The 72089-nt window shown below is 39.7% G+C and overlaps 1 protein-coding gene and 1 long non-coding RNA gene across 2 annotated transcripts; one reads left to right on the forward strand and one right to left on the reverse strand.

Annotated features, from left to right (window-relative positions):
* Positions 1–37286: 37286 nt before the first annotated feature.
* Positions 37287–42821, reverse strand: LOC107818827 (DEAD-box ATP-dependent RNA helicase 7-like). Its single transcript, XM_075228096.1, is given in 15 exon segments — positions 37287–37639; positions 37641–37756; positions 38153–38286; positions 38874–38968; positions 39046–39142; positions 39217–39385; positions 39475–39535; positions 39617–39718; positions 39968–40079; positions 40173–40327; positions 40567–40637; positions 40829–40940; positions 41020–41160; positions 41263–41397; positions 42209–42821. Coding segments are annotated over 15 exon segments (2088 nt in total). The 5' UTR covers positions 42713–42821; the 3' UTR covers positions 37287–37555.
* Positions 42822–43400: 579 nt separating this feature from the next.
* On the forward strand, positions 43401–45316 carry LOC142168407 (uncharacterized). The gene is made up of 2 exons (XR_012698277.1): positions 43401–43653; positions 44891–45316. It is a non-coding gene; the product is annotated as an uncharacterized LOC142168407 (long non-coding RNA).
* Positions 45317–72089: the final 26773 nt, after the last annotated feature.

Consider the following 72089-nt stretch of genomic DNA (forward strand, 5'->3'; position numbering starts at 1 on the left):
GAAGCCGGACAAATACCGGATCCTAGCACTGGTACTAGCACTCCTAGTATATCTGGCGGGGGTTCTAATTTTTTACAACAACAGCTTGACCCTGCTTCTGGTACGATTTTACGCCCATATAACAAAGATAGAGATCGTGAGAACTTAGCAAAAATGGTAGCTGTATGTGGCTTACCTTTTACCTTTCCTTCTCACCCTGCTTTTGTTCATTATATACAAGAAACTTATAATCCTTCTTTTCAAGGTTTTCCTAAGACTACAGTTAGAAATGATGTTTTTAAATTTCAAACCGAATATCTTCAGTATATTCGTTGTGTATTTTTTCACTTAGATTGTAAAGTGTCCATCACATCTGATATAGGTCGTAGTCCTAATGGTTGTGATTATTTAACTGTTACATGTCATTGGGTTGATCATCACTTGAACATGCAAAAACGTATTATTGGTTATAAATTTGTTGATTCAAAACACACTGGAGCATATATTGCAACTACTGTTCTACAAATACTTGATTTTTATGGACTCATTGATAAAGTTTTAACTATCACCTTAGATAATGCTTCTGCTAACACAACTGCAGCAACTAGTTTAAGAACTAGATTTTGTCCAATTAATCCGGTAATTTTTCATGTTAGATGTGCATGCCATATTTTTAACTTGATTGTAAAAGATGGTATTAATTTATTACAAGTCTTTTGTTTTAATATTTTATAATTCTTTACTTAGTTTCCTAATTTTCATTTAATTTTTAAATTTATTGAATAAGTCAAAAAACTAGATGTTGCAAACTTTAAAAACTTAGTCATTGCTAAAAGAATATCTGTTGTCAAACTCAATGCTTAAATAATTTTTTTTAAAATGGCACTTAAGGCCCGCGAACCCGTCCCGTCCCGTCCCATCTCGTTTGTTAGCGGGATGGGATGGGCCTACCGTCCGTCCCGTCCCGTCCCGTTTGTTAGCGGGACGGGATGGGCCTACCGTTTCATCCCGTTTGTCCCATCCCATTTTGTCCCGTCCCGCCACCGTCCCGGCTAAATGTCGTCCCGTCCCGTTAATTTTGTCCCGTCCCGTCCCGTTGGACAGCCATACTTAAAGCATTCAAACTCCAACTGTGTCAATACTATACCTCATTCGATATTTTTATTAATTGCTTAAGATTTTGGCATACTTATTAAGAAAATATTTAATAGTGTTGATTATAAGGATTAAATTATTTTTATCTATTATTTTAATGAGTAATTAATCATGATACTATGTCATTTTAAAAAGGTAAATAGTACAGATATGATTTAAAAAGAATTAATGTCTTCTTAATTTTTTAGATCGATAAATATTGAACGAAATTTTTATGATTAAGGGTAAGCTTAGTATGAAGGAAAATATTTTTCGGAAAATATTTTTCAATTTTCTCATGTTTGGTTGGATTAAATATTTTGAAAAATATTTTTCTCGTGAACTCATTTTCCTCCAATTGGTAAAAAATATTTTCCCTATCAAAAGAAGGAAAAAGATTTTCCAAAACACTTTTTCAACCTTCTCCACCCTATTCTCCATCCCCACAAACCCACCCCCCCACCAACCCCATCCATATGTAACGATCTAGTCGGTCGTTTTGAGTATTACAGCTCTGTTTCCCCATTTATTGCTTATTCTACGCTCATTTGTTGTTATATGACTTGTTGGGGTAGTTGGTTTGGTCTCGGGGATGTTTCGGAATGAATTGGGACACTTAGTCCCAAGGTTGGATGCTTAAGTTGAAAGAGTTGATCGGATGTTAACTTATGTGTGAATAACTCTGGAATAGAGTTTTGATGGTTTTGATAGCTCCGTATTGTGATTTTAGACTTAGGAGCATGTCGGGATATTGATTTGGAGGTCCGTATATGATTTTGGCTTGAATTGACGAAAGTTGGAAAAAATAAAAGTTTGGAGAGTTGAGAAGTTTGACCGAGAGTTGACTTTGTAGTTACCGGGCTCAAATTTTGGTTCCGGAAGATGGAATAAGTCTGTTGTGTCAATTATGACTTGTATGCAAAATTTGAGGTTAATCGGAGTTGGTTTGGTGTGGTTCGGCATTAGTTTTGAAGTTAGAAATTCACTAGTTTCATTAGGCTTGAATTGGGGTGCGATTCGTGTTTTTGATATTGTTTGATGTGAGTTGAGGCCTCGACTAAATTCGTATGATGTTTTAGGACTTGTTGGTGTGTTTGGTTGAGGTCCTGGGGACGATTTCGGATGGTTAACGGGTTGAAATTTGGACTTAGAAGATTGCTGATGTTGCAGGTCTGGTTTCTTATATGCGATCGCGTGGGAAGGTTCGCGATCGCGAAGGCTTATTTGGGCAGCTGGGGAATTTGTTCTATGCAGTCGCGAGTTTAGGTCTGTTGTCACGACCCAAAATCCAACTAGTTGTGATGGCATCTAACCCAACCCGCTAGGTAAGCCAATTTATCAATAATCCAACTCAAGGAGATCTATGAAAACATAAATGATGAAATAATTGAACTTTTATACAAAAATCCCAAGGACTGATAGTACAAATCATGAGTTTCTAAGATTTAAATTTTTTTACAAAACTGAATTGAAATAATTACAACATCTGTTTGAAATGTAAATGAACAGAATCCGAATCTAAAGCTACCAAGGATAAGTGATAGTCACAAGTACATCTTCAATGTCAGCTCTCGTCGTACACAACAACATCAACTCCAAGATCTGCACGCAAGGTGCAGAAGCGTAGTATGAGTACAACTGACCTCATGTACTCAATAAGTATCCTAACTAACCTCGGCGAGGTAAAAGAATCAAGAACTATAGATGGTACTCACTAACACCGGTGCAGTTCATAATTTCAACAAGTATAGAATAAATATATGATCAAATCAGCAAAATCTTAGGTAAAACCACTTTGATACTCACAATTCTTTATTTTATAGTATTCTGCTCAGTCAACTTCCAACATATAAGGAAGATATACAAGTAAATCAGGTAAACAGTCAAGAAAATATTAAGTAAATATGAAATTCCATAACCAAATATCAGTTTGTTACGGCGCACAACCCGATCCAAATATAGTAACCAGCTCTCCCAAAGCTCACATCAACCAGAAACTCGTCGGTTGCTCACAATCCGCGTGTACACCATCAAGAGAGAAACATGAGAGGGTGACCCTAGGGAGATGGATTTGTATCCACACGCTGCACGGACAACTCACGTGATGCACGGACAACTCGCGTGCTAATAATATCAACCGCACGGACAACTCACGTATTGTACAGACAACTCACTTACTATAATATCAATATCTAGATCGGCACGGACAACTCACGTATTGCACGGACAACTCACGTGCCAATATCACAGCCTCGCCGGCGTGGTCATAGGCATCCAGTCCAAATCATATCACACGGAAGAAAGTATACAAGAACACATGTATATGATGCATAAATATCAGATTTCATGCTCCTGGACTGGTATAATTACATGCTAAAGTGTAGGAATGTGCAATGTGTGCTATCATAGCTCAAATCGGTAAGTTATCACAGAAATAGCAATACCAAGTTTATTCAGGCAATTAGCCTCTTCATAACCTCAATCATGGCTCAAATAGTTCACAACAATGATACAAATATGAGAAACATTATAGCTTAAAGCTTAACAGTCAAGTTTAGGCATATCATAGCCTAAGCACTACCCCGAGCATGGATAAATACTCGGGTGCTTGCACATGGGTTCAAACACCACACATATGCACACCCATGGCACGTAGCTATCACAAATAATTTAGCCAACTAGTGCCTCAACAAAGTTTAGATAGGATTCTTACCTCAAACAAGCTAAATCCAATACCGAGCAAGCCAAACAATATTCTAGAAATTCCATCTCGCGCGTATTAGCCTCTGAACGGCTCGCAACTAGCCAAAATCAACTCAAATACATCAAATAATGCCAAATGAAACAAACTTAATCGATAAAGGTCGAATCTTTAATCAAATCCCTAAACTCAACCAAAAAGTCAAACTCGGGCTCGCACCTCGAAACCCGACAAAATTCACAAAATCTGACAACTCAGTCAATTACGAGTTCAACCATACTAGTTTCACTCAAATCTGAATCTGAATCGATGTTCAAAACTAGAAAATTCACTTTATGAAATCTTAGACAAGAATCCCCAGTTTCTCCCAAATGCCAACAATGAGGATAGATTCTTGAAATATAATTAAAACTGAGTAGAGAATGCTTACTCCAATCTATATGGTGAAAATTTCCTCAAAAATCGTCTCAATCCGAGCTCCATAGCTCCAAATATGATAGAAGAACCAAAACCTTGAATTAAATAGAGTTTGTCCTCGAATTTTCGCATATGCGAAGAGAATAGTCGCTTCTACAGCGTCGCTTTTGCGACACAAGTTCCGCTTTTGTGGAATTCACTTAACAGCCGACCCTTCGCACTTGTGGAACACTCTTCCGCTTCTGCGCCATCGTAGGTGTGAGCTCATATTCGCTCTTGCGCCCTTTTTGCTTCAGTGCTGCAGACACTCACTCATGCGCTTCCACAGATGCGCCCCAAAGCGCCGCTTTTGCGATCCTTCCTCACCCAACCTTTTCCCACTTCCGTGATAAATACACTGCACCTGCGGGGCCGCATCTGTAACAAGACCTCCGCAGATGCGGACACACCAGATCCAGCAGCCTCAGTCAATGCCAACAAGCCCAAAATGATCTGAAACCAATCTGAAACACACGGGGCCTCTCGGGACCCCGTCCGAGCATATCAACAAGTACCATAACATAAAATGGACCTACTCGACGCCTCAAATCAAGCGTAAGAATATCAAAATTACGAATCGCGTCTCAAATCAAACTTAATGAACTTCTAAACTTTCAACTTCCAAAACTCGTGCCGAACCATATTGAATCAACTCGGAATGAACTCAATTTTTGCACACAAGTCCCAAATGACATAACGAAGCTATTCCAATTCTCGGAACTACAATCCGAATCTGATATCATGAAAGTCAACTCCCGGTCAAACTTATGAACCTTCTAAACATTCAAATTTCTAACTTTTGCCACTTAGTGTAGAAACCTTCTAGAAGTATCCAAATGCAAATCCGGGCAGACGCCCGAGTCCAAAATCACCATCCGGACCAAACGGAACTATCAAAACTCTGATCTAGGATCAAATACTCAAAAGTTAAACTTGATCAACTCTTAGTTGAGAATCATTCTTCCAAACCAATTCTGAATAACCTAAAAACCAAAACTGACGATTTATACAAGTCATAATATATTATGTGATGCTGCTCAAGACTTCAAATAGCTTAACGGAATGCAAATGCTCAAAACGACCGACGAAGTCATTACATCTGCGATCGCAGAGCTATGGTCAGTGGTACTACGCGAACGCGAGGGTTGTACCATGTTCGCGTAGAAGGAAGGAGGGGTGGTTGGAAGCCACGCATTTATGCATCGCGATAGCGTGAGGAGGATTTCGATCGCGTAGAGTTATGTCCATGTGCATAGAGTTCGCACTTGTTTTTCTGCGTTCGCGTAGGGTTACTTTTGGCAGCTTGGATTTTGTGCTTCACGATCACGAAGCAATTTCCGCGATCGCGAAGAAGAGCACCTGGGCAGAATATAAGTTGTCAAAAATAAGGGTTAGAGTAAATTTTCATAATTGGACTTTGGGAGCTCGGATTGAGGCGATTCTTGGAGGGATTTTCAAGGGACTGATTGGGGTAAGTGATTCTAACTCGGGTTTGGTTAATATACATGAATATATCATTGATTTCATCATTTAATTAGTGCTTTGGGTTGGAAAATTTTGGAAACCTGTAGAAACATTATAGGCTTTAATTTGAGGATTTGAAGGTCGAGTTGTGATCGGATTTGAGTAATTTTAGTATGGTTGGACCCATGGTTGAACGGGTATTCGGATTTCTTTAATTGTGTTGGATTCCAAGACGTGAGCCCGGGGTTCACTTTTTGAGTTGACTTTTTGACTTTTGCTTAAGAACTTAGCTTTATCATATGGAATTGATTCCTATAGCTTTTGTTGATGGTATTACGTTAATTTTTGCTAGATTCGATCCTTCCGGAGGTCGATACGCGTGGGAAGGGCTTGCTAGCAGAGTGATTTGATTTGCTTGAGGTAAGTATCTTATTTAAACTTGGTTGAGGCACTAGTTGCCTGAATTGTTGTGATAGCTACGTGCTATTGGGTGTGCACATGCATAGGGATGAACCCATGTGCGGGCACCGGGGTCATTTATTCATGTTCGGGTTGTGCTCGGGCTCTTATAGGCCTAGAATTGACCGTTAAGCTTTAAGCTATGATATTTCTCATTCTTGTGACAGTTTGTGTGATCTATTTGAGCCATGTTGAGTCTACATAGAGGTTTAATCCCTGAACGAACTTAATAAATGCTTTTCAGTGATGAAATTTCCGATTTGAGTTATGATAGCACACTTTGCACATGCCTACACGTTAGCACGTCATTTATACCAGTACAGGAGCATGAGAATTGTTATTCATTCATCACATACATGTATACTTGTTTTATTTCTCGTGTATGATATGTTTGTACTGGAGGCATGTGACCATACCGGGCGGATTGTGTTATTGGCATGTGAGTTCTCCGTGCATCATGTGAGTTGTCCGTGCGGATCCATATATTGATGTTATTGGCACGTGAGTTGTCCGTGGATCACGTGAGTTATCCATGCAGGTTATATTATTAGCACGTGAGTTGTCTGTGTAGCGTGTGGATACGGATCCATCCCTCTGGGGTCACCCTCTTACATTTCTCTCTTGATGGTGTACACGCGGTTATTGAGAATATTGATCAGTGGTTCGCAACGGATATGGAAAGTTGAGAGAATCCGGCCAGTGTTGTGTGGATTTTGCATTTCCTTGATCATTTATCTGATTTAACTACTTATCACCTCTACATGCTATTATAATGTCTGAGCAGAGTATTTGAGAAACTATACACATGCACACACGAATGTTTTCTAACGAAATTGATAAGTTAGTTTTCAATATTGTTCTGTACCGGTTTAAAAGACGGAAATACACAGGTGATAGCTAGTATCATTAATAATTTATTCTTCTCTTACCTTGTTGTGTTTATTTACGATACTTATTGAGTATATTGGTTCAGTTGTACTCATACTATACTCTGCACTTCATGTGCAGATACAGGTACTTCTGGGCATAGAGGTTGCTAATGTTGGAGCTTATTCAATTTGGAGACTATTGAGGTAGTTGCCTTGGCGTCCGCAGACCTTGACTCTCCTCATTTTTTTCCTTTTAGTTATTTATATTGTTCTATCTTCCTAGACAGTGTTTTCAGCAATCAGACCATGTTATTGTATCTATGTTCACGTACTCAGTGACACCCGAATTTTGGGAAATTCTGTAATGAGTTGTGGTGTTTTCTTCCAGTTATTATGAGATTTTATTTACTTAAGCCTATTTCAGTATGTTTAAATTAAAGATGCTTGTTATTTGTGAGTTGTCGGCTTGCCTAGTATCGCGATAGGCGCCATCACAACACATGTGATTTTTGGATTGTGATAAGTTGGTATCAAAGCCTAGGTTACATAGGTCTCACAAGTCATGGGCAGGTTTAGTGGAGTCTTGCGGATCGGTACGGAGACGTCTGTACTTATCTTCGAGAGGCTGCCGAACCATTAGAAAAACTTCATTTTCTTGTATTCTTATCATGCGAATTTGTTTATTCCGAAAACTAAACTTCTGTTATTCTATTCTCTCATAAATTGTGAGGACATGTGCTACCGGAATGGGCAGACATCCACCAGTACCACCAGCTAGGGCCACGAGAGGTAGGGGCTGCAGTAGAGGCCGAACTGCAGCTCGTATAGCAGCTAGAGCAGCACCTGTAGACCCACCAATTGCTCCAGCTCAGGAGCAGATTACCGATATGGTTGATCCGGTGGGACCAGCTCAGGCACCAGTTATGTCCATTGTGATTCCAGGCCTTCAGGAGGCTTTGGCCCAGATATTGACTGTTTGCACTAGCCTTGCTCAGGCGGTTAAGTTCAGGCCCACTTCTCAGGCTAGGGGACGTGCTTAGACTCCCGCTACACGTACTCTAGAGCATGTGGTGCAAGGACTTCAAACACCGGGGGTACTACCAGGACAACTGGTTGTAGTTGCTTAGGCTTAGGTTCGGTCCCATTATAAGTGATGAGGAGTAGAAAAGACTAGAGAGGTTTGGGAGGCTCAAGCCTCCAATATTCAGTGGGGCTGAGTCAAAGGATGCTCAGGACTTCTTGGATAGGTGCCAACAGATTCTTTGCATGGCGGGTATTCTAGAGACTACTGGGGTCTCATTTATTACTTTTTAGATTACGGGGGAAACCTTTAAATGGTGGGAGGCCTATGAGCGGAGCAGGCCAGCCGATGTTGCACCACTTTTATGGCACGAGTTCTCTGTTCTCTTCTTGGAGAAGTTTGTGCCACCGACCTGCATGGAGGAGTTGTGTAGGCAGTTTGAGCAGCTTCTCCATGAGGGTATGTCTGTGACCTAGTACGAGATGAGATTTTTAGAGTTATCTCATTACGCGATCTGATTGGTTCCCACAGAGAGAGAGAGGATTAGAAGGTTCCTTGATGGCCTCATCTATGGGCTACATTTTGTTATGACTCGAGAGAATGCATTAGGTTCTAGGTTCAATGAGGTGGTTGATATTGCTCGGCGGCTAGAGTTGGTCCGTAGTCAGGAGTATGAGAAGAGGAAGGCCAAGAGGCTTCGTGGTTCGGGTGGTTTCAGCGGTTTTTCTTCTAGAGGGCAGTCCACATCCGTGAGATTATTCGCCTCCACGGTGTGCCGGTGTCCATCATTTCAGATCGGGGCACCTACTTCGTGTCACAGTTCTAGAGGGCAGTAAAGCTAGAGTTAGGCACATGGGTTGAGTTAAGTACAACATTCCACCCCCAGACAAACGGACAGTCCGAGCATACTATTCAGATACTGGAGGATATGCTACGCACTTGTGTCAAAGATTTTGGGGGTTCTTGGGTTCAGTTTCTGCCGCTTGCAGAGTTTGCCTACAACAACAGCTACCAATCGAGCATCCAGATGGATCCGTATGAGGCTTTGTATGGGAGATGGTGTAGGTCTTCGGTGGGTTGGTTTGAGCCGGGTGAGGCTAGGCTATTGGGCACTGACTTGGTTTAGGATGCTTTAGACAATGTTAAGTTGATTCAGGACCGACTTCGCACGGCACAGTCTAGACAGAAGAGCTACGCCGATCGGAAGGTTCGTGATGTTGCTTACACGGTAGGAGAAGGTACTTCTCAGAGTTTCACCCATGAAGGATGTTATGAGGTTCGAGAATAAGGGCAAGTTGAGTCCTCGGTATATTGGGCCTTTTGAGGTGCTTGAGAGGATTGGAGAGGTGGCTTACAAGCTTGCATTGCCACCTAGTATGTCGAGTGTTCATCCAGTATTTCATGTTTCCATGCTCCGGAAATATGTCGGCGATCCGTTTCATGTTTTGGATTTTAACACGGTTCAGTTAGATGGTGATTTGACTTATGCTGGGGAGCCGGTGGCCATTTTGGATTGGTAGGTTCGAAAATTGAGGTCTAAGAACATAGGTTCAGTGAAGGTGCAGTGGAGAGGCCAGCCATTCGAGGAGGCTACTTGGGAGACCGAGCGGGATATGCAGAGCAGATATCCACGCCTATTTTAGACTCCAGGTATGATTCTAAACTCGTTCGAGGACGAACATTTGTTTAAGAAGGGAGATGTAATGACTCGACCAGTCATTTTGAGTATTACAGCCATGTTCCCCCATTTATTGCTTATTCTACGATCATTTGTTGTTATGTGACTTGCTGAGGTAGTTGGTTTGGTTCCGTGGATATTTTGAAATGAATTGGGACACTTAGTCCCACGGTTGGATGCATATGTTGAAAGAGTTAACTGGATATTGACTTATGTGTGAATGAATCCGGAATGGAGTTTTGATAGTTCTGATAGCTCCGTTTGGGGATTTTGTACTTAGGAGTGTGTCCGGATATTGATTTGGAGGTTCGTATATGATTTTGGCTTGAATTGGCGAAAGTTGGAAAAAATAAAAGTTTGGAGATTTGAGAAGTGTGACCGAGAGTTGACTTTATGGTTACTGGGCTCGGATTTTGGTTCCGGGAGTTGGAATAGGCCCGTTCTGTCAATTATGACTTGTATGCAAAATTTGAGCTTAATCAGAGTTGGTTTGGTGTGGTTCGGAATTAGTTTTGAAGTTAGAAATTCATTAGTTTTATTAGGCTTGAATTGGGGTACGATTCGTGTTTTTGATGTTGTTTGATGTGATTTGAGGCCTCGACTGAGTTCATATGATATTTTAGGACTTGTTGGTATGTTTGGTTGAGGTCCTGGGGGCCTTGGGTGGATTTTGGATGCTTAACGGGTTGGAATTTGAACTTAGAAGATTGTTGATGTTGCAGGTCTTGTTTCCTTAGACGCGATCGTGTGGGAAGGTTCGCGATCACGAAGGCTTATTTGGGCAGTTGGGAATTTGTTCTATGCGGTCGCGATATTAGGTCTGCGATCGCGGAGTTATGGTTAGTGGTACTACGCAAACGCGAGGGTTGTACCGCGTTCGCGAAGAAGGAAGGAGGTGTGGCTGGAAGTCAGATGTTTGTGCATCGTGATCGCGTGAGGAGGATTGCGATCACGTAGAGTTGAGTCCCTGTGCATCGTGTTCGCGCTTGTTTTTTTGCCTTTGCGTAGGGTTAATTTTGGCAGCTTGGATTTTGTGCTTCGCGATCGCGATCGCGAAGAAGAGCACCTGTGCAGAATATAAGTTTTCAAAAACGAGGGTTAGAGTAAATTTTCATAATTGGACTTTGGGAGCTCAAATTAAGGTGATTCTTGGAGAAATTTTCAAGGGAATGATTGGGGTAAGTGATTCTAACTCGGATTTGGTTAATATACATGAATATATCATTGATTTCATCATTTAATTAGTGTTTTGGGTTGGAACAATTGGGGAAAATTGTAGAAACTTCATAGGCTTTAATTTGAGGATTTGAAGGTCGAGTTTTGATTGGAATTGAGTAATTTTGGTATGGTTGGACTCGTGGTTGAATGATATTCGAATTTTGTTAATTTTGTCGGATTCCGAGACATGGACCCGGGGTTCACATTTTGAGTTGACTTTTTGACCTTTGCTTAAGAACTTAGCTTCATCATATGGAATTGATTCCTATTGCTTTTGTTGATGGTATTACGTTATTTTGGGCTAGATTCGATCCTTCTAGAGGTCGATACGCATGGGAAGGGCTTGCTAGCGGAGTGATTTGATTTGCTTGAGGTAAGTATCTTACTAAGCTCGGTTGAGGCACTAGTTGCCTGAATTGTTGTGATAGTTACGTGCTATTGGGTGCGCACATGCGTGGGGATGAACCCATGTGCGGGCATCGGGGTCATTTATTCATGTTTGGGTTGTGCTCGGGCTCTTATAATCCTAGAATTGATTGTTAATCTTTAAGCTATGATATTTCTCATGTTTGTAACAGTTTGTGTGATCTATTTGAGCCATGCTGAGGCTACATAGAGGTTTAATCCCTGAACGAACTTGACAAATGCTTTTCAGTGATGAAATTTCCGATTTGAGCTATGATAGCACACTTTGCACATGCCTACATGTTAGCATGCCATTTATACCAGTCCAGCAGAATGAGAATTGTTATTCATTCATGTATACTTGTTTAATTGCTCCTGTATGATATGTTTGGACGGGAGGCCTATGACCATATCGGGCAGATTGCGTTATTGGCACGTGAGTTGTCCGTGCAGTACGTGAGTTGTCCATGCGGATCCATATATTAATGTTATTGGCATGTGAGTTTTTCGTGCAGCACATGAGTTGTCCGTGTAGGTTCTATTATTAGCACGTGAGTTGTTTGTGCAGCACGTGAGTTGTCCATGCAGTGTGTGGATACGAATCCATCCACCTAGGGTCACCCTTTCATGTTTATCTCTTGATGGTGTACACGCGGTTATTGAGAATACTGATCAGTGGTTCTGAACATATATGGAATGTTGAGAGAATCCGGCCAGTGTTGTGTGGATTTTGCATTTCCTTGATCATATATCTTATTTAACTCCTTATCACCTCTACATGCCATGATATTGTCTGATCAGAGTATTTGAGAAACTGTACACATGCACACACGGATGTTTTCTCACAAAACTTGATAAGTTAGTTTTCAATATTGTTCTGTACCGGTTTAAAAGACAGAAATACACAGGTGATAGCTAGTATCATTAGTAATGTATGCTTCTCTTACCTTGCCATGTTTATTTATAATTATTGATTTCATTGGGTCGGTTGTACTCATACTACACTCTGCACTTCCTATGCAGATCTAGGTACTTCTGGGCACGGAGGTTGCTAGTGTTGGAGCTTATTCAGTTTGGAGACTATCGAGGTAGCTGCCTTGGCGTCCGCAGACGTTGACTCTCCTCCTTTGTTTTTTCTTTTAGTTTATTTATACTGTTCTATCTTCCTAGACAGTGTTTTTAGCAGTCATACTATGTTATTGTATAGATGCTCATATACTCAGTGACACCAGAATTTTAGAAAATTCTTTAATGAGTTGCGGTATTTTCTTCCAGTTATTATGAGATTTTATTTACTTAATCCTATTTTAGTATGTTTCGAATTAAAGATGAATGTATTTCGTGAGTTGTCGGCTTGCCTAGTATCGCGATAGGCACCATCACGGCACATGTGACTTTGGGTCGTGACATAAAGTCTCCTCAATAGTTGCTCCTACGCGCCAGGATGACCATCGAATGAACCTTTCAGATCATGCACATTTAGTGCAGAAGTGTAGCATGAGTACGTAAATCAATGCGTACCCAATAAGTATCTTGCCTAATATTTTTTTTATTTCAACAAAATGAGTATATTCTTTTCATGATAATAAAAATATTTTTCTTTCATTTCAATAAAATGAGTACTTTTTTTATGATGTGGAAGTATTTTCTTTCATTTCAACAAAACGAGTATATTCTTTTTATGATGTAGAAAAAATAAATATTTTCATTCATTTCAACAAACTAAGTATTTCTTTTCCTGAAATAGAAAAAAGTATTTTTTTTCAACAAACGGGTACATTCTTTTCATGATGTAGAAAAAATATTTTCTTTTATTTCAACAGAACGGGTACTTTCTTTTCATGATGTAGAAAAAGTATCTTCTGTCATTTCAACAAACTAAGTATTTTCTTTTCCTGATGTAGAAAAAATATTTACTTTCATTATAACAAAACGAGTACTTTCTTTTCATGATGTAAAAAAAGTATAAGTATTTTCTTTTCATGATGCAGAAAAAGTATTTTCTTTATGTCACGACCCAAAATCCACTATAGGTCATGATGGCGCCTAACACCGCCGTCAGAATAGCCAACGGTGATTGATCAACTTAATTACTCATTTTTATTACTTGAAATCATAATTTCCATTAATTAAATAGTATAAAATGAAGATTTCAAGGTGAAATGATAATAATTACGTGAACTACCATACTAAACATCCAGTAGGAACCCCCCAAAATCCGATGTCACAAGTGCATGAGCATCAACTAGAAAATATAATAAAATACAACATCTCTCTGGAATACATGTTAGATAGGAGAATACAAATAATGCTGATGAAGACTCTGTATGATGCGGACCGTAATATAGAATGCAGCTCACCGTAAAGTCCCCGCAATAGCTGCGCCTTTATGCCCAAGAGACCACCAGAAATGTAAACATGCACAATAAGTGCAGAAGTGTAGTATGAGTACGTAAATCAACGTGTACCCAGCAAGTATCTAGCCTAGCCCCGGAGAAGTAATGACGAGGGGTTGACATCGACACTTACTAGTGGTCCAATTAATCATGTATAGTAAAAAGTAAACAAGTATGAGGAAGAGTAAATAAACGATATAAAGAAATATAAATACGAGGTACAATCCTCATCTAAACGGTAAACTCAAGTTCTCAATTAGCAGTTACCTCCTCAATCGGGGTATATATAAAATGGACCTCACCAGATAGGTTGTCACAACTCAAATCAGGAAAAAACACACGGATACGCTGATTTCTTATCAAATATTACACACGACGTTGTCGAGGCGAACGGCCCGGTCCATAAGAATGTTTTATAGAAATGTCACGGCGAACGGTCTGATCCTATTATAATGTGTGCATTATCGATGGTCGAACTGCACGAACCATAGATGCATCTATTATACTGTCGAGGCGAATGGCCCGCTCCCATAAGAGTGTGGTACATAATCCTGCCGAGACGATCGACCCGATCCCATTAGAATAAAAAGCTTTAACGGATCCCTGACCCCACTAACGAATAAACGTGTGAGTTATGAATTTTAAGGAAAACCTTGCGATGAATACGCACAATACAGGAGAAATTCATAAAGGAAGCACAAATTATTCTGCGGATTATCAAGTAGCTCTTCACATCTCTACAATAGCGAGTCTATGACCCTATGCAAGTCTAGTCTCAAGTCGTAATGCGAAATAAAGGAATTTAAACGTGCAAAGATAACTCAAATAGTACAATTATATCATGGCGTGAACCTAAGTCTACCCAGACATAATTAGAAATTCTAGCATACGCACAGACACTCGTCACCTCATACGTGCGTAGCTCCCACAACATGTAGCACATAAAAATATAATACCTACGGGGTAATATTTTCCTCACAAGATTAGACATGAGACTTATCTCGCTCTAAAGTTCCATAACCGGCTCCAACGTCTCTCTAACACCTCAAACCAAATGCCCATCGATCCGAACAAGTCAAAAATCATGAAAAAATAATAAAAATATACTCCTAACATCATAATTAATTTATTTATAACAACTCTCAACTCCGCTCGAAAAGTCAATAAAATCAACCCTCGGGCCCACGTGCCCGAATTCCAAATATTATTGCAAATAAATATTACCCATAACTCATATGGTCTATATCCATACAATCATCCAATTTTGTCCCTGAATTGACCCTCAAATCAAGGATTTACCATTTCTCAATTTTGGGACTCAAAATCCCAATTTATACAATCCAAACACGGATAAAAATAATAACCAACGGAAAAAATAATGGATAAACATCAAACTAAAGGTTAGATATTTACTTCCTTGTTTAGACGAGAACAACTCCGCAAAAATCACCTCAAACGGAACTCTAGAACTCAAGATATACCCAAATTACTAAAATCTCGATTTAAAACACTGTCCAGATGATTTTTCTTCATCGCCTTCGCGAGAGACCTTCGCGTTCGCGAAGAGCAATTTTTTGCGTTGACTGGTCAACCCAGAAATCCTGCTTCGCATTCGCGGAATCTCTCTTGCGTTCGCAAAGAACAAAGCTTCGCACCAGAAACCAAAACTTTTGTTCGGCACGGAAATGGGCATAACTCTCTCATACGATATCGGAATTCGATGATTCTTTTTTCTATGGCTCCGTAATTATGATACGGATCTAATGGTTTAATCTAATCACAAATAAAAGGTCATTTTATCAATATAGTGACCTTTATGCCCAAAGAAACGATGCTGAAATATCAAATAAAAGCGCGACACCATCCAAACACATCTGAAACATACCCGAGGCCCCCGGAACCCCGTCCAATCACACAAACCAGTCCCAAAACATAACACGGACCTACTCAAGGCCTCAAACCACACCAAACAACATTAAAACCATGAACCAACGATGGAAACCTTCTTTAAACTTTCAAACATTCAAACTTCGACGAACGCGTCTAATTCATACTTAAACATTCTGGAATGACGCCAAACTTTGTGTGCAAGTCACAAATCACGATACGAACCTATTCCAAGGTTCAGAACCTCAAACGGACAACGATAACATCAAAATCCACTTCAGCCCAAACTTATGAAATTCTAAAACCTTCAAAATGCCAACTTTCCATAATAAGTGCCGAAATGCTCCCGGACCACCCGATACTCAATCCGAACACACGCCCAAGTCTGAAATCACCATACGAACCTATTGAAACCTTCAAATCCCGATTCCAAGGTCGTTAATCAAAAGTCAAACCTTAGTCAATTTTTCCAACTTAAAGCTTCCAAAATTAGAATTTTTCATCCGAATCAACTCTGAACTTCCCGAAATTTAATTCTGACTAAGCGTACAAGTCATAAAATATGAAGTGAAGCTACTCAAGGCCTCAAACTGCTGAGCGACGTGCTAGAGCTCAAAATGACAGGTCGGGTCGTTACATTCTCCCCCACTTAAACCTACATTCGTCCTCGAACGTGCCAAGGACCATTCTGGAGTTGTCCAAAATTACTGTTTAACACCTCGTGCACCTGCCCGTGCCACCACAACCCATGGCACATTAGCTCGAGCCAGACTGAAGATCCTCCCTATAACCTTAGCTAACAAGCCTTAGAACCAAATTCCAACATCCGAAATTCCCCACGAGACCCGATTCTAACATACGAACACTGCATCAATCCCTACACACTGTACCAAAACCTGAGCATGCACCTATGCTGAAATCACACCATGCACCACATAAGTTGTCTGCCCATAATAACATCCTTTGACCACAATAGCTGAAATTCCACTAATCTGATGCCCGCAATACACCTCATGACACAGATAAGCCTTGTTTCAACTCCCGCAATGCTGCCACGACAAAAGAGATACGTAGAAACTCATTACCACCTCCCAAATAAATAAATCATGGGGGTCTCTCCACCTGACAAGAATCATTACCCCATTCTGAATTGAATAACGATATTTCTCTTTAATATACCCTACATAAATCTGATCGCAATGACCTCAGGTCCAATAACCTTGTCTCACCCAGTACAAGTTGCTCGGGCAATAAGCCACCTCACACACCGTCTAAAATCTCATACAACACCAACAAGCTATAACTCGAATATGACACATAAGGATGAACAAACTCTGGAAAAGAACTACCCGGCCCGCATAACTAATAAAACAACCGAAAAGATGCTATGAACTTTTCTCAGAGAATGAAAAACAAAATAAGCATAGGGAACCGTACTTAACATCTCACTGTTGAGGCATGCATCTTGATCCAAGCATGACATCATTGTGGCATGCAACCCGATCCAAACATGATACCGTTGCAGCATGCAACCCTATCCAAACAACATACACGTGGCAGCGTGCCACCCAATCCACACATAACAAAAAATAAGGAAGTGCCCATCGAGCCATAATGCTTATTCCTACGAAATACTCGAATATCGACCACAAGCACGCCAAGGGCAAAAATACAACCCTGGGGAGACGGATAGCGCCATACACTACAAAACCCAAGCACAATCTAAGATGTGATAAATGACATGCATCTCGAGATCCATTCTGCTCATATAACACTACACGGGATCACAACACATGTGCGAATAATCAAGACATCTTATAACCCACATGGCACAATAGAGTATTACATGGAATAGCTGATGATTGGAATAACATCCAACACCCGAAGACTCCTCCGCAAGCAATGTTATGTCGAATGAACACATCCGACATGATGTAAAGCACACATTCACATTATACCCACCAACGGACCCCAAGCCAATTCTGATCATCCCATATGGGCCAACAACCTTTCAAGGATCCACAATGGCCCTATTCATGACACACACAAGCAGTCGTCCCAATCCGGAACAAACTCCCACAGTTCATAACCATAGGAATAGAGCGTCTTCCTGGCATAAACTCTCACATTAACGATAGTACCACAATCTCCATGCTTGGTTTCAATCTTTAACAATCAAGTGACTAATATGTCACACTTATACAATTTTCCTGTGGGATATGCTCCCACGACCTTCCGTACCAGGTAGCAAAGTCTGCACCTCTACACCACCAACCGTACTAATTCTGTAAAGCCAACCAAGAGTCTGCAAATTAATACACAAAGCCTCTTACACAGGACACCGTTCTCAGGTGACACTAAAGAAAATGTCAGCTAACTCTAAACATCTAAATTCTTCCATGCTCATACGAGCTCATGACATTCTTGTCAATACTGAACCGCAACCTTGATCTTCAACTTCCAATTCCTATGTTGCTCACTGCACCTATCGCGCTGCTATGCGAGAGGACAAAAATTCATCTTAACCCCTGAACTACTAGTAGAATAAACACTTCATTGGCTAGAATCCATTTCACTCAACTCATTTCAAAAGAACCATTGCAACACACTGAATTCCCATAACCGCAGAAAATACAAACCTCGAGTCGTGGTCTAAACCGTCATAACTCTTCCGGGATCCATTTACAAATAACAAAGCCATTAGAATCAAATACCTCCCAAATCAATCAAATTATGGTAATTGTAAAGCTCGCACGTACAACCACGAACCACCTGTATAACTTAACGCACCGAAGGAACTGATCATTGTCACAATCATGCTTATTCAAACCATTACCAACCTACCCAACTTCCTCCAATTTACTCTTGACATGCCTTAGAAATAATAATAGCTCCATTCAAAAATATAACGAAACTCGATCAACACTCATCCCGAGTGACCCAAATCACGAGATCACATTGTCTTAATACCCACTGTAAAAACTCGATCCTTAACCATACAACGGACCCAAAATCCTTAAACATCACGCTTACATCCTTGAACCCATTAGAACCACTATTGGGAGTCATCCACTCTGACCTGGTCCCGAGTATAATCAAACTCCAACGCTCTTTTAGCACATGAACACTCCCAAAGAAACAAACGGATGAATTCTTTTCCTTGCACATCACATCCACAAGAAGCATAAACTTTGAGTCTTCCCAAAACCTGCACATGAATCGATAAGGCGAAATATAGCACACATTCTTCAAGTTCTTTGCTCGAATTACCCCTAATATTTTCTTTTCTTAGTCATAATTAATCCACCAATGCACCGATAACCAGAAACCACACAAGCAGACAACCACGTGATCTAATCGTAGGCGGTGGGCTCCCCCACTTAGCTTTAAGCTACAATCACATAAATCTATAGCCCACAAAGATTCCTTCTTCGCAATTACCATGAACTCGCACCGTTAACCAGCTACATTTCTCATAATCTCTTGTTAAACTTCTCATGAACATTCCGAATTATCGGCCACGATCGCATATTTGACCTTCTGCCGGGTAGTAAGTAGAACTCCTCGTAGAAACTTTATCAAAATCACGCAACTGCTAACTTGCTCACAGGAGATAGCCCACCCATGGAATTCCAACGCTGCACTGGTTACAACTACCACAAAATCAGTAAACCCTCCTAATCCCATGCTCGCCCACCATCTATAAAAGTCTGTTCATCCCCCACGGACATCAATTGAAAGTCTGACAATACATTTCCAAACTCGAAGTCGCGTCGTATCCCATAACGAAAATCAAGCTTTTACACCCCTCTTTATTCCAAGTAAACTCATTTCCGTCATATTCAACCTTCCTCAGCACAGTAGACAACATCCCAAATGGAATCCGTGGACCTAGTCACTGTCCACCACGATTCCAAAATCAGTCTAAACTTTTCTCAAGGCACATGGCTATCCTACCACAGAATCTATATGCTACTCTGTCACTCCCACTTCGGTTAAACCGTCTCTTTTAAGAAACTTCTCGACCTATGCTTTTCATACTTGATCTGCTAGCAATTCAACCACCGCGAGACACCTCCTACCATGTCCTTCCTCATCCTTCGCTACCCAAACGCTGCCTCAAATCAAAATCTTTCTCTGTAGCACCTGAACTAATAAATTGCTACCAACTCTAAGCCTCCTCAAAGATAATTTCCCTCGAGTCATCAACATTAGAAGCACCGATTCGACTCTAAAGTCAATATACATTGCCATATCTGATAACCGCTACTTAGGCACTGTTCTACAACACTCTGCCCCAAAGGCAAATCAAAGGAGGCCCTAACACCCATAGGACTTAATGCATTCCAACAAGGATGACGACGCCACACCACAAATGAAAATTCTACCACGCTCAGAAATATCAAGTCTCGTTACTCCATCAACCAGAGCCTGAACATCATAGTCCAATTGCCTTTCCTCCCCTGGAATTTAATGTCGAGGAACTGAAAAATCCTCCTTTCGAGTCATTCACTACCTTGACACATGAAGAAGCACCCTACCATTACACTAACACTGTGTGATAACAATGCATGAACATCACAATAATCTGTGCATAGCCCCAAAACCATAGGAAATACAGGTACTGGGCTGAAACGATAGAACACACTTTCGCAAAGCGGAGATAATAGTCTGCCCAAATACGCAGGGAGAAACATCTTTCACCATGACTGCAGTACCACTACAACTCCTCGGTGCCCAATTGGTAACAAGTGCTCCACACCGTTTAAGATTGAGTAGGAAGGAAATTAAGGCACAAGCTTTAATGGAATCAAATCACACGATGAGGAATCAAGAAGGGAAGTTCTCCTAACAGCCTTGTAGCCTCTTGAAGATAATTACAGACGTCTTTGTACCGATCCGCAAGACTCTACTAGACTCGCTCATGACTCATTATACCCAAGTGAACCTAGAGCTCTGATACCAAGCTATCACGACCCAAAATCGTCTAACGCCGCCGTCAGGCAAGCCAACGATGATTGATCAACTTAATTACTCATTTTTATTACCTGAAATCATAATTCCTATTAATTAAATAGTATAAAATGAAGATTTCAGGGTGAAATGATAATAATTACGTGAACTACCATACTAAACATCCAGTAAGAACCCCCAAAATCTGGTGTCACAAGTGCAAGAGTATTAACTAGGAAATATAATAAAATACAATATCTGTCTGGAATACAAGTTAGACAAGAGAATATAAATAGCGCTGATAGAGACTCTGTATGCTGCGGACCGTAATATAGAATGCAACTCACGTTAAATTCCCGACATAGTTGCGCCTCTGCGCTCAAGAGACCACCAGAAATGTAAACATGCACAATAAGTGCAAAAGTATAGTATGAGTACGTAAATCAATGCGTACCTAGTAAGTATCTAGCCAAGCCCCGGAGAAGTAGTGATGCGACATCGACACTTACTAGTGGTCCAATAAATCATGTATAGTAAGAAGTAAACAACTATGAGGAAAAGTGAATAAATGGTATAAACCAATATAAATACGAGGTACAATCCTCCTCTGAACGGTAAACTCAAGCTCTCAAATAGCAGTTACCTCATCAACCGGAGTATATATAAAATGGACCTCACCAGATAGGTCGTCACAACACAAATCAGGAAAAAAGAAATACGAATACGCTGATTTCATATCAAATATTACGCACGACGCTGCCGAGGTGAATGGTCCGGTCCATAAGAGTGTTTTTAAAAATGTCACAGCGAACGGCCTGATCCCATCATAATGTGTGCACTGTTGAGGGTCAAACGGCATGATCTATAGATGCATCTATTATACTACCGAGACGAACATCCTGCTCCCATAAGAATGTGATACATAATCCTACCGAGACGAACGGCCCGATCCCATTAGAATAAGAAGCTTTAACGGATCCCTGACCCCACTAACGAATAAATGTGTGAGTTATGAATTTTAAGAAAAACCTTGCAATGAATACACGCACTACATGATAAATTCATAAGGGAAGCACAAATTATTCCGTGGATTATCAAGTAGCTCGTCATATCTCTACAATAGCGAGTCTATCACCCTATGCAAGTCTAGTCTCAAGTCGTAACGTGAAATAAAGGAATTTAAACGAGCAAAGATAACTCAGACATAATCAGGAATTCTAGCATACGCACGGACACTCGTCACCTCATACGTGTGTAGCTCCCAAAATATGTAGCACATAAGAATATAACACCTACGGAGTAATTTCTCCCTCACAAGATTAGACAGGAGACTTACCTCGCTCTGAAGTTCCATAACCGGCTCCAACGCCTCTGTAACACCTCAAAACAAATGCGCATCGATCCGAACTAGTCAAACAATCATGAAAAATCAATAAAAATATACTCCAACATCATAATTAATTTATTATAACAATTCCCAACTCCGCTCGAAAAGTCAATAAAGTCAACCCTCTGGCCCACATGTCTGAATTCCAAAAATTATTGAAAATAAATATTTTCCATAACTCATATGGTCTATATCCAGAAAAATATCCAATTTCATCCCTGAATCGACCCTCAAATCAAGGATTTACCATTTTTCAAATTTGGGGCTCAAAATCCTAATTTCTACAATCTAAACACGGATAAAAATAATAACCAACAGCAATAATAATGGATAAACATCAAAATAAAGGTCATATATTTACCCCCTTATTGGGACGAGAACAACACCGCGAAAAGCACCTCAAACGGAGCTCTAGAACTCAAGATATGCCCAAAATACTAAACTTCTCGGTTTAAAACACTGTCGAGATGATTTTTTTTCATTGCCTTCGTGGGAGACCTTCGCATTCGCGAAGAGAAATTTGTTGCATTGACCGGTCAACCCAAAAATCCTTCTTCGCATTCGCGGAACCTCTCTCATGTTCGCGAAGAACAAAGCTTCGCACCAGAAACCAAAAACTTTGTCTGACACGGAAATGGGTATAACTTTCTCATACGATATCGAAATTTGACTATTCTTGTTGCTATAGATCCGTAATTGCAATACGTATCTAATGTTTTAATCTAATCACAAATCAAATGTTGTTTGCTCAATATAGTTCCCTTTATGCCTAAAGAAACGACGTTGAAACATCAAATAAGAGCGCGACACCATCCAAACACATCTGAAACACACCCGAGGCCCCCGAGACCCCGTCCAATCACACAAACCACTCCCAAAATATAACACGAACCTACTTGAGGCCTCAAATCACACCAAACAATATCAACACCATGAATCGACGATCGAAACCTTCTTTAAACTTTCAAACATTCAAACTTCGACGAAAGCGTTTGATTCATACTTAAACATTCTGGAATGACGCCAAACTTTGTGTGCATGTCACAAATCACGATACAAACCTATTTCAAAGCTCGAAACCTCAAACGGAGATCGATTGCGAGGTCGTTTACTCAAAAGTCAAACCTTGGTCAATTCTCCCAACTTAAAACTTCCGAAATTAGAATCTTCCATATGAATCAACTCTGAACTTCCCAAAATTCGATTCCGACTACGCATACAAGTCATAAACATGAAGTGAAACTACTCAAGGCCTCAAACCGCCGAGAAACGTGCTAGAGCTCAAAACGACCGGTCGGGTCATTACACTTTCATTCAACAAAATGAGTAATATTTTTCATGTTGTAGAAAAGATACTTTCTTTTTCAACAAAAAAATGTATTTACTTTTTAGTTATCGAGCTCAAATTCCAACGTTGTTTTTGTGTAAAAAAAAGTAAAGTAGCACATTAGTTCTTTTGAGTTGGTGTGAATTTTAAAAAGAATATTTAAATTCGTGAAGAAAATAGAGTCCCGAAAGGCGGAAGGAAGGAGTATAGGAAACATGAGGATTTTGGGGAAGGTGGGTTGAGGAGAGTAGCATAAAAAATTATTTTTCTAAATATATTTTATACTCTCTAACCAAATACTAAAAAATATTTTTCGAGAAAAGTTTTTCACTCACCAACCAAATAAAAAAAAATAAGTGATAAAATCACTCATTTTTCATGAAAATATTTTCATGGAAAACATTATCCTTCCTACCAAACACACCCTAAGTGACAGATAATAAAGATAGAGGTACTAGGGACCATTCTTTTACAGTAACATTTTTTCCGTGGAAGGAATTAGGTATCATTCTGATGTTGGAAGTTAATGATTGCTGAAAGGAACTGTTGCGTGGTGAGGTCAAGACCATATGCATTGAAGCACGCTTTTACCCTACTAATTATTGATCATCTTTATAATTAATAGGTAAGATAGTTCATTAATTTCTCTGGATGATGTTATCCGTGACAGTGTCCGATAGATACTTCAGTTATTTATGTATGTATGGCCTTAAGCAAGAAAAAGTTCTCTTTTGCTTGATTACTAAATGGAGAAAATGGGACTGCTACAAATATATGAAAAAGAATAGGCAAGACCATGGGAATATTAACCAAAGTGTGTTTCCTTGAAAATCAGATCTTTCTTTATTTTTGAAGGAATGGTAAAAAGCAAATTATGTATTAGTATATTGTTTACCCGTAAAACGGTACAGTTGAATTTATAGCGTGATTTATAGATAAACGAATCGACCTGATCTTAAAATGATAAATAAATTAAATAAAATGCAAGACTTAGCGTTGAAATCGAGATAAAATGATAGACATCTTGGTTTCGGAAGCAAGGCTTCCGAAGGTAATAATAAGAATATTGTTAGACAGAAAATAAAGTATTATTTAGCTTGGAATAGCGTGTAGCATAAGTTTGTCAGAATTTTTGTGTCTTACAATGGTTGTTGAAGTCACTATTTATAGCTATACCTAGGGAATAAAGACCTAAGATCACGCCCCTCATAAATAACAATAATGGGAGCCATTGATCAGTATGTAACGGCATGCTATGAATGCCAAAATTTTTTGTAACGGATATGTATTTAATACTGAGGAATATTCTTCAATGAAAATCTGGTGGCAAATATTTGTTTGTCTTCATTGATAATGTTCCCTTCGGGGTCTACCCGATGCTAACCGAAGTTGTTGTCCTCGGTCTTAGTTTCCACTTGCTTCGTCTTTCGTCTGTCCCCGATTTTATGTGTCACTTTGTCATTTGAGTATTTAATGTGAACCTATTTTACCCTATACAAATAGTCCTCTTGCTTTCCGATGACACATCTTTGTGTCGCCGGGAAGTTGGTGAAGATTCCTTTCTTGGAGAGAAATTTTCTGAACCCTTCTGAAAAGTTTTTGGCACTTGATAAGATGCGCGTCTCTTCGCATTTAATACCCCAAACACGTGTTACTCCACGATTTAGTAATATTTTCGCCGGTTCTTGAGGTAATCATTGCCACGATTTTAGTCGCCTATTTCTTTACTTATACACCTCATTCTTCTTCTTTTACACTTAACAGTTTTACAAACTCTCTCAACTTCTTTGCATTCAATTCTTCCATGCTTTCATCTTTCTTTCATCTTCTTCAAAGTACTCTCATCATCTTCTGCCGATCATGGCTTCTTTTACTAACCCTTCCAAGAACTTCGGTCTTCTCTTTGGTGGGGGGCCGAAGAAGAGCAAAGAAAAAGAAATCGATGTTGATGCTGACCCTCCCACGGTGAGCACCATCATCCCTAAACAACTCAACACAGGCATGGACTTCGAAGAAAAGTTCCCCTCTTCAAGTTCTCACACTTGGACTGTTGGCGAATACCCCTCTTCTATCTGCCCTACTAGCATTCCTGCTGTGAAGGAAGACTGTGACTGCCATGACCTGAACATCATTGCTCCCGATCTGGTGGAGCGAGTAACCTTTACTAAGAAGGGCTTCATGTATGTTTACACGTACCCATTTACTTTGGGTGTGTTTTATTTGAGCGGGGGACTTGACCCCATGATTTTGGAGTCGTGCCAGCGATACCAGGTTTGTTTGGCAAGGTGGGTCCTTCGGTGTGGCGAACGGTGACCTGTCTGCGGCGGTTGTGCCAGGAAAGGAAAGAGGACCTTACTCTCGCTCATATGATGAACCTTTACTCCCCCAAGGTTTTCCGCGAGGGAGTAATAAATTTCAGCAAACGTTGCCACCATGATTTACTCACTAGCATGGATGACGACAACGACCGTGGATGAATGGAGCGGTTTGTCGTCATTGCCACCTGGGACATTATCCCGGCTACAACTCTGCCTTTCCCCGAATCCTGGACCCGTACACGTAAGTTCAAAATCTATTTCTTTTTTATGAGAAAAGGTTGTTTCAAGTCTTTGTTGATCCTTCTCCTTTCATTATTTCAGCAACTTGGTAGACACCACCGAGGGTTGAAGGCCTGGATCGGTGGGTTCAGAAGATTCTGGACATCACTACGCCTATGACCCATCAGTGGAAAGAATTGGCCCCTAAGTACAGATGAATGGCCAAGAATCATGGTAAGCTGACTCATAAAATTGATTCTTCCATCATTTCAATTTTGTGCATAAGAAAAACTGGATAACCTCACTTTTTGTTAGATTCAGGTCTTCCGCAGGGCTCTGTTATCCCTGAGAAGGATGTTTTGGTTGATTTCGTAGAGGCTGCGAGGTTGTTGAAGGAGACTCTCAAACAAACATACGCCATCGGATCTGCATCCAGTATAAGTGCCTCATCTCGGAGTCCCGGCCGGAGAACAAGCAACCAAAAAGGCGGCGTTCTTCTTCGGTTGGGGGAAAGAATAAGAATGTGAAGAAAATTGCACCTTAGCCAGCCGCAATCACTATGGTTATCGATGATGATGGGGAAGCCAGTGATTAAGGGGCTTCCTTACAAAGGAGACAACGACCTTCATCAGCTCAACAAAATGCTCAATCTGAAGAGCTTATAGCCACAACCGAGGACGATGCCCAAGGGCTCTGGGAGACTTTGACTTGGTGGAGAATGCCAATTATCCCTTTTCGGTCCTATATTGTTGCTCCCGGTACAATGAGGCTGAGTACCAGGCCTCTTCCATCTTTGGTTGGTGAGCAACCAACAAACAACACTACCTCTGTCGCGACTGCTTCTCCACCCACAACAGCATCAGCTTCATCTCCGTCTATGCGGGCATACCTTCATCACCAGTAACTACTACATCACTCCTATCGGTCGCAGATGCCCGAGAAGAGGATGTCCCTCCTCCCCAATCCCCAGGCCATGGGAATTTGGGGCACAACTACTCGCCCCCTTCTGCATATCCCTAGAGGAGGAGGAATGTCTCTCTCTTAGTGTCTACTGAGTGCCATGTGCTGTCCCGGCCGGTTGAAATCGCCAATTATCTGAAGCCGCTGGCTTCAGAAAAGGATAAGAAGAAAATACACTCTCTTTCGGGAGAGTGTTAAATTAAATAATTCCATACACAATCAGTAGTGGTAACATACTTATTCTCTTTACTGCTTGTTTCTTTTTGACTTGCTATGACAGAGTTTTTAACTTGGGTTTTTGCTTCGCAAGCCAACTTCCTTGATTTCGATAGCCTTCAGAAGTTGATCCCCGATAAAGAAGGGCTTAAGTTCGATCAGGATCTACTCTTGACCGAGAGGGATAAACTCATCGCGCGCCTCCCTGTATTAGAAGTGAAGGCCGCTGAAGCGAGTGATCTCGTGGACCGGCTACAACTTAGCAAGCAGGAGGTAGTAGCCCTTAGCCAAGAAGCTTCTCAATTATAAGTTCAATTCCAAGAAGCTAAGGCTAAGTGGTCTGAAGTCCAAGATGCCATGCTTGCTGCTACCGATCGTAAGATTGCCTCTATTCAGCGAGTGAATAACTTGGAGGCAGCCTTGAATTCCAAGACTGCAGAGGCCACCGTTGCCGAGGAAAAGCATGCCCAGATGGAGGATAGGTATAAAAGGATCATGGATCATAATAAGGGTCACATAACCACTATCTGTGATCTTGATCTTAGCCTTAGTGCCACAAGATCTGAGCGGGATGGCCATCTGACAAAGGTCGATAGGCTCAAATCAGACCTCATCATTGAAAAAACATATACTATGTATAGCATGAGAAGAAAAACCTTGGAGAGGCCAAAATGGGCGTCATTGATATTGACGATGAAATTGCCAAGGCCCGAGAGTTGGAGTCAACTGCTCGAAGATACCTCCCGGCTCAGCCTGATGCCACTAACTCTTCTGGTTCCATTCCGAGTTCTCGGGAACTGAGGAGGAACTTGAGGAGAATAATGATGAAGGCCAAGATCTCGAGCTACCGGAAGTTCCACCTACTTCTCCTGGGGGCGTTGATGCTTTTTTTATCCCGAGTTCTGGGGCGATATAGTTTTGATTTTTGCTTTATTTTCCTTTGTTGTTTTCCTTTTGTATTTTTGTACTTGTGCTGCTTGGCACGTTTGATAAATAAGAGTGCTTTTTGTTTAAGCATTGCGCAAAGTTTACTTTTTTGCGTCGAATTATGCAAAGCTTCAGATGCATGTTTCTCCGATAGCATTTGGGGTTTCGGGCATAAATTCTTCAGGAACCAAACCTTTACTGTGAGAGTTTCATAAGAGAGGGCCCTCTTATGTTTATGGTGCTCTTGAAGAAGACATCTCCTGTTTATTCCGAACTAGCATTTGAAGTACTTGATTAACTTTCAAATGATAAAATCAATTCATCGTTTGGGCAAGAAACAAGATAAAAATAAAAGGACTTTATTTTATTCCTTCTATCTTCAAAAGTACATAAGCATTCATTTTGCTGAAAGGAAAGAAATTATCATTACATAAGGCTAATTTGTATAACTTGTTTCTACAGGGTTGGCTATGCAGTCCCCGGTCCCGATGAGATATTTTTATTCCCAGATTCCGTAGTCCTGGTTTCTGTGGCAATCAGGTAGTTGTATTCTCATATCACCCCCTCCCCCACCCACCCACCCACCCCCAAGTGTTCGAATGCGAAGAATGCAAATTGGAACACTGGAAGTCTTGCTCCTTTGAGGAATTCACTAGTCAATGGTTGGGTAATCTTTGGTCCGATAGGAAGCTTCATTTCCCGTTATGAACTTTGCTATCGAGCCAGAGATTATCTAACCAACATCCGCCCCTAGTGGCTTATAGGGAAAACACTTGTAAATGGTTGAATAGCCTTTGGTCCGGTGGCAAGTTTTGCTTCCCATTAAGAATTTGCCACCGAGCCAAAGACTATTTAACCATCTCGCAGTGGTTTGTCGTTTCGATGCCTTATCATTTAAAGGTCATATTTCTACTGATGGTGTTTCCTTCGTAGTATGCTTTCCGTTGCTGCCTCGTTAAAAATATTGCCAGAAAAATCCAATTGGGACAAAAACTAGACGAAGGGAAAAAGATTGTAGTACATAAAAACTGGACGAAGGGAAAAAGACTGTAGCACATACTTTCAGTATAAGCAGTGCTTATCAGCAATATTACCTTTTGAAGTGAGTCACGGTCCAGTTGCTCGGAAATTTGAATCCGTCTTGGTTTTTTGTAGTTCATATGATCATTTTTCGGTGACAGTTGAAACCCGGTAGGGGCCTTCCCAAATCGGACCCAGCTTTCCTACATTAAGCTCCCGGGTGTTTTGAGTCACCTTTCTTAAAACCAAGTCTCCCACTTTGAAATAGAGGAGATTGGCCCTTCGATTATAGTACATTTCCATTATTTGTTTCTGGGCCACCATTCTTATGTGAGCTAAGTCCCTCCATTCATCAAGCAGCTCCAATTTGACTAGCAATGCTTCATTTTTTGTTTTTTCATCCGCACGAAAGTATCGCAAGGTCGGTTCTCCTACTTCTACCGGGATCAGAGCATATGCTCCGTATACGAGATAGAAAGGTGTCTCCCCCGTGCTTGACTTAGTCGTCGTCCGATACGCCCACAATACTCCTGGTAACTCTTCGGCCCACTTGCCTTTGGATGCTTCAACCTCTTTTTGAGGTTTTGAATAATCACCTTATTAGTTGATTCCGCCTGCCCATTTGCGCTCGGGTGGTAAGGCAAAGGTGTGATTCTTTTAATATTCAAGTCTTCAAGGAATTTTGTGACCTTTGAGACTATGAATTGTGGCTCGTTGTCGCAGGCAATCCCCTTCGGTATTCCAACCCGGCAGATTATGTTCTCCTATAGGAAATCGACCACTTCGTGCTCGTCGAATTTCTGGTAGGACCTGCTTCAACCTACTTAGTGAAGTAATTAGTTAAAATCAAAAGAAACCTTACCTTACCGTGAGTCGGTGGCAGCAGACCAACTATGTCTAATGGCCATGGGGATAATACCGAGTGTAGTAGCTCTACCGGTTGGTGTACTAACGGCGCATGGCGTTGATATTTGTCGCATTTCTGAATGAATGCCTTAGCGTCTTGTTCCATCTGGGGCCAGTAGTATCCTTCCCTAACTAATTTTAACACCACGAGTATGCACCTGAATGATTTCCACAAATTCCTTCGTGGACCTCTCTCATGACGTAATTAGCTTCGAATGCGCCTAAGCATCGGGCCAACGAGCCTTGGAATGACCTTCTGTATAATTGTCCTCCCTAGAAGCTGAAACGAGCTGCTTTGGTGCTGAGTGCCCGGGATGCCTTCGGGTCTTCGAGCATATTTCCATGCTCAATGTAGTCGATGATTTCATTTCTCCAGTCCCACACCAAGTTGGTTGTATTTACTTTATAATACTCGTCCACATCTAGTACCGAGTGCATAAGTTGTACGACTGTACCGAAATCTGATCCTTTCATTTTCGTGGACGAGCCCAGATTGGCCAATGCATATGCTTCTATTTTTCTTCTCTTGGGATGTGAGTAATTGACCATTCCCCAAATCGTGCGAGTAGAGTTTGAACTTTCACCACATATCGTTGCACGCATTCCTCCTTGGTGTCGAAGATTCCATATACTTGATTTACCACCAGTTGGGAATCACATTTGATTTCAATGACCTCGGAGTCTAGTTCCCGGGCCAGTTCAATTCCTACAATCAAAGCCTCATACTTGGCTTCATTGTTAGTTAAGGGAATAGCTTTTATGGCCTGCCTCAGGACTTCTCCCGAGGGCATGACTAAAACCACCCCGAGCCCGGACCCTTTCACGTTGGAAGCTCCGTCCGTGAATAAGGTCCAAACTCCTGATGTCATTTCCGACACTATCACCGCTTTCTTTGTGGCCAAAGGCAGCAGCCTGGGACTAAAATCGACCACGAAGTCGGCCAAAACTAGTGATTTGATCGCAGTCCTGGGTTTATATTTGATATCGAATTCACTAATTACAACTGCCCATTTGGCCATTCGACCTGGCAATTCAGGTTTGTGTAGGACATTTCGCAGGGTAAAGGTTGTCACCACAGCAATCGGGTGGCACTGAAAATAAGGTCCAAGCTTTCGAGTGGCGACAACGAGAGCTAAGGCTAGTTTTTTGAGGTGCGGATAACGATTCTCCGCTCCCGATAAAATTTTGCTAATGTAATAGATAGAATATTGCGTACCTTTATCTTCCCAGACTAAAATGTCACTTACCGCTACGTCCGAGATCGTTAAGTATATTAGCAATTATTTGCCTTCCTCCGATTTTGATAGTAACAGAGGGATTGATAGATACCATTTCAGGTCTTTTAGAGACTGTTGGCATTCCAGAGTCCACTCGAAGTTGTTCTTCTTCTTCAAAAGTGAGAAGAAGTGATGGCATTTTTCTGAAGACCGAGAAATGAACCTGCTTAGAGCGGCCAGTCTTTTAGTTAGTCTGTGGACTTCTTTCACATTTGTCAGCTGGTCTGGAATGTCCTCGATGGCCTTAATATTGTCGGTATTGACTTCCATTCCCCTTTGTGACACCAGAAAACCCAAAAATTTATCGAATCTGACTCTCAACGCACATTTATCGGGGTTAAGCTTCATGTTGTTCTTCCTTAGGATGTCAAAGATTTCCTGGAGGTGTTTCAAATGGTCATCTGCGTTCAAAGACTTAACCAGCATATCATCTATGTAAACTTCCATTGTTTTCCCTATTTTCTTTTCGAACATGTTGTTCACGAGCCTTTGATAACTGACTCCGGCGTTCTTAAGCCCGAAGGGAATCACATTGTAGCAATATGTGCCAAAGTTCGTTATGAATGAAGTTTTTTTCGTATCCTCCGGGTTCATCTTAATTTAGTTGTACCCAGAATAGGCATCGAGGAAACTCATCAGCTCATGTCTGTTTATTGCATCAATCATCTGATCAATGTTTGGCAATGGGAACGAGTCTTTTGGGCACACCTTATTTAGATCCTTATAATCTATGCACATACGGAATTTATTATTCTTTTTCGGAACTACTACTATGTTAGCTAGCCAGTCTTCTTTAACAAACCTGCTTCTGACCTCCCGGATTGAACCGATACCGAGCAATTAAGCTACCTCTTCTTTAACAAACCTGCTTCTGACCTCGGCAATTGGGCGTTTCTTTTGTCTTACTGGCGGGATACTTGGGTCCAAGCTTAGCTTATGCATGGACACCTCTAACGGGATACATGTCATATCTGTGTGTGACCATGCAAAATAATTGATGTTAGTTTTAAGAAATTTAATAAATCTTGACCTGAGCTCAGGGTTTAGTCTTGTCCCAAGTGGAACTTCCTCTCTAGAAACTTTTCGAACAATGCTACTTGTTCGAGTTCCTCCATCATGGACTTGGTCGTGTCTGTTTCTTCCTGTACCTAGAAATACCTTGGCACCTGGTGGGATTCCGACGACTCCTCCCCTTTGTTATCTTAATTTGGTTTGGGTGTCGGTTTCTATAATTGTTATGCCGCGAGTTCCTTCCCTTTACTGCTGGAGACCGAGATCGTGTTCATCTCTCTTGCCGTTGGCTGACCTCTTATTTGTTTAATTCCCTCTGGAGTTGGGAATTTTAGAAGCTGGTGATATGTTGATGGTACGACCTTCATCTCGTGTAGCCATGGTCTGCCAAGAATTATGTTGTAGCCCATGTTGCCGTCTACTACCTCAAACAAGGTAGTCTTCATGACCCCTTCAATTTTTGTGGGCAGCAATTTCTCCCCTCGGGTTTTCACACTCGCTAAGTTGAACCCAACAAGAAGTTTTGTTGCCGGAATAATGCTTCTGGTTAACTTGGCTTGTTCTAACACTCTCCATTGAATGATGTTGGCCGAACTTCCTGGGTCCACCAAAACATGTTTAATTTTAAAATCTAGAACATTAAGAGAAATTACTAAGGCATCGTTGTGTGGAAATAGAAGTCAATCAACGTCCTCTTCTGTGAAGGTGATGTCGTCCTCGGTGACTTCCCGAAGCCTCTTGCTATGAGTCACCGACACCTTTGTCTTTTTTGCCACCGAAAAGGTTACACTGTTAATCTCATTCCCCCAAAAAATCATGTTGATGGTTTGCTGGGGAAGGTCTTCACGTATCTTCGAGGGCTCTGCGTTGTCTCGGCCGAGGCCATAATTGTTCTTGGCCCGGTCTCTTAAGAATTCCCTTAAATGTCAGCTCTTTAACCATGTCACCACCTCATCGCGTAGATGTTGGTAGTCCCCAGTCTGGTGGTCGTTAGTCCCATGATACTCGCACCATATATTAGGATCCCTCATAGGATCAGATCTCATCGGCCTCGGGAACCGTACTTCTTTGATGTTCCTCATTACCGATACCAGCTCCACTACGCTGATATTGAAATTATACTTTGACAGCCTAGGATAGGTGGAACCCTTGGAGGTTGATACCTCTTTATCTCGCGATGACCTACTATTCCGGACGCAGTCATCTCTTCTATCAGGCACGAACCTATCCGCCGATTGGAACCCTCTGACGCATCCTTCGACCCTTTTTGCAGGGCAAAAACCGGCTCTTAGAAGATCGCAGATGTTACAACCCATATTTTCGTATGTAAAAGTATGTCGTAAGTCAATTGATGTAAGCTCGAAAATGACATGCACTTTGAAAGTATATAAAGTAAGTTAATCATGTTACCTTGGAGGTTACAAATATTTAAGATCATGAACATCAAGTACCAAGAGGGTTGGAAGGTTTAGAAGTTAAACGAATCGAAGAAATAAGTTTCGTTGAAAGTCGACAAGTTGGGAATGTTATAACCGGTACTTTTGGGATAAGACTAGGGTTCTTAACATGATAAGAATATGATGTTATGAGGTAATTTGGTCGTATGATAGGCGTGTGTTATGTTTTGAGGTCAAGCGAGTTGTGAAACGAAAGTCGACGAAAGTCGTCGAAAGTTATATTCATAAATAAGCTGAACATTAGGCCAAATGTTGAAGAGCTTTTCTACCAATATACATGGAATTACAGAATGATCCACCTACCAAATTGAATATCTACGAGTATAGTTTTTAACGCATTAAACTGCTCATTAATACGATGTCGGAGTAGAGAGATACTTGCATTTTTGCAAGACCGCATAGACTGGTAGGTGACAAGTAGGTTTGTCACCTACTTGTTTAAATGAAGGGACCAAATAAATCCTTAAAAAGGGGTGGCCAAGGGGACTTTTAAGGGCTGAATTAAACCATTTCTTTCACTCATATTTTATACTAAGAACTTCATATTGAAACCCTGCAACTCCTCCCCTAAAATTCCCACACAAACCCTAGGTCATTTCAAGTGATATGAAGTGATTCTAGTGCTGAAAACCCGGAGAGCTTTCTAGTTTTCCTTTCTCCTTCTTGTAACTGTGTTGGGGGACTAATTTCGGATGAAGATGAGCTAGGTTTCGTGGGTTCTACTCAGTCCAAGGTTAAGTTATCTTGAGGATTGGACTAGATATTATGAGGTATACAGTGAAGCCCTATGGATGGTCTATGAATACATAGGTGCATAATGAAGGTTGGTTATGGACAGTCTCAGTTGCACGCATAGCCAGACCTCAATATTATGAGTTGTACGGATGGTCTACTATGTTATGCGTATGAGCCACTGGTTATTCATGTTTATGAGTGAGCCTTACGGACGGTCTCTTATGAAACGCGTAAGTGCCACTTTTATGTTTCAATGTAGCTCTAGAGATGTTTGATCTGTCTGAGGTAAGTATTCCAATATAAGGTATGATGGCTAGAATAATGTTATAGATGAAGTTCCATAATATGATGGTTTCCAGTACATATAGCATATGGGAACAAGTTCAGGTATATCATGAGACAAATTAGATGTATATACGACATTAGATGTTCTCGGCCAACGAAGCCTTCCCTTTTCAGTCTACATCCTTTGTAAGGTAAGTTGGATAATTCAATTGTAGATATGTTACAACTCAGAATAAGGTAAGTATGATTCCCAGATCTCATTGACCCTCCAGATTTATTTTAGTATATTATATATACATGTCAGTTCAGTTTCAATTAAGTTATTCATATGTTATCTGCCTTACATACTTAGTACATTTTTTTTGTACTAATGTCCCATCGTGGGGGCACTGCATTCATGCTTGCAGGTTCGGGTATCCAGTTTTACGAGCTCTTATCATAGACGGAGTTGATATCCAGTTGAGCAATGGCAAAGTTCCATTTCATCCAAAGTTCCCCCTGGTCTAGAGGTTATCAGACTGTCCTATGTATATATACACTTATGGGTAGGTTAGTGTCATGTCCTGACCATATTTTGATGTCAGATACCCTTAGAGGCTTTGTAGACACATGTTCAGTATGTATAGCATGTTAGAGTCTTTGACGGTCTATGTGTATTCATGTTTTGAGTAGGCTCGCTGATACAACATTTGCCCACTTACAGTTACACAGTGCGAGTTGGGGCTATGTTGTCCCGTGATAGTTACAGAAAGAATCAATTCAGCCAAGTCAGACTAGGTATGTTCAAGTTTTCGTTGAATGATCATGACTGGCAGAGTGGTTCGCTCGGGCCAGTACGGTACCGAGTGCCAGCCATGCCTCCCCATGTTTTGGGGCGTGAAAGCAGATCTGCATCAAAATTATCCTTCGATTTATCCCTTTTCTTTTCTCAATCCCGGCCCTCATTTGATGCCGAGAACGCGAGATGATCATCTTCTATTCTTATCTTTGACTCGTAACGGTTATGGACATCCACCCATGTCATTTCCTGGAACTCGAGCATGCTTTCTTTCAGCTTCGGGAGGTGTCGTAGCTCCTCGGGTTTAGCCCCTTAGTAAATACCTTAGCTGCCCATTCATCTGGCACGACCAGTAGCAGCATCCTTTCTTTCTGAAACCTAGTCACGAACTCACGCAGCAATTCAGACTTTCCTTGCGCAATTCAAAATATGTCCGCCTTTCGGGCTTGTACCTTCCTAACCCCGACATGGGCCTTGATGTAAGAGTCTGCGAGCATCCCAAAGGAATCTATTAAGTGTTCGGGTAAGAGTGAGTACCACGTTAGGGGCCCCTTCGTGAGGGTTTCTCCAAACTTCTTCAGCAGGACCGACTCAATCTCGTGTGATGCCAAGTCATTTCCTTTCACCCCCGTTGTGTAGGTGGTGATGTGCTCCTGAGGGTCCGAAGTTCCATCATGTTTTGGTACATCTGGAATTTTGAACCACTTTGGAATTAACTCTGGTGTCGCGCTTGGTTTGAACGGAAACTGGTGTATTTCTTTGAGTCTGGTCCCTTCAACACTGGCGGTGCACCAGGAATTTGGTTCATTGGGTCGTTTATTTTCCTCATAATCCGCATGAGTTCGGTTTTGAAGGGATCATTACTGTTGTTGTTACCAGATCCGTTGTCGGTACCCCCGGCCTCGTCGAAGTCGACCTCACCCCTCGGGGTGTTGTTGTCAAGCCTTTGCGATATTTGATTCGTGGGCGCACCGGGAGGAACTGGGTCTCTTCCATTCGCGTTGCTGGAAGCACCCGACAACGCTTGCCTTAATTTTGTCATGGCCTGGTCTTGCCGTGAGAGATGGCCCATGATGGCCTTTTGTTGTTCTCTCAAGATCCTCACTGTTTTCGCAACGTGCTCGTCCTCAGCATCATCAGGAGTCGGCTCCCGTACGTGTCGTGGATATCGCCCGCCATGAACTGGCGTTGCTACGTGCTCCTCGTTGTAGGTATCACTGATCGAATCCTCATGTTGAGACAAGTTTTTTTGTGCCTCAACGTTGTGTGTGATGTTGACGTCGTTAGCTGTCATTTTTTACGATTTTTGCTAAGAAACAAAAAAATAAACAAATTAGTAATAGATGCAAGGATCAATCCAATTATGCAACTGTCTAAGCCCCATGATGGGCGCCAAACTATTTACCCGCAAAACGGTACAGTTGAATTTATAGCGTGGTTTATAAACAAGCGAATTGATTTGATCCCAAAATAATAAATAAATTAAATTAAATGCAAGACTTTGCGTTAAAATTGAGATAAAATAACAGAAAACTTGTTAGATTTGTTGTTGTTTTAACAAATTGATGACTGGGTTTTTGCTTTTGTGAACATCTATTATACACCATCAATTATGGCAAGTTGGTCCGACTCCATTCTCATTGTTTTTCCTTCCCTACCAACTTGATTCTACCAATGCAAGAAAACGAGACTGGTGGTAGAATCAAACATCCCAATTTTATACCGTCCACCTGATTTCCTTCTGTTTGGACATAAATAAAATCTAAATTCTGTGTATCATAAATGAACTTTCATCCAAAAATTTGAATTGCATCTGCTTTCTGCAGGTAATAACAAAACCAAATACACGCAAAACTAAATGGTCATCCAATAACTTGAAATGTCTAACCAAACATATCGTAAAACCAGAATACTACAACTCTTTTTCCCTACAAGAAAGGCCAACTAAGGAAAAGCTGAATGAAGCGAAGGTAGAGGGAGGGGAAACCTATATAAATTTAATTAATACATAGCAAGAAAGCTTAATGAAATCTGATACATTTTCTTCGCTATACCAAAATTTTGAATGCAACCGGACAAAATCTTGTATTGTCAGCTGTCAAAAGAATTGTGTCAGCACTCCTTACCATCTGCGACCAAAGTTCCCATTACCTCTTCCCCCTCTTCCTCCAGAAAAGCCACCTCCGCCTCTTCTGTTAGAGAAGCCACCGCGACCACCACCTCCAAATCTTCCACCTCTTGGCTTCTCTCTCTCTTGCAACTGAGGCAAGGCTTCCACTACCTCCAAATTTACACCATGTGCAGTTTTTTGGCCTGCAAAACCCATCAACCCCGCAGGAAAAGAGAAAGCAAAGAAGAAGAGGTTAGAAAAGCTACAACAGCTATGGTCCCCTATTAATCAAAGGAGGGGTGAAGTACACAAATAGCCCTCAAAGTGGATGGTCTCGAATTTTTGTCCCCGCTTACCCCATGAACAAAACTTCAAGTTTAACAAGTGTTGCCCTCGCTTGCCCCATAGGCAACACTTATAACTTTCAACCTTGAAGCTCTGCCCATGGGGGAAAGCTTGGGTCAAAAGTTAAAGACCACTCCAAAAAGAAAAATGTCTAATGACTGAAATTAACTTAGAATAATTCTGTATTACAATAGTTGGGTGATTATATATGTCCATGGGTAGGGGCCCAGCTACAGGAAAATGGAGAAATATACCTGCAAGAAAGTCGTCCAAGTCCTCAGCAGATACATCAAAAACTGCCCCCTTTCCATCGGCCGTCAAAGTAAGACCATTGATTGATTCAACCTTCTCCTCAGGCAGGAACCTCCTCAAGACACTATAGACAAAGCTACCAATGATTTGACAGTAAAAAAGATTAGAATCATTGGACTGAATATGAGACCAGCTAACAAGCTCTGCTCTAGCAACCAGCTTCATCATGTCTCGTGAAAAAAGAAACAAATGCAGGTCATAAGCTAAATCCTTTAACAAACTTAGGTTTCATGTTAAATTAAGAGCACTGCTTAGCACAACGAAATCTCTCATGCAAGATGCAGTAAACATGTGATGTAATTCACTACTTCCAATTGCGGACAATGAGAAACTTTCTCATTCATGAACCCATTTAGTGGACAATTAGAAATTCCGTTATCAACATTCATTTTCATATAAATGGGTAGAAACACTGATGTGGAAGTATGAACATTCACGGTTCCCCTGCCAACATCCTTGTTTGCGGTTAAAAAGATGTGATTTAAGTTTTCTTGTGCATATGCATAAGACTAAAAATGATAGTCACACTCAGCAACAAGATCACAAAATCTGAGGCATTGAAGTGCATAAAAAATAGATAATTACGAAAATATGACATTCAAAGCCTGCCTACAAAATAGTTGTAAGTCGAGAAACAATATATTTTAAACTTTGAATACTTACGAAGGTGAGAATATGGGCCTCCCACACTCAAGAAGCAGAGTAACACAGTTCTCCATAGAAGTAAGAAGCGACCGAGTCTTGATCTCAGAATAGCCCTGTAAAAGCAAGTCACAAGTTAGTCTAAGATCAGGTTTGCCTCCAGAAAGAATAAATAAAGACAACAGAAACATACAGCAGCCTTGGCAAGAGCTTTCGCAAGCAACTCTGCTGGTGATAGGTCAGAGGTATTCAGAAGCTCCTCCGCAGCAGCCTTAAATGCGGGTATGACACTACAGAGAGTTGGAAAAATAAATAAATGAAATGATACATTTAAAATTCACCAGGCACAAACGAAAAAACATACCTATCGGAGATTTCAGCAATTATATCAGCAGCTTCTTTCCCAGCTGCTTTAGCAACATCAGCTGGCTGTGGAGCAGATAAATGCTCAAACTTCACACCAGATTCTCTTTCAATTCTAGAGATGTTGGACTTCCTTGGATCATACAGAAGTACAGCAACACCAGTATTTCCTGGAATGTGACAGAAAAAATAAAGCTAGTACGTATGCTCCCCTAATTTATGTAAGCTAAAAAAACAATTCGCAACATCAGAAGCTCACCTGCCCGTCCTGTCCTTCCAGATCGATGAATATATGCTTCAACATCACTAGTGGCTTCACACTGAACAGAAATATCACATTCAGCATTCAAATACCAATAAAGTTTAAGAATCAAGTATGGAACATGAATGCAGTAACAAACCTGGATGATTAACTGAACATTGTCAATATCCAATCCACGGGCTGCCACATTTGTGGCCACTAATGTCATGAATTTTCCTGATCTGAATCCTTTAAGTGTAACCTGAGAACAAAATACAAAAATGAGTCTGGAAGGTTGTCAAAGGAGACACTCACACCATAATTATCAATGAGTCTGAAAGGTTGGTGACAAATACTGTGTATTTCATATATTCGTATAATCAACATTGTAAGGTGGTTAATTCAAAGGAATTGCCATCCCTCAAAACAGAAGGGGAGAACCAAAAAGAAGGGGGGGGGAGGGGGGGGAGAGCATACTAAAATGAAGCATGTATATCAGCAAAATTATTACCTCACGCTGTGACTGCTGTATCTCCCCATGCAAAGCACTTGCCCCAGGCAACAAGCCAGCTAGCTCTGAAGCATACCCCCTTGTCTCAGTAAAAATTATAGTGCGGCCTCCACTAAGTTTTCATGGAACAAAAGATTTATAATCATTTCAGAGGTTCAATATCATGCTTTAAATGGAAGATACGGGAAAATGAGATGCGACCTACCTGCTGTAGCACCGAATGATATCGGGAATCAGCTGAGATCTTGCAGAACTAGAGCATGGAATAATAATATGCCTCACATTTTTACTGGCCTTCATTTTCTCATTACCAACAAGGTCAACCGTTTTCTTATCAGGTTTCAGAAACTTAGAAGCAATCTAACACCAAAAACATGTTTCAGTAAGAGAAGATTATTAGAGAGAGTGAGAAGTGTAAGCTCAGAGCACAGCAGTTGTACATGCCACCACCCCTCTAATCCCCAATTTCAAGGTGGTCTGTTTACCAGGGCTTGGGACAGAGAACAATTTAACTGATATATAAATGAAAGGGCATGAAATATTCCCCAGTAATGGATACTGTACTATGATTTCAAAAACAAAAGATATAATGAACGTACATGCTTCACCCAGTCTGGCAAAGTGGCACTGAAAAGAATTGTTTGAACTTGGCTTGCATCTTCGACCTTGCCTTTGGATAAGGAACAAAACATACAGAAAAGCATAACAGTGTCAATAACCAAATAGAAAATTCCTCAACAGAACAGTAATGCACTGGCAAATTTCAGCTGTCAAAGAATTTCATCCTAACATGGGTAACAAGCATGATACAGATATGGAGAAGTGGAACCAGATAGCAATAAACTGCTGCTCATAGCATACCTAAAATAAGTTCGACATCATCTACAAAACCAATTTTTAACATTTCATCGACTTCATCAAGAACACGGAACTTTAAAGACCTGAAATCAAGATTTCCCCTTTCAATGTGGTCCTGCAGCAAATATTTGAAGGAGTTAATTTTCACTCCACAATAGTGGATGAAATTCAACCTGTAAACCAGCAAACACTACCTTAATTCTTCCAGGAGTACCCACTACAATATCAACTCCTCTTTTTAGTTGAACCTGTTGTGCTCCCATGGGAGAATTTCCATACAAACAGCATGAAGCGAGCCCCATAGCCCGGCCATAAACTTCAAAGTCCGCAAACACCTACAATTAACAGATTAATGCGATGCTATTTGTGAGAAAATGAGACCCCAATTTGTTTATACTCAACGAAGCAACCACCTAGAGAAGGCTGATAATATATACCTGAAGTGCCAATTCCCTAGTAGGTAAAAGCACCAGGACACTTGGAGCCTTCCCATATCCTGTTTTTCGCAATGCTTTAGTAGGACCATTTGTTAGGGACTCCAATATGGGCAAAACAAATGCCAGTGTTTTACCCTGCAAATATAGAAAAAGTCAAGTCATTTTCTGCTTTACAATCTTGCTAACCAAAATAGTCAAAAGCACTATCATAAAATTTCTAGCAGCTGTGAAAGCAATAGGAAAATCAATTTACCATTAACGTTCATAACATGCGGACTAAAGTTCACTCTTTCCATTTAGCTTAAATTCTTGATGAACGAATAATTTGTAATAGGAAACAGGCAACTCACAATTGACACACAAACTTCTCATCAAAAGGGTATCATGTGCATAAACAATAAACACAATCCAAAAATAAACTTCCCTCAAGGGAAACCCATACATCTCTAGCGACAGATAGACCAAAGAACCTTTATAGTGGACTCTATGCCTCTTCCTAGTAGACATTACAGTAAGAAATATGGTATCTGTTGGTAGGAAATAAAAGTGCGAAATAAAACCATACAAAACATGGCAAGTGATGTTGATAAGTCTCTAACCAAGCTCAGTAACCATTTTAGTCCTTATATTATAGGATGAAAATAACAGGAAAAACCAGCTACGCCTAGGTATATATATTTCGTGGATAACACAAGAATGAAAGCCACAAAAACAACCAGCAACCCCAGGGCCAGAGATAGTGCTGGATAGTTATAAAATCCCAGTTTCTCATGAATTTATAAACATTGGTTATGTTCTAAATTAATTATGCCTAATAACGCAAACTAAACCGACAATTACAATAACAACAACAACCACCAACTAAACCAGCAAATAACAACACCTTAAATATTCACAGGGCAAGTAAATATGCATGAATTGATACAATAAAGAGCTGAATTTATACCTGACCAGTACGAGCTCGTCCAACCAAATCCGACCCATCAAGAATATCATCAAAAGTCATAGCTTGAATAGGGAAAAGTGCTTCTATTCCTTTAGCATTCAAAGCCTCTCTTAAAGGCTTTGAAATCCTAAAATTAGACAACACATTAGGATCCTCCACTTTCTTCTCAACAACCAATTCTTCCTCCTCCAATTTAGCCTTCTTATTCCTCTTCCTATTTTTCTCATCTATCGGCTCGCATATCTCGGAGCTCGTTTCACTCTTCTGCTCTTCCTCATCATCAAAGTCCAAAGCTTTTCGCTTTTTCTCTTTCTTTTTGCTCTTCTTCAGCTCCTCTGAATCAGACCCAGAATCAATCTTGGTCTTTTTCGATTTTTTTTCTTTGCTTTTCTTATCAGTAGGAGTTTCTAAATCATGGGTGTCGGCGGGAGTTTTGGGGGTCTTCTTCATTTTCTTCTGGGATACTTCGGAGACCATTGTTTCAGTTACAGCAAGTGCAGGCATGATAGATAATGGGTTGGTGACTTTGTTTGTATGGGTGTGAAGGGGGATGCTCTCCTGCTGAAAACGCTTGTGGCAGTTAAGTGCAGAAGCAGGAGAGGAAAGAGGAGGAGGAAAGGTTTAGGGTTTGAGGTTTTATAGGAGTGGAAGGGTTGAGGGCCGTTGGATGGATGTACGTGAGATTGAATGCTTACCGTCCGATTTAATGGACTTACTCGGGGATAATTTTCGAGCGGAAGATATTTTTTCTTTCTTGATCAAAGTGTTGGAACAAAAATTTCAACCTATGTTCATTTTGGATCCGCGGTTTAGTAAATGATGACACCTCGTTAATATTTTTGCATTGTACAGCCTATCTAATTATCTTTCACTTGTGGCCGACATAAATCCGAAAAATCGAATTCCGAACCGAATTAAATTAATTTAATATTTCGATTTTAATTTTTTTGGTATTTTGATTTTTTTTGGTACAAAAATTACGGTATTTCGGGAGTTCGATACGTTATACGATATTGGATTTTTGATATTTCGGTATTACCGAAATATTTTAGTCCAAGCCCAACTTTATTTTTATTTTTTAGCCCAATAACCTTAAGCCACACCCTAAAAGTCCAAAACCCCTAATTCCCTAATTCCCTAATCCGGCTTAGAGGCAGACAAGAAAAGGAAAAGCTACGCTACGGGCAATATCAAAAAAAAACCATTTCCCAGTTTCCCTTTCTATTTTCTAACCTAGGTCAAAATTTTCAACTTTGCTAGTTTGCTTAGTTGTTGCGGATTCACGAGTTACGACTCACGACTACAATAGCTTCACGACCTCGACGATGGCGACTCCTCTCCTCAGCGATTGCTTGTTTGCTCATTGTTGACCTTCATTCAAGTTCATAACTTCTCCATTCTTCATTGTTGATCTTCATTCATGCGAGCTATAATCACATTTCTGAGTTAAGTTGCTTTTTAACTGAGCCGTTTGTTTCAATTTCTTTGTTCTTGTTACTTACAACCTTGGTATGTATTGATACATGTCATTGATTAAACTGGAATTGGCAATCAAATTAGAATTTTTCTGATTAGGATGTTAAACTGTTTAGAAATTTTCATTGTGAAGGAGAAAAATCATTCATTGTCACTATGTTTCTATCTTCTTGTTTGACATTTGCTTTCAAGTATGTCAATGATAATGCCAAGTTTATGTTTTATGACGTTTTCCCTTCTCCTTTAAAGCTTACTGAATGAGTTGTCACTATAAAAGGAATGCCATAAATTCAATTTGATCATTTACTCCAAATAGTTTTTTCTTATGGTGTGTGATCTGCCCTTGTACTAGGCTGTTCTCTGCTCATTACACGACCATTCGCCTTTATAGTATTTTGCTTGTAGTGTTCTATTTAGTGTTTTGGTTTTAACAATTTGTGTTTATATTTGTTTTAATTTTGTATAGATGGCGGATGAAAGTAGAGTAAGTGATGTTGGTTCAACTGAAAGCTTACCTATTACTCATGATAACAACGCCAACACAATTGATACTCAAGATTCTAAGAAAAGAAAAGTCATAGAACCTAGATCCGAAGTTTGAAAATATTTTGATAAATTTCAGGAAAATAAGATCGGTAAAGCAAGGTGTAAATATTGTAAGCAAGCTTATGCTGCTAATTCATCTAAAAATGAAACAACAAGATTGAGAAACCATTTGAATAGATGTAAAGAATACCCAGACAAAGGATAAACTTTCAATCTTGCCAAAAATAATGGAGGATCGCTTTGGAAATTCGATCAAGAAGTGATTAGGAGGGCTTTAATTGAGATGATAGTTATTGATGAACTACCATTTAACTTTGTAGAAAAGGAAGGCTTTATGATGTTTATGAGAATAACTCAACCACTATTTCATCTTCCTTCTCGTAGAACAATAACAAGGGATTGTTATGAAGTTTATGGTGAATTGAAGCAAAATCTAAGAATATATTACACTTGTTTATGTTGTATGACATATTTGGTCGAATTATCTTTAGATATGAAAAATAATGGAAGCACTACTAGCATTGTTGATATATAGTTATAACTTGATTGGTAAGTTAAATACTCTATTTGTTTGGTGATAATGATATACTTTTGTAGTTTTGTTCTTTTATCATCAAAAAATTATATTATAACTTATGATTTTATTTTATGTTTTGTTAGGTTCAAGTTCAATCATGCCCCATGCTACTAAAGTGCGCTCACATGTTTGGGAACACTTTGAGGTGGTAGAAGGTAACGAAGAAGTTTACAAAGTAGAGTGCAAGCACTGTGGTCGAGTCTTCAATGTTCATCCAAAGAGGGATGGCATATATGGTTTAAGGAAGCATGACAGGGCTTGTCTTGAGCGTCTTCCAAAAGTTCTTATTTAAGTTAGAATTCAGTGAATTGAGACAATCTATGTTATTTTGCTTTTATTAGACTGCCTTGTTGTTGTTGCCTTGTGGTATTTTACACTGTTGCACTGTAACAGTCTAACAGAGGAGTCGACTTGGAGTCTTGGACTATGTTTAGACTTAAGTGTTCTGTTTTTTTGTAAGGTAAAACTAATTGGGTTAATTGGTTAAGTGTTCTGTTTTCTGTTCTTAATTGATTTTATTTTAGTACCAAGTATTCTATTTGTTTTTAATTGATCTTGTTCATTAAATTATTTATTTAAGTGGGAGTTCTATGGTTTCTGCATATGGTATAGACTGCTGTTGTGTGATTGAACTGTACAAAAAAGAAGCAGCATGGAAGATTTTGGTCAATCTGTTATATCATATGTGTAAATATAGCAAAATAGTATAACTAAAATGTGATCATCTATGCAGTTTATATCATGCAGTTTGTATACCAAAAAAGAAGCAGCATGGAAGTTTGTTTTTTGGCTAAATTTCAGATCCCACCTTCAAATTCTTCTTTTCATTGTAATATTTGTTTTAGGCTCGTAAAATGTAGCCAGTGATGTTACTGAAAATAATTATTGATCAACTTTTTGGAATAAGTTTGTAGTCTTGACATTTACATGGAATGATCTATTGAGATGACCAACATGGAACTGTTTATATGCCTTTTGAACTAACGTGCAAACTCCTCAATGTGCAGGGAAGTGAATATTCACAGTTTGTGTAAACTGCATGTGTTGCAGGTTATTTATCTTAGATTCTAGTAGTGTAATCACAAAATGTCCCTACAAGTTCTCATACAACAGGTGTGATACCGAAACCGTACCGAATCGTACCGAACCAAACAAGAAAATACCGAACCGTATTGAACTACTTTGGTACGGTATTTGGTATGCATAATTGATATACCGAATACCGAAGTACCGAACCATAATTCATAAATATCGTACCGAATGTCCACCCCTACTTGTCGTGATCCAAAATCCCACTAAATCGTGATTGTACCTAACTTAACTCGTTAGGCAAGTCAAACATCATAGGCTATAACTATAATGAGAAATTATTAATATTAATAATAATGGCGACAACAAAATTCAATACAAATATCACAAGGACTGATAATACAATCCATGAGTCATTAAGATTAGATTCACAAAGCAGTTATGAAGAATGTTTGCAATATTTGTTTTAAGTTTACATAAACAGAAATATAGTCCTAAGCTATCATGAACAAAAGATAGCCCTGAAGTTGGTACGATGGTACGTCTCAAATGCATGGCTTCGTCTTCCACAACTACTCAGCTCCAGAATCTACATGTAAGGTGCAGAAATGTAGTATGAGTATAACCTACCTTATGTACTCAGTATGTATCTTGACTAACTTTGGAGAAGTAGTGACGGGGTTTTTAAGTCAAAAAATACTCACATTGCAAAACCTGTGCAACTCAATAACACATATAATACAGAGAAAATATTCTAAAAAGGCAATTACAGAAATAAGAATATCTATAGTAAAGGCGCACAACTACGATAGAAGGTAATAAACAAACTCTACCAATTAGACATGTTCAACAAATATAACTTGCACTTGTCACGCTCACAAAGGGGTATGTATCATATAATGTGTGTGCTCAATACTCATACATGACTGTAAATATGTGCCCAACATGATCCAATTTCGTATCAATTGCCAAATAACACGTTCAAGAGAACCTTTCAAGAAGTCAATATAAATACATGATGACAACTTACTTATCACGTCAATCCGATACGCTACCGACTACTCAACAAAACATGAGATATTAACTCCATATAGGTAAATTCATCTTGACAATCAAATATCAAATATAACAGGAGCATAGGATAGCATGTTAGTTGTAACAAAAGAAAACCTGTAAAATGCACGATAAAGCGTAAGAATTCACTTGCACAATCAAGAAAGTCACTCTCGTACCACCACATAAACATCAAGAGAATCATCCTCAAACCATCACATAACATCATCAATAATGTCGCCATTATTTTGCTGCATGTGCAATATCAATAAATATCACCCTTATTTTGCCACATGCGCATATCACCACCCTTATTTCGCCACACGGGCAAGCCCGAGACGCGTCGCGTTATTTTGCCCCATGCGTATAATAATAATAATTATAATTGCATGGCAAATATCTCGTGCCAATACCTAATGAATCCGCCCAAAATGTCTGCATGTGCCATAATCATCACAAAGTAATATGCCAAATTTTTATCAAAGATATAAGCCCATAATTTTATCAACAAGGTACACAAGGACATGAAAATAATAAAATGTGGATGAGTGTTCAACATATAAGGCATGACTACGGCTAAATCAACTGTAGCAACCAAGTTCAAGTGATCATACAAAGGATCATATATGTGCCACAAAGTCCACATGTCCCAAAACAAGGCACAACACAAGAACAAGTACAAATGTGTGTTCATAATATACATATATCTACCTTCGAGGCAAACATAGCATAAATCTCAAAACTTTCTCATCATGTTCAAGATAAGGTACCAATAGCCTCAACATTACTCTAGCACGACTTATTTTACTCACGTAATTAATCAATTGAGTAACACATAGAATCAGGTAGAACACACAACCAAACAAGGCATAGAGTAATCTAGAATCTACCCCGAGCATGAATACCCATGGCACATGTATATACGCTCATCACCTTGTATATTCATCACCCCCAAATGTAGCAAACAATACGAATATTAAGAAAAATCCCATCAACCATAGTTAGGCAAGACGCTTACCTCAAACAAGCCAAATCAATACTCAAAAAATGACTTCCCCGTGCGAATCAACCTTCGAATGACTGGAATCTAGCAAAAACAACTCAATTATATCAAACAAAGCCATAAGAAATAACCCCAAACAATAAAGCTTCATTTTTTTTTTATATAAATGCACAAAGTCAACTTGAGTCCTACACCCCGGAATCTGACAAAACTCATAAATCCCGAACACATATTCCAATACGAGTCCAAATATATAAGTTTCATCCAAAATTAACTCCAAATTTGGGTTCAAAACTCCATTTTTCACTTTAATTTTTTTTTGCCAAAACCCCTCAATTTTTCGCTAGAATCACCAATTAAATACCAAGATCAAAAGTATAATCATGAATAATAATCAAATCCAAGTCAAGAACATTTACCCAATCCAAATGAGTGAAAATCGCCTAAATATCGCCTCAATCCGAGCTCTAAATATCAAAATATGATAAAATGAGCTCAAGTCCCAAAAATGACAACTTAAATACACTGCCCTGCAGTACCCTTCGCGAACGTGAAAGAAGTATCGCGTTGGCGAAGCACAAAGCTGCTTCTGACCAAAATCCTCCTTCCCACACGAGTCCTGGCCCTCGCGTTCGCGATAGCTAATAGAACTCCTACTTAGCGAATGCGAGCTACACCACCATGAATGCGAAGGCAAAATCTCCCCTGCCAGATCTAGCTATACGTGAACGTGATATCCACACGCGAACGCGATTCACTTGGAACCACAGCTACACAAACGCAATTTCCTCTCGTGAATGCGAAGCGAAACAGACCAGCACCCCATAACACTCATTGCAAATGCATAGGTTTGACCGCGAACTCGAAGAACACAGTCACATGCTGAAAATCAACAACTCCAAATATCACCAAAATGGTCTGTAACCACCCTTAATCTCACTCGAGGCTCGCGAAAACCCGTCCATCAAACAAACAAGTCAAAAATATCATCCAATGTTATCCAAAGGCTTGAAACATCGCAAATAACATCAAAACCCAGAATCGAAGATCAAGATCATTCTATTAACTTTCAAACTTGGCAGAACGCCTTCGAATCCTACCAAATCAACTCGAATGAAACCAAACTTTGCACACAAGTTTCAAATGATAAAACAGACGTATTCCAAGTCTCGGAGTAACAATCCAAACCTGATAGCCTCAAAGTCAACTCATGGTTAAACTTATAAAATCCATAAACCTTCAAATTGCCAACTTTGGACAAATAGTACCAAATCCTTCTACGAACATCCTAATTCAAATCCGATCGTATGTTCAAGTCCAAAACTGTCATACGAACCTATTGAAACCTTCAAAACACGAATCTGATGTCGTTTATTCAAAAGTAAAACCTTAGTCAACTTTTCCAACTTAAAGCGTCTAAATTGAGAATCACTATATCAAATCAATCCCAAACCACTCGAAAATAAAAACCAACCCTCTTCCAATCTTAATTTTGCTGATGCCAGAATCCACATCATACACAAATATTATTCCTTTGACCCCTATTTTATTCCTTAACCCATTTCTCTTCCTTATTTTCTCAAAACCTCCCTCTAAACAGATCCGAGATTATGTTTTGGCTAACAACTCTCAAAATATAGATAAAATAGATTTGAATTTTGTTCTATCTCTTTCACGCCTTCTCTCTCACCCAAAACCCAATAAAACTTACTAAAATATAAAAAAATTATTTGCTCCTTCAGAAACTCATTAAAATTGATCGAAAAATATTTCAGGGTGGCAGATTATAAGAACCTTATTCTTAGAAAATATGGTGGTATTGGATTTTTAAGGTGTAAATGAGAAATAGAAAAAGGGTGTTATCCCATACTGAATAAAGAGCGAAAAGACATTGGGCTTGTTACTACCTTAAAAAAATTGGGAAGAAGGTAATCCCTCGCGTCATCATCGTCGCTAGGCTGAGCTTTAGATTTGATTGAATGATCAAATTAATTGATTAATATTTTGAATTAGTATTTTTCCTTTTTTTATGACTGTTTCTATAATATATAGTTACCTCATTTTTTCCTGAAAAGGCACTTTTTATGTTGTACCTGTCTATTTCACTCTTTCATTGCCTATAAATATAGAGGTTTTGCCTATATATCCATCCGTTCTATCATGGGAGAAAATAATCCATCATCTCGAGTACTGAGAGATGATTAAATTGCTTAAGAACACAAAATAAATTTTGTGGGCTCGAAATAATTAATCTATTACGTAACATTTTTGTTATTATTTTTACTGTTTCGAACATAGGCGCTAACAGATGGACTACACTAGAAATGAAGGATAAGGAAGGGGAGGAGGGTATTTAAAAGTGAGCTAGTGAAGCATTTCAATCTTGATAATTTTGTTTAATATCAAAATCATAAAACCTAATAAAGCTGAGAGGGGTAGAAGGAAGGAAAGGAACTGGGGAAGAAGATAGGAAGAGGGGGGAATGTGGGTGCGGAAGACGAGAAGGGGTTAGGGAAAGAAGAAGTAGATGGGGAAGGGATTGAGGTGTTTGGTATATTTCAAATCTTTTTCCCTTTTTTTTTCTTATGACTTTTTAATAAGTTGTTTCATTAAAATAATTGATGCACTTGCTTTTAAGAGTGTGTAACCATATAATTATCTGGCTCAATAAATAAATATCATATAAATTCGGTCAATGGTCAGAGGGGTTTAATACACGAGTTTTGAACAAGTTCGGGTGTCTGAATGAAACCTGGTGAAGTAAGGGGGACCGAGATATCAAACCTATGCAAGTAGAAATGTCTAAGGCTATTTTACATTTTTTAATTGATGATTTATTTTTGTTCGATTATTAGGCTCATTTGTTACTGGTTTATGATTGCATGTTAGTGCGGAGGAAAATATTTCCCCAAAAATATAAATTTTCATGTTTGGTTGGTCAAAATATTATGAGAAATCTTAGGAAAATAACTTATTTAAAAATTCAAAAAATTACTTTGGGAGTAGGAAAAATAAGTTTCGTAAGTGGCATTCCGCACTGATTGAATTCTCTCCACCCGCACCCCCATCCCAAACCTCAACCCTATCACCCTGCTCCCGCACCTCGCCCCACCTCCATTTCACCCCTCGCTAAGGGTGGCAAGTGGGCCGGTCCTGGGCCTAAATGGGCTAAGTGAGTCGGTCCAAACGGTCCCGATCTCGATCCTAGACCGGTCCCAAATTAAACGGACCAAACGGTCCCGGGCTAAACGGTCTTTTTGTAAGGACCGGTCCCGGTCCGCGAGCTAAATGGGCCCAACAGATTTAAAAAAAATTAAATAGAAATTAGAGACAAAAGGATGTTAAAAATAATATCTAAGGCAATGCCTTATAAAATTTATTATAAAATTGTGACTTAAATTTTTAAATATTTTTTACTTCAAATTTAAAGTCTAAAGACGAAAATATTGTAAAGAAATATTCAAAGCAATGCCTTGTAATTTTATTATAGCATTAAAAAATATTATAATATCTTTCTTAGTCTTCATCCCCCTATGGAATGAGCACAACAATGTGCTAATACCACCATTGAGAAGAAAAAGAAACTAATCAAGATATGCCAAAATATAAGTTACATAATACATATTAATTTTTGTTCATACAAGTTACATGGTATCTCTTACAAACTTCATAAATCTATCAAGGTCCGGAGGAATTTCCGTTGGTGGTGGCGGAAAAGTAGCTTGGTCATCGCCACTTCCGGGCGAAGCAATATCCTCCGCAAGTTCAGCCAGCATTTCTTCGTAAGCTTCGTCTTCATCTGGTTGTGATTCAGCAAGTCCAAAATTTCTTCTTTCCGACCGGATCCAATCTCTGAAAAGTACTAATTTTTCCAAGCTCTCCCTCATAGACGCTCTATAATTACCGAGTTGAAGTCTTGCTTGACTGAAAGCGCTCTCTGATGCCACTATTGAAGCTTGAATAGTTAAAATGTCTCGGGCCATCCTTGAAAGAACCGGAAAGTATTTTTCTTTGTCCTTCCACCATTCCAAAAGATTAAAGGAGCCGTCGGGATTCACTTCCTCAATTCCCTGCAACAAATAAACTTCAAGCTCATTTAGTTGTAAAAAATTACTACTACTAGAACCTTGAGAACCCCTAAACCCCGCCCAAGCACTAAGTGCTCTTACTCCCGCAGTTCTTTTAGATGATTGAGAATCAGAAGAAGAAGGAGTTGGAACATTTGGTCTAGCATAATTTAATGCAACTTGATAAGTATTAAAAATAGTTTGAGCATTTATTCTAATTGAGGCTATTGCTTCCGGAAGTTGAGACAATTCCTCATCTTCAAGTGCTAAACCATTATAAACAGTTTTACACCAAAAATGAGGACCTCCTAATTTCATACAAGGATTTAACAAAGCAGAAACACCATAAACAGGGGGGATAGAGAAAAAAATCTTTTTAAAACTTTTTTTCTCATAGAATCAATAGCAAATTTATAAATTTTCCCACCCTCTGAAAAATGAGCAAACAAATTTGCAAGTCTGCAATATAAACTAAACTGTTAAAAATAGTAGGATAGTATTACCCAGAAAATTCATTTGTAGCAATATGAAATTTTTCTAAAAAATCTACAAGTATTTTAACATTAGCCTAATCCCCATTTGTAAGGTACTCATCATCATCACTTACATGTGCATTAAATGTTGAGTTTATGGGGTTTCTATATTCATATGCAACAACCAAACTTTCATACATGTAATTCCATCTAGTTGGACAAGGTTTAGGAACCTTTCTTTCTCTTAGGCCAAATTCATCGCATCTTTTAAAATATTCTCTAAGTCTACTTCTACGGTTTGAATAAAAAAGCCAGTTAAGAGCCATTTTAACCTTTTCAATTTCAATATTTAAAATTCTCATACCATCGCCTACAATTAAATGGTAAATATGACAAATACATCTAACATGAAAAATATCACTAAATGCAGGATCTAGCGTAGTGGTAAGCAAGGCTATAGCATTTGTGTTACTAGTAGCATTATCCATTGAAATTGACATTATTTTATCACTAATGCAAAAATATCTACAAATATTTGTAACTGTGCTAGCAATAAACTGCCCTGTGTGATGTGAATTAATTATTCTATAAGAAATAATGCGCTTTTGCATTATCCAATCCTCATCAATCTAATGACTGGTAATAGTAAGGTAATCACAGTCGTTACCACTTCTACCAATATCAGTTATAATAGCAACACGATAATTTATATGAGTAAATAAATAGCGCAAATATTGTTCATATTCATGTTTATATTTATAAATATCGCTATTTACGGTTGTGCGAGAAAAACCTTTATAAGTAGGATTAAAAATATTTCTAATATAATGCACAAAGTTAGGGTCAGAAAGGAAACTATAGGGTAAACATATAACAGTTATATTTTTGCCAATTCTTCCCGATCTTTTTTTGGATCATAATATAAAATACTATCGGTAACAGTGTTAATTCCCAGTTAAAATTGATTTGAACCGGTACTAGGGTCAACCTGAATAGGAGTAGGTATACTTTTCTCCTCGGTCAAAGCTTTCAGGCGAAGATATCTCACTCTATCTTTGTAACGACCCGGCCGGTCGTTTCGAGAGTTATAGCCTCGTTTTCCCCATTTCTACTTCTTTTCGTCTTATTCAGCTATATTATGTTATATCAGGTTAGTTGGTTCGGGTCCGGAAGGAACTCAGAGTGAAATGAGACACTTAGTTTACCGAATTGACGAACAACTTGTTGAAAATTGATTATCGTTGAAGACTTCAATTCACCAACTTCACAATTGTTTCACAAATTGTAACAATAAAGTAAGCAATAGTAGCAATTATAGAAGAAAATTAGAGAGAGATTGTGATAGATTGATGATTTTGTAAGAAAAAATGTAAGAATGATGGGGGTATTTATAGTTGAAAATAGGAAAAAAGTGTAATTATAAAAAGTTTGGGATTAAAACAAAGTTGGGGGGTTAAATGGCTATTTTATAAATAGCCAACGACTATTTCTGACAGCCCAACGGCTATATTTTAAAAAAAAAAAAAAAAAAATAGCCGTTGGGACCGTTTGGCCCGCTAAGGAACTGGTCCGGTCCCGGACGGGCCAAATGGTCCCGGGCCTGGCGGGCCCAAAGCATAGGACCGGCCCAGGCCCACTAAAATCGGTCCAAACGGTCCTGGCCTGTTTAACCCGTTTGGCCCGCGGTCCCGGGCCTGGACCGGCCCACTTGTCAACCTTACGCCTCGCCCCTCGCCCTTGTTCTTGACCCACCCAACTCTCACAGTGTTTTACATAGATTATATATATATAAATACTCTTGGAATAATATTTGTTGCTTAATTTCAAACACCATAAACTAAGAAATATATTTTCCTTCGTAATAAACAAACTCTTAATCTTACATTTGGTTGTTCATTTAAGATATAACAGTCAATAATATTTGAATTTTATATTATGTCAAATGTCAATATTTGTTCATATTCTTGGAATTTTCCCATGGTATTCTTTTGGCTTCTTTTTAATTTTTTTCTTCTAGAAAATGAAAAACAATAATTTCATAAAATTCACTTATTGCTTAAATGTTTTTCACTCATTTCAGTTATATTTTACTAAAGCTAACTTAATTTCTACTTCAAAATTCGATACATCACTAAGCAGTTAAGTCTGTGATTTGGTATGTGCCAAAAGGTTGCCTTACTGTTTTTAACTTGCTTGCTTGACTGATCATTCCAACCGAATACGCGGATAAATCATCGACATTCAACTCTAACAATATAAGTTCCTTCAAATTCATTTCTCTCTCCAATCACATTGATGAGGCAGTTGAATATGTTAGCCGATGGCCGTTTATGGTAGAAGCTTTCTCTTTACTATTGTTCTCGCACTTCTTTGAGTTGTCTCCTTGCATGTTTTTCTATTGCCAGTGACATTTCTGTTGTGCCCTTTAGCCTAAGTTGTTGGGAAAATTAACCCTCACAGAAATAATATTCACGGTATATGACTGTAATAAATACGAATTATTAAAATACAGTAACCAACGGTAATATTAAGAGAGACAAGGACACCGAAACTTTTATGTAGAAAACCCTTCTGAATAAGGGAAAAATCACGGCCCGAGAGGAGCAACTGATTTCACTATAGCAAGGATTTTACAATTTGTAGTATCGAGTAAAATACTCCAATACCACTACACACCCAAAACAAATAACCCTCTTTTGATTTTTTCACCTCACTACAAATACCGCTCAAACTCTATATTTTTCCTTACAGAATATTTTGCTTCTTACTCTGTAAATCACACTCTCTCTCTTCGTTTTGTGTATCTTTCAGCTGAGAGCCAACACCTACTTATAGTGCTTAGAATTGCTTCATTGATGTCATCAATGATGTCATGTTAATGGCAAAAGTCAAATATTACATTGTGAAACTAAGAAATGATCCGCCGTAAAATCTTCCTTACTATTCATTTAGTTGGCTTGACATGCCAAAGAAAGTTGTCTTCCTTTCACATGGGATGAACCCATTATAAGTAATTTTACAAGTAATCAGATCTTGATAGGACTTGTAGTTTGAACTGAGTCGGTCATTTTGGTACAATTAACTATATGTCCTGTCGAATCTGTTGGTATCCGCCCACAACGCTAGTGTATTCATTCCAGGGGAAAATCCAGGGGTGCGATGGCATATGCGTGTTAGGATTTTGTCATGATTTTCTTACCATATTAGATTTTACCTTTTCTTGAAGGAAGGTAAAAGAGTTTACCATAATTGTTGATACCCAATTTTGCCTTCATATTTTTAAAAAGTATTTCATATACTTTCAAAATATCATTTGCATTATTACCCAATTTACAAGGGTTATATAAACATTTTCTATAATTTTTAAATCTTTAAAATTGTTTTTTTTCGCATTTAATTTGTTCAAATATTTATTAATTATCTCTTTAAATTATTTTTAAGGTTATTTAATCATAAAAATTTATCATTCTATACCCTTATGTATTTTATAATATTTTATATTTTTTTACATAATTATATTTGTATTTTTCCTATTTTATCAATATTTTTGCAATAATGGCCTATATTCTATAAATAATTTCGTTTATTATATTATTTATGCCAAAGTAGCATTTTATATTTTTACAATGTTGAGTTATTATTTTCAAGTATTTTTTATAGCATAAATAATATTTTTACCATTTATAGACGTTTTAATAATTTATTTTTAATTAATTTTGGGGGTTTCAAGAGTTGGCCCAAAATAGGCCAATTTTCGGACAATTTCGAAGCCCAAAACATTTAGCCCGTCCCAATTGACCCCCAGAAGCCCAAAACCAAACAACCCAACAGGTCTGCCCCATCAACGACCCGCTTTACCCAACCCTAGCACCCTCTAATCTCGGCCGTTGATCTCAAATGATTAACGGCTCCTAATAAACCCTTCCCTTCTCCTTATAACCCCTCACCCTAACCCTAGAGACCATTTCCCATGTTTAGCCGCCTCTATGCTCTCTCTACTCCCCTCTTCTCTTCGCAAACCCTAGCCGTTGTATCCCTAAATCCTCTCCAAATTCGGCCATAATATGGAATCCTTTCGTGCTTCGCTTGCCTTATTCCGCTACTACTCATACGTTCGTGGTGTTACTTAGTATTTACCTAACTTTGGTAAATACTACCTTTCAAGACGGGCCTAATTGGCTCTAATTTTGTGAAGATCTGACCGATGTTTCATCTATGTATACTCTACAATGAACGATTCCTACATTTCTGGTCTGATTCATGGCCGTTGGACTCAACTAGGGTTTGAAATTTCTTTCACCCCTTTACCGGCTCTGTTGGGGATTGCATGTTATCTTTTCTTTCCTTATTTAGGTTTAATTGATTATTTTTCTTATTTGTTTGTCCTAATCTGTCATTATATAAACCCCTTCCCCGTTTTCCCTAAGACAAGAAAAACTATTGCTATTCTTTTACTCTCGCTTGTCCTATACTACTCTGAAACTTAATCTTTTGGTCGGCTGGAAGCCAAGGTCACCAAAATTAAATTATTGGAACTTTCTCAGTGTGAGCACTGCCCGGGGTTCTTCTGAAACCCTTGGGAACTCTGACGCACTGAGATTCTGGGGTTCTACTGCTTATCTTGCCATTGACGATTGAGATATTGCTGAAATTGTTCTTCTTGTTTACTTGTTTGTCAATTAGTAACTGGAAGTCCTTTGGCCTTCGCAGTTTTATATTTTGTTTGTGTTCATGAACTATTAGTGAACCAATATGTCGCCATGCTATCTCTGTTTACAACCCTATTTTCCTTAAAATTAGTTTGTGATTTTGAACTTCTTAACACTAGAACTTGCCTAATTTGGTAACCCGGATTATGGATTTCTTAAGCATGTCTCACTATTTTCTGTGTTTTCTCTTGTGAGGAACTAACTCATTGCCCTGAATGTGTTCGTATGCATTGCTTGTACTAGGCCATTCATGTGTAGCCTATTAACTTCCTCAATGATCATGCAATTTCTGAATATCATTACTGCGTGAACCTCTAAGACAAGTAGGACATGTTTTTTGTAACTCTAATATGTGTTCTTTGACTTTCTCAATTCTATATTTCTAAGTATTGCCCAAGACTTTCTAGGGTAAACCTCAATGTTTAGCCTCTTCTTGCATATGACTAACTGGCACTAAGCTTGATAATTACATATCTTGTTAACCTAGGGTTGATATTTCCACGAGTCCTAATGTCTGCTTGTTTTGTTAACCTAGAATCAACATATTCTCTCACCTACTATGAGTTCTTTAGAATCTTTGTGCTATAATTAATGTCCCTCATGTTAAGTTTCATGTTCAACTAAGTACGTTTCACCAAACCGTGCTACTAGTATACTGTGTAAAATCCTCATAGGAAGATTGTACTCTACCTTCTTCTTGTCTATGATTCTGCTAGGCTGTCAGATGAGTTTTTTAGGTTGGTTCTATTTTGAGACCCTGTTTGCAGTAGTTAGCTAGCTTGTGATATCCTATCCTGTCATTGTTAATCTTGTTTTACTGGAATTACTTGCTCATGTGTCTCTTTGATGTCTTTCAACTTAGCATGGCTCTGTTTATTGGTTGAAACTGCAGCTATTTCAATTGTAAGAACTAGGTGTTTAAGTTATTCTATGAGTAGTTATGTATGGTTAAATCTGGCATCCATCAGCTTACTTGAATCATTTGGGCCTGGTGTGCTGGGCCTGCCTTTGGTATTGGGGGTTTGAAGTATACTGTCTGCACCTGGAGTTTGGGCCTACTGTCCGCATGAAGTTCTAAGACTATTTGAAAGCCCAGATGTGTTACTAGGTTATTCTATATTTGTATTTGGGCCTGTAATCACTCAATATGGTCTGTAATAACTTGTAAAACTGAATGATGGGGAAATTAGTGAAAATGGGGGCTGGGGTATTCTAATTCTTGCATGAATGGGTAGAAAACCTATCCATAGGGCTTAATTGCTTTGTTTGCTAATTGTTTGACGTGCTTTAATTCCGCACACTAATAGAAATTATGCCTATAGGAACTCAAACACTTCACCTACTCAACCTGTCTAATGCCTGCACATTACCAGAAGCATGTTTGTAAGAGTTTAAGTACCTTACTTGTTCATATGTCTACTTCTATGCACTATCAGATGGCATGCCTATAGGAATCAAATATAAATAACTATTTGCTCAATTTGTGCAATTGCAATGTGATTATTTGATAGCATGCCTATAAGATCATATTAATATATGTCTTTGATAATACGCATTTAGATACCATGTCTGTAGGGCCATAATTGATTAACTAATTGGCTATTTTTGTTGTTCCTATCACACTGCCGCCTAGATAACATGTCTATAGGAATAAACATGATAAATCTGCGTTTAAATACCCACTATTAGAGAACCTGCCTATAGGACACTGCTACTCGCTTAGAAAGCATGTCAATAAGATCAAACACGAGTAATTCTGAGTTTTCAAATGGCTTCACTGCCCCATTGCGTAAATCACTTAGAGATAATACAGATAACAGCAATGCCATGAGGTGTTCTTAAACGGCGTGGTCACATAGAATCCATGCCTATAGGGTTTTAAACAACTCCCATATATCTTGATGCTAAAAAATTGCCTATTGCAGAATCTGAAATCTGTTTGCGTGCTTTTGTTGCTTATGTGTGGAGGCTAACTTGAGCCATTCATTGTCTTTATGTGCAGTCCTGCTTATTTTGAATGTGCGCCTAGTTTTATCATTTTGAGCACCCTAAGTAAAGTCTAGAACCACCCAAATAGTAGGTCCAAAGCCTCATGGACTATAGGCATGGGACAGGTAGTGCACGCATAGGACACGATTTAGAATTGAACTAAAGTGCTTTAGGTAAATAACTTTATCATAGTAATTGGGTAGCAGGAGATGATAGCCTATCCCGCTGAATAATATAAGCAACCCTACTCTAAGGGAATTGCGAAGTATTATTTATGTTGCACGGGGTGATCCTTTAGGCGAAAAAACTTAGGACCCCCCTTTTATATGTTTGTTTCTCGCGCCTTTGTTTCTTTGAACTTAGAGCAATTAGGCTGTATCTTGTAACCTCCAAAGACTTGTATTGATCATCTATATATAGTCTAATTTCTTTACATGTGAAATCTTCTTTACACTTGTTGAGCACTTAATTCCCCGTCTTCCTTCACTTACATGATCACATAGGACAATTATAATCCAATAATCCCACGTAGCATAATTTCGGTCGGGACCCACAGTTATAGACCTCAAAGAGTGCCTGACACCTTCTCTTCGAGGTAATTTGAGCCCTTACCCGATCTTTGATAACACGGACTAGTTAAAACAGAATTATTTGCAAATAGATGCCCTAATGCACCTCAAAATTGTTAGGTGGTAACTCTCCTCTTTTAATACCTCCTTTAAAAGAGTTGTCGCACGTCGAAACCCGCTTTCGCGATAAAACGGGGCGTAACAATAATTGATATTTACTTTTTCTTAAAGGAAAATATAGATATTTTTCATATTTAACAGATCCCTTTCTTGTAGGAAAAGTTATGAAACTCTATAAATTGAGGATCCCTCCTTCACACACTAAACAAAAATAGCATCCACAATGTAGTCATTAAGAGAGTTTTTTTTAGGGGGAGAATTTATTCTTGATAAGTTTGTTTCTCTTTTATATTAATAAACCATATATATGTAGGTCACTTGACCAAATCATATTAATATATTTTCTTTAGTATAATTTCTTTTATGTCTGATTTGTCATCACCAAGGTTTGTATTGTTAGCTTCCGTATGACGCCTTATTATTTTCGATCCCAACAATGCGGATCTAGGATTTTAATATTATGGGTTCAGATTCACAGTTCTACCACAACCCATCTAATTTAATGAATTTAAAATTTATTATTCGTACATATTTAATAATTTTTTGAGCAAAAATATAGGGTATAGGCAAAAGCTATGGGTTCAAATGAATCCATAGCTCTGGAAAAGGGGTTCTCTAGAAATTACATTGTATATACAAGGTCAAAATTAATTGATTATATATATATATATATATATATATATATATATATATATATATATATATATATATATATATAGGGTGAGAATGAGACAAGTGCACGAATGAATAATAGAGCGACACGTGAAACCGGATACACACGGAAGACGAAGCAAGTGGAAGCCAAGACCGAGGACAGCAACTTCGATTGGCACCGAGCAGATCCCGAAGGGAACATTGCTAACGAGGACAAATGAATATTTTCCACCCGTTGACATTCAATGATGAATATTCCTCAGTATTAAATATACAATCCGTTATAGAGAATTTTGACATTCATAGCCTATCATTATATATATTCATAAGTGGCCCCCAGTATTGTCATTTAAGAGAGGTTTGATCCTAGGACCTTGTTCCCTAGGTGTAGTTATAAATAGTGACTTCAACATCCATTATAAAACAAGGAAAAATTCTGACAAACTTATGCTACACATTATTCTAAGCTTAATAATACCTTATTTTCTGTCTATCAATATTCTTATTGTTGTCTTCGGAAGCCCTGCTCCCGGAACCAAGTTGTTTGCTGTCTTATCTCGATTTTAATGCTAAGTCTTGCATTTTATTTAATTTATTTATCATTTTGGGATCAAATCAATTTGCTTGTCTATAAATCACGTTATAAATTCAACTGTATTATTTTACGTATAAACTGTTTGGTGCCCACTGTGGAACCTAGATAGTTGCGTAATTAAGTTGATCCTTGCATCTATTACTAGTATGTTTGATTCTTTGTTTCTTAGCAAAAAATCGTAAAATATGCCAGATAACGATGTCAATATCTCACACAACATTGAGGCATAAGGAAATCTGCCTTAGCGCGAAGACTCGATTAGTGACACCCGCAACGAGGAGGACGTAGCCACGCCGGTCCATGGCGAGCAATATCCACATCATGTACGTGAGGCGACTCCTGATGATGCTGAATACGAGCACGTTGCAGAAATGGTAAGGATATTGAGAGAACAACAAAAGGCCATCATGGGCCATCTCTCACGGAAAGACCATGCCATGACAGAATTGAGGCAAGCATTGTCGGGTACTTCTAACAACGCAAATGGAAGAGGTCCAGTTTCTCCCGGTGCTCCCACAAATCAAACAACGCAAAGGGTTGATAACAACACCCTGAGGGGTGAGGTCGGCTTCGACGGGGCCGGGGGAGTGGCAACGGATCTGGTAACAACAACTGGAATGATCCCTTTAAATCTGAGCTCATGTAGTTTTTGAGGGAAATAAATGCCCGAATGGACCGAATTTCGGGCGCACCGCCAGTGTTGAAGGGACCAGAGTCAAAGAAATACACCCAGTTATCGTTCAAACTGAGCGCGACACCAGACTTAATCCTGAAGCGGTTCAAAATGCCAGACGTACCAAAATATGATGGGACTTCTGATCCTCAAGAGCATATCACCACCTACACAACATCGGTGATAGGAAATGACTTAGCTCCGCACGAGATTGAGTCAGTCCTGCTGAAGAAGTTCGGGGAAACCCTCACGAAGGGGGCCTTAACATGGTATTCACTTTTACTCAAGCACTCAATAGATTCCTTTGATATGCATGCAAATTCTTTCATCAAGGCCCATGCCGGGGCCAGGAAGCTACAACCCCGAAATGATGACATTTTCAGAATTGCGCAAGGAGATTCCAAATTGCTATGAGAGTTTGTGAACAGGTTTCAGAAGGAAAGGATGCTGCTACTGGCCGTGCCAGATGAATAGGAAGCCGAGACATTTACTAAGAGGTTGAACCCGAGGAGCTCCGACACTTCCCGAAAACTGAAAGAAATCCCGCTTGAGTTCCAGGCAACTACATGGGTAGATGTCCACAACCACTATGAATTAAAGATAAGAATAGAAGACGACCAACTCGGTTTCCCTACATCAACCAAGGGTCGGGATCGAGAAGAGAACAAAGATAAGTCAAAGGATGATTTTGACGCAGATCGACGATCTTCTAAGGGCCGAGTTTTGCCCTACGAAAGGGCCGAAGGATGCGACAGAGGTTTCTAGTCGGTGGACAGGTTTGCTAGCGATAGGAGAACTGACCGTGGCTTGAATAACAAATCATTGTAGGAAAAAGAGATACTGGGCTCCCGGGATTCCACCTAACCCATGCTGTCCGAGTATAATTTCAATGTCAACGTGGTGGAGTATCGGCGATGAGGAACATTAAGGAATCACGGTTCCCGAGGCCATTGAGATCTGATCCTAGTTAGAGGAATCCTAATCTATGGTGTGAGTATTATGGGACTAACGACCACCAAACTAGGGACTGCCGACATATACGTGAGGAGGTGGCGACGGTGCTGAAAAACCATCTCAGAGAGTTCTTAAGCGACTGGGCTAAAAATAACTACGGCTGCAATCGGGATAACGCAGATCCCTCGAAGATAGGAGAAGATCCTCCTCGACTACGATTAACATGATTTTTTTGGGAAACGAGATTAATGGTATATTCTTTTCAGCAACAAAAACGACAAAGGTATTGGTGACTCATAGCAAGAGACTCATATAAGTTGCCGAGGACGATATCACCTTCATAGAGGAGGACGCCGATGGACTCCTACTATCGCACAACGATGCCCTGGTACTTTATCTTCATGTTTTAGATTTTAAAATTAAATGTGTTTTGGTAGACCCAGGAAGTTCAGCCAATATCATTCAATAGAGAGTGCTGGAACAAGCCAAGCTAACCGGAAACATCATTGCAGCCACAAAGCTCCTCGTTGGGTTCAACTTAGCAAGTGTGACAACCCGAGGGGAGATCCTGCTGCCCACAAATGCTGAAGGGATCATGAAGACTACTTTGTTTGAAGTAGTAGACGGTGACATGGGCTACAATATTATTCTTGGAAGACCATGGCTACACGAGATGAAGGCTATTCCATCAACATACCATCAATTTCTAAAATTCCCAACTCCAGAGGGAATTAAACAAATAAGAGGAGATCAACCGATGACAAGGGAGATGAACATAATCTCGGTTTCTAGCAGTAAAGGGAAGGAACATGCGGCATAGCAATTATATGGACTGACGTCCGTTCACGACAAAATCGACAATGGGGAGGAGCAGATAGAATCCTATCAGGTACCAAGGTATTTCTAGGTATCGAAAGAAACATACGCAACCAAATCCATGAAGGAAGAACTCTAACAAGTTACATGCGGATATGACATGTATTCCGCTAGAGGTGGCCATACACAAGTTAAGCCCGGACCCAATATCCATCCGGTAAGGCAAAAGAAGTGCCCTATTGTGCAAGTCAGAAATAGGTTTGTCAAAGAAGAGGTAACCCGATTGCTTGATATCGGTTCAATCAGGGAGGTAAAGTATACCGACTGGCTAGCTAACACAGTAGTAGTTCCAAAAAAGAATAATAAATTTTGCATGTGCATAGATTATAAAGATCTGAATAAGGCATGCCCAAATGACTCGTTCCCCTTGCCAAACATTGATCAAATGATTGATGTGATGGGCAGGCACAAGTTGATGAGTTTCCTCGATGCCTATTCCAGGTACAACCAAATCAAAATGAACCCGGAGGATCAGGAAAAGACTTCGTTCATAACAAACTTTGGCACATATTGCTATAATGTGATGCCTTTCGAGCTTAAGAATGCTAGAGCCACTTATCAGAGGCTCGTGAACAAAATGTTCGAAAAGCAAATAGTGAAAACAATGGAAGTTTACATAGATAATATGCTGGTTAAGTCTTTGAATGTAGGTGACCATCTGAAACACCTTCAAGAAACCTTTGACATCCTAAGGAAGCATAATATGGAGCTTAACCCAACAAGTGTGCATTCAGAGTCAGCTCTGGTAAAATTTTGGATTTTCTGGTGTCACAAAGGGGGATTGAAGTCAATCCCGATAAAATTAAAGCCAACGAGGACATTCCCGACCAACTAAAAAATGTAAAAGAAGTCCAAAGGTTAACTAGAAGACTGACCGCTCTAAGCAGGTTCATTTTTTGGTCTTCGGAAAAATGCCATCACTTCTTCTCACTTCTGAGAAGAAGAAGAACTTTGAATGGACACAGGAATGCCAACAGACCCTAAAAGACCTGAAATAATATTTATCGATCCCTCCGTTATTATCAAAACCAGAGAAAGGTGAACGGTTACTGCTTTACTTAGCGGTCTCGGAGGTAGCGGTAAGTGCCGTTCTAGTCCGAGAAAATGAAGGTAGGCAATCTCCTATCTATTATGTTAGAAAAATTTTAAGAGGTGCGAAAACTCGTTACCCGCATTTAAAAAAATTTACCTTAGCTCTCGTAGTCACCGCTCGAAAGCTTAGGCCTTATTTTCAATGCCACCCGATAGCCGTGGTGACATTTTCCCCTGCGGAATATCCTTCACAAACCTAAATTGTTAGGTCGATTGTTCAAGTGGGAAATCCATATGAGTGAATTTGACATCGAGTATAAATCCAGGACTGCGATCAAATCATAAGTTTTGGCCAACCTTGTGGCCGATTTCAGACCCAGATTGTTGCCTTTGGCCACCAAAGAAGCAGTGATGGTGTCGAAAATGACATCGGGAGTTTGGACCTTGTTCACGGACGGAGCTTCCAACGTGAAAGGGTCCGAGCTCGGGGTAGAATTAATTATGCCCTCGGGAGAAACCCTGAGGAAAGCCATAAAAATTATTCCCTTGACTAATAATGAAGCCGAGTATGAGGCTTTGATTGCAGGACTTGAACTGGCCTGGGGATTAGACTCTGAGGTCATTGAAATCAAAAGCGATTCCCAACTGGTGGTAAATCAGGTATACGAGATCTTCGATACCAAAGAGGAATTCATGCAACAATATGTGGTGAAAGTTCAAGCTCTACTCACACGGTTCAAGGAATGGTCAATCACCCACATCCCGAGAGAAGAAAATGTAGAAGCAGATACACTGGCCAATCTGGGCTCGTCCACGTAAATGAAGGGATCAAATTCTGGTACGGTCGTACAACTCATGCATTCGGTATTAGATGTGGTCGGTTATTATGAAGTAAATGCGACCAACTTGGTCTGGGACTGAAGAAACGAAATCATCGACTACCTTGAGCACGGAAAACTACCCGAAGACTCGAAGGCATCCCAGTTACTCCGCACCAAAGCAGCTCGTTATAGCTTCTAGGAGGATAGTTATACAGAAAGACATTCCAAGGCCCATTGGCTCAGTGTTTAGGAGCCTCCGAGGCTAATTATGTCATGAGAGAGGTTCACGAAGGAATCTATGGAAACCATTCAAGTGCAAATTCATTGGTGTTAAAATTAGTTAAGGCATGATACTACTGGCCCCGGATGGAACAAGATGCTAAAACATTCGTTCAGAAATACGACAAGTGTCAACGCCATGCGCCGCTAGTGCACCAACCGACAGAAATACAACACTCAGTATCATCCCCATGGCCATTTATGAAATGGGGGATGGAAATAGTTGGTCCGCTGCCACCGGCTTCTGGTAAGGCTAGGTTTCTTTTGATTTTAACTGATTACTTCTCTAAGTGGGTTGAAGCAGGCCCTTACTAGAAAATCGGCGAGTGAGAAGTGGTCGATTTCCTGTGGGAGAACATAATTTGCAGGTTCAGAATACCAAAGGAGATAGCCTGCGACAACAAGCCACAATTCATAGGCACAAAGGTCACAAAATGCTTTGAGAATTTGAAAATCAAAAGAATCGCGTCTTCACCATACCATCCGAGCACAAATGTCCAAGCGGAGTCGACAAACAAGGTGGTTATTCAAAACCTTAAAAAGAGATTGGAAGCAGCCAAAGGCAAATGGACCGAAGAGTAACGGGAGTGCTATGGGTATACCGGACAAAGACCAAGTCAAGCACGAGATAGAAACATTTCTCTCTCATATACGGAGCAGAAGCCCTGATCCCTATGGAAGTAGAATAACCTACCATGAGATATTTTCGGGCGGACGAAGAAACAAACAACGAAGTGTTGCTGGTCAAATTAGAGCTACTTGAAGAATGCAGGGATTTGGCGCACATAAGGATAGTGGCACAGAAACAAAGAACAGAAAGCATACTACGAAGGAAAAACCATCAGCAGAAATATGACCTTTAAATGACAAGGCATGGAAATGACAAACCATTGTGGGGGTGGTTAGATAGTCTTTGGCTCGATAGCAAAGTTCCTAATGGGAAACAAAGCTTGTTATCGGACCAAAGGCTATTCGATCGTTCACGAGCGCTCCTTCCTTACAAGCCACTGTGGGTGATTAGATAATCTTTGGTTTGGTAGCAAAGTTCCTAATGGGAAACGAAGCTTTCTATCGGACCAAAGATTATCCAACCATTCACTAGTGGAATCCTTAAAGGACAAGACCTCGAGTGTTCCAATTTGCACTCTTCACATTCGAACATTGGGGAGGAATGATATGAGGATATGGCAAACTTGACTGCCACGACGATCGGGAAACGAAAAACCTGAAACATAATTAGATTATCGGGATCGGGGACTGCACAACCAACCCCGTAGAAACAAGTTGTATAACTTATCCACAAGTAATGCCAATTTCTTTTCAACATAGTAAATGCTTATGTACTTTTTAAAATAGAAGGAATAAAATGAAATGAAATCCTTTTATTTTATCTTGTTTCTTGTCCAAATAATGAATTAATTTTATCATTTGAAAGTTAATCAAGTACTTCAAATGCTAATGCCGGAATGAATAGGATACGTCCTCTTCAAGAGCACCGTAAACATATGAGGTCCATTTCTTAAGAAACCCTCACAGTAAAGGGTTGGTTCCGCAAGAGTTTATGCCCGGAACCCAAATGCTATCGGGGAAAAATGCACCCGAAGCCTTGCATAATTCGATGCAAAAAAGTAAACTTTGTGCAATGCTTAAACAAAAAGCACTTTTATTTAACAAACATGCCAACATCAAAAGTACAAAAATACGAAAAGAAAACAACAAAGGGAAAATAAAGCAAAAAAATGAACTATGGCACCCCCAGAACTTGGGGGAAGAGAAGCATCTGCGCCCCCAGGAGAAGTAGGAGGATCTGATGTCAGCTCGGGATCTTGGCCTTCATCATTATCCTCTCCAATTTCCTCCTCGGTTCCCGAGAACTCGGAACTGGAACCAGCAGAGGCAGTTGCATCGGGCTGAGCTGAGAGACGCCTTCGAGCAATTGACTCTAGCTTTCGTGCCTTGGCGATTTCGGCATCAAAATCAATGATGCCCGCTTTGGCCTCTTTCAAGGTTTTTCTCCTCATGCTATACATAGAGTATGTTTTCTCAATGGTGAGGGAATCCGGTTGGCATTGGAGTTCCGATTTAAGATGATCAACCTCGGTCGAAAGGCCATCCCGCTTGGATATCGTGGCCCTAAGGCTGAGATCAAGGTCACGGATAGTGGTTATATGAACCTTATTGTGTTCCATGACCCTCTTAGACTTCTCCTCCATCTAAGTATGCTTCTTCTCAGCAGTATTAGCCTCTTCAGGTTTGGAGTCTAAGGCTTCCTCCAAGTTATTCAATCTCTCAGTCAAGACAGCTTCGCGCTCGGCAGCAGCAAGTACAATATTTTGGATCTCAGACCATTTAGCCTTGGCTTCTTGAAATTGTACACTTAATTAAGAGGAGTTTTGACTAAGGGCCATCACTTCCTGCCCGCTCTGCTGCAACTAAGCCTCCAACTCACCGGCTTCAACAACTTGTACTTCTAGTGCCAGGAGTCGAGCAACAACTTGGTCCCTCTCGGCCAACAGTTGATCCTGATCGGATGTAAGCTTTTCTTTATCGAGGATAAACTTCTGAAGAACCTTGGAAGCAAGGAAGTTGGCATGCAAAGCAAAAACCAAAGTAAGAAATCCTGTCATAAAAAATCAAGAGAAAACAGATAGTAAAGAGAACGACTACCATACCGCTTCTACGTTGTAAATGGATTTATGTATCATACACTCCCTCGAAAGAGAGCGTATTTTCTTCTTGTCTTTCTCTGAAGCTAGCGGCTTCAGGTAGTTGGCGAATTCCACCGGCTGGGACAATAGATGGCACTCGGTAGATACCAAGAGGGAGACACTCCTCCTCCTTTGGGGATTTGAAGAAGGGGGGGGAGGGGGAAATAGTTGTGCCCATAATTCCCATGATCTAGGGACTGGGAGGAGGGATATCATCCTTTCGAGTGTCCGCGACCGGTGGGGGTGATGTGGCAGTTGCTGGTGACGAAGGTATGACCGGTGTGGAAGGATATAAAGCTGATGGTGTTGTGGGTTAAGAATCAGCTGCGGCAAAGGCAATGCCAGTTGTAGGTTGCTCACCAACAAAAGACGGAAGAGGCCCAGTACTCAGCCTCATAGTACCGGGAGCAACAACTAGGATTGGAAAGGGAGAATTGACCTTCTCCACTAAGTCATACTCTCCCTAGAGCACTTGGGCATCGTCCTCGGTTGGGGTTATAATATCTTCAGATTGAGTATTCTGTTGAGCTGATTAAGATCGTTGTCTCCTTTGTGGGGAAGCCCCTTCATCACTTGCTTCCCCGTATCATCAATCCCCATAGTGACAGCGGCTGGCTCGGGTACAACTTTCTTCACCTTTTCATTTTTTCCCTCGGCCGAGGAAGAGCGCTGCCTTTTTGGTTGCTTGCTCTCCGACCGGGGACACCAAGAGGAAGCAATTGCATTAGAAGCGGATCCAATGGCGCCTGGTCGGGTGAAGGCCTCCTTTAGCAACCTCCCAGCCTTTACGGGGTCAGCCAAAACATCCTCCTCGGGGACGGTAACAGAGCCCTACGGAAGACCTGAATTCAATGGAAAAAGTTAACCAATTTTCTTATACACAAAAATGAGATGAAGACAAGATTAGTTTCGCGAGTCAACTTACCATGATTTTTGCCCTTCCACCTGTACTTGGGGGTCAGTTCTTTCCACTGGCGGGTTTTAGCGTGGTAATGTCCAGAATCTTCTGAACCCACTGATCCAAGCCTTCAACCCTTGGTGGTGTCCACTGAGTTGCTGATAGAGTGAAAAGATAAGGATCAGTAACAACATGAAACAACCTTTTTCAGAGAAAAAACAGGCTTTGAACTTATGTGTATGAGTCCATGACCTATGGAAAGATGGAGTTGTGGACGGGATGAAATCCCTATTGGCAACAACAACGAACCGGTCCATCCATCCACGGCCATTGTCATCATCCATGCTGGTGAACAAAGTATGGTGGCCACATTTGCTAAAGTTTATTACTCGCACACGGAAAATCTTGGGGGCATAAAGGTTCATCATGCGAGCCAAAGTGAGCTCTTACTTCATCTCCTGGCACAACCGCTGTAGACATGCCACTATTCGCCACACTGAAGGACCCATATGTGCCAAGGAAATCTGGTATTTATGGCACAACTCAAGAATCACGGGGTCAATTCCTCCGCTCAAAGGAAATGCACCCAAAGTAAATGGATACGTATAAACATACAAGAAACCCTTCTTAGAAGAGGTTACTCGCTCAACCAGTTCGATATCGATGATGTTCAGATCATGGAAATAACAATACTTCTTCACAACAGGGATGATGGAAGAACAGATGGAAGAAGGATATACGCCAACAACCCATGTACAAGAACTTGTAGAAGGAAACTTCTCTTTGAAGTCTTTGACTGTGTTGTGTCTTCTGGGAATGAAGGTGCTAACCGTAGGGGGGGTCATCATCGACGATGTTTTTTTGAGAGAAACTTTGTTCTTGGAAAAAGAAGCCATGATCAGTAGAAGGTAATAAGAGTTCTTTGAAGAATAAGATTAAAGAAGAGTGAAAGCAATAAAGATTTGAATGTAAAGAAGTTAAGAGAGTTTGTAGAACTGTGAAGTGTAAAAGAAGAAGAATGAGGCGTATAAGTAAAGAAATAGGCGGCTAAAATCGTGGCTATGATTAGCTCGAGAACAGGCAAAATTATTGCTAAATCGTGGAGTGACACGTGTTCGGGGTATTAAATATGGAGAGACGTGCATCTAATCAAGCATCAGAAACTTTTCATAAGGGTTGAGAAAATTTCCCGCCAAGAAAGGAATCTTCACCAACTTCCCGATGACACAAAGATGTGCCATCGGAAAGCAGAGGAACTATCTATATAGGGTAAAATCGGTTCATATTAAATATTTGAATAATAGAGCCACACGTGGAACCAGAGACAAATAGAAGACAAAGCAAGTGGAAGCCAAGATCGAGGACAACAACTTTGGTTGTCACCGGGCAGACCCCAAAGGGAACATTGGTAATGAGGATAAATGAATATTTGTCACCCGATAACATTCAATGAAGAATATTCCTCAGTATTAAATACAAAATGCGTTACAGAAAAGTTTGGCATTCATAGCCTACCATTATATATTCATCAATGGTCCCCATAATTATCATTTAAGAGGGGCTTGATCCTAGGACCTTATTTCCTATGTGTAGCTATAAATAGTGACTTCACCAGTCATTGCAAGACAAAGGAAAATTCTGACAAACTTAAGCTACACATTATTCTAAGCTCAATAATACCTTATTTTCTGTCTAACAATATTCTTATTGCTGTCTTCGGAAGCTCTGCTCCCATAACCAAGTTGTTTGCTGTCTTATCACAATTTTAACGCTAAGTATTTTATTTTATTTTATTTATTTATCATTTTGGGATCAAATAGATTCGGAAGAGGGAGTCGATTTACGTACTTCACTGACCTACCTCTACGGCAACCTTAGACTGGATCTTGTCTATAAAACACGTCATAAATTCAATTGTACCATTTTACGGGTAAACAATATATATATATAAGCCTTAGACTGGATCTTGTATTTAATTTAATTTATTTATATATATATATACTTACTGAAAATTATGCTTCTGATTCATATTGTTAGGCAGCTACTAAAGAACAAGCCAGACAACTATTTTACGTGATATAAATAGCGAAATTTCCTCTGAGTATGACATAATAATCTCTTTTCTTGCCATACCACATCAGCTTTTTGATGATCCATTTAGATGCCCTTTTTCTTAAAGAGCTGACTGGGAATATATGAAGTCTAACAAGGTCAGTGGTAGTGCACTCGTAACACCGTTGATCCTATAATATTCTTGTTTACCCGTAAAATGGTATAGCTGAATTTATAATGTGATTTATAGACAAGCAAATCGATTTGATCCCAAAATAATAAATAAATTAAATAAAATACAAGACTTAGCGTTGAAATCGAGATAAGACAGCAAACAACTTGGTTCCGGGAGTAGGGCTTCTGAGGACAACAATATGAATATTGATAGACAAAAAATAAGGTATTATTGAGTTAGAATAATGTGTAGCATAGGTTTGTCGGAATTTTCCCTTTTCCTACAATGGCTGTTGAAGTCACTATTTATAGCTATACCTAGGGAACATGATCCCTTGGATCAAGCCCCTCTTAAATGACAATTATGGGGGCCATTGATGAATATATAACGACAAGCTATGAATGCCAAACTTCTCTGTAACGGATTGTGTATATAATACTGAGGAATATTCGTCATTATATGTCATCGGGTGGAAAATATTCATTTGTCCTCGTTAGCAATGTTCCCTTCGGGGTCTACCCAGTACCAACCGAAGCTGCTCCTCGGTCTTGGC

Source organism: Nicotiana tabacum, chromosome 13 (assembly GCF_000715075.1).
Source record: "Nicotiana tabacum cultivar K326 chromosome 13, ASM71507v2, whole genome shotgun sequence".
Classification (NCBI taxonomy): Eukaryota; Viridiplantae; Streptophyta; class Magnoliopsida; order Solanales; family Solanaceae; genus Nicotiana; species Nicotiana tabacum.